General features: G+C 34.3%; 6 protein-coding genes and 1 pseudogene across 10 annotated transcripts in view; 4 read left to right on the top strand and 3 right to left on the bottom strand.

The window, feature by feature from the left end:
* LOC129885914 (ras-related protein RABD1) overlaps positions 1-1,630 on the top strand; it is a 4,962-nt gene extending 3,332 nt beyond the window's left edge. The window contains exons 7-8 of the mRNA XM_055960391.1: positions 981-1,084; positions 1,396-1,630. Coding sequence (XP_055816366.1) covers positions 981-1,084; positions 1,396-1,489 — 198 coding nt within the window. The 3' untranslated portion in view covers positions 1,490-1,630. The remainder of the gene's footprint in view (positions 1-980; positions 1,085-1,395) is intronic.
* A 530-nt stretch (positions 1,631-2,160) lies between these two features.
* LOC129885913 (ras-related protein RABA2a) lies at positions 2,161-5,128 on the bottom strand. The gene is made up of 2 exons (XM_055960389.1): positions 4,839-5,128; positions 2,161-2,792 (listed from the first exon to the last, which is right to left on the bottom strand). The coding sequence occupies exons 1-2, from the start codon at positions 5,001-5,003 to the stop codon at positions 2,313-2,315; spliced, it is 645 nt and encodes a 214-aa protein (XP_055816364.1). The 5' UTR covers positions 5,004-5,128; the 3' UTR covers positions 2,161-2,312.
* A 1,039-nt stretch (positions 5,129-6,167) lies between these two features.
* Positions 6,168-9,559, bottom strand: LOC129888016 (12-oxophytodienoate reductase-like protein; annotated as a pseudogene).
* A 2,680-nt stretch (positions 9,560-12,239) lies between these two features.
* On the top strand, positions 12,240-17,506 carry LOC129885912 (uncharacterized). The gene is made up of 3 exons (XM_055960388.1): positions 12,240-12,477; positions 15,470-15,745; positions 17,016-17,506. The coding sequence occupies exons 1-2, from the start codon at positions 12,411-12,413 to the stop codon at positions 15,709-15,711; spliced, it is 309 nt and encodes a 102-aa protein (XP_055816363.1). The 5' UTR covers positions 12,240-12,410; the 3' UTR covers positions 15,712-15,745; positions 17,016-17,506.
* Positions 17,507-17,624: 118 nt separating this feature from the next.
* On the bottom strand, positions 17,625-30,196 carry LOC129885911 (KH domain-containing protein At1g09660/At1g09670). The gene is made up of 7 exons (XM_055960387.1): positions 29,782-30,196; positions 28,812-28,897; positions 25,857-26,002; positions 20,104-20,238; positions 19,899-20,015; positions 18,214-18,357; positions 17,625-18,116 (listed from the first exon to the last, which is right to left on the bottom strand). Exons 1-7 carry the CDS (start codon positions 29,883-29,885, stop codon positions 17,958-17,960), a joined length of 891 nt encoding a protein of 296 aa, XP_055816362.1. The 5' UTR covers positions 29,886-30,196; the 3' UTR covers positions 17,625-17,957.
* A 4,207-nt stretch (positions 30,197-34,403) lies between these two features.
* Positions 34,404-50,118, top strand: LOC129885909 (regulator of nonsense transcripts UPF3). 5 transcript variants are annotated; one of them, XR_008766155.1, is made up of 13 exons: positions 34,404-34,840; positions 36,970-37,076; positions 37,307-37,402; positions 37,486-37,584; positions 38,194-38,273; positions 41,289-41,402; positions 41,795-41,942; positions 46,305-46,372; positions 47,283-47,718; positions 48,199-48,297; positions 48,429-48,535; positions 48,642-49,138; positions 49,283-50,118. XR_008766155.1 is itself a non-coding variant. In XM_055960386.1 (13 exons), exons 1-12 carry the CDS (start codon positions 34,701-34,703, stop codon positions 48,678-48,680), a joined length of 1,461 nt encoding a protein of 486 aa, XP_055816361.1. In that variant the 5' UTR covers positions 34,404-34,700; the 3' UTR covers positions 48,681-48,694; positions 49,406-50,118. The 5 variants fall into 5 exon arrangements, 4 of the variants coding, with proteins under 4 accessions (XP_055816361.1, XP_055816360.1, XP_055816359.1 ...); XM_055960386.1 differs by having other exon boundaries at positions 47,355-47,718; positions 48,642-48,694; positions 49,406-50,118; XM_055960385.1 differs by having other exon boundaries at positions 47,355-47,718; positions 48,642-48,694.
* A 9,488-nt stretch (positions 50,119-59,606) lies between these two features.
* Positions 59,607-69,948, top strand: LOC129885908 (shaggy-related protein kinase kappa). Its single transcript, XM_055960382.1, has 13 exons — positions 59,607-59,921; positions 61,484-61,726; positions 62,634-62,726; positions 62,803-62,862; positions 63,007-63,279; positions 64,314-64,388; positions 65,301-65,357; positions 65,444-65,584; positions 65,673-65,723; positions 66,545-66,640; positions 68,005-68,088; positions 68,178-68,280; positions 69,573-69,948. The coding sequence occupies exons 2-13, from the start codon at positions 61,580-61,582 to the stop codon at positions 69,659-69,661; spliced, it is 1,269 nt and encodes a 422-aa protein (XP_055816357.1). The 5' UTR covers positions 59,607-59,921; positions 61,484-61,579; the 3' UTR covers positions 69,662-69,948.
* Positions 69,949-71,364: the final 1,416 nt, after the last annotated feature.

Here is a 71,364-nt window from a genome sequence, read left to right as displayed (position 1 = left end):
TTTGCATTTGTACTGGTCAAGCCTAGTTTACTGGTACTATTACACCATTATACTTGCCTTGCTTACAAATGCTGATAATCATCTTTCCTTTTTTTAAAAGAAATTATATATAGTTATTCTAACAATTCTCTCGTATACTTTTCATTTAATTCCTCCCTTAAACTCAAGCGATGTGCAACAAACGTATTAATTCTTTACCATACTCAAGTAGGGTTTTTGCTTTCCGTATAAACATCTAGACTATAGTGTCTTTTGGATTTAAAAAGGTACCACCTGCTTTGGTGTTTATTTTCTCAATGAAGATGTTGGACAAATCTTCGAAAAGAAGTGATCAGACTGAAAAAGTAAAAAATTGTAAATTCACTTATGCTACGTTTTCTTTGTAGTAGGCTTATGTGATCCACCAGCATTTACTCTAACCTCCGTTCTTGTGGCGTACTTATTTGCCTCATGAAAACCAAGTGTCACTGAAGCTAGCCATACTTCTGTTTGATCTGTGTCCTCAACATACCTGAGTATCTGAAATATCTGGCTAGGTGCACAAAGTTGCAGATTCCTCTTGGTATCCATGATTGCTCGTGGTACTTGGGCAGTGAAACCAGTTAGGTGTAAAATATAGTTATTTTCGGGGTTGAGCAGAAGAGTGGGAGGGAGCACTATAACTTAGTTCACGTGGGCTAATAAACAACCTAGAAAGTAGTCATAAGTTTGTCTTTGTGAACCTTGAGAGCATAGGCTTTGTGCAGGTAATGCGTGGTCTATAATCAGGTTGTTATATGTGATTATAATAGTCTCCATTTATTGGTTTAGGATAGTGACATAATGAAACATGTGATTATAATAGTCTTCAAATCATTCTAACAAATATTGAAACTTGACCACATGGATGAAATTCTTAGCCATATGACTTAATTATCAGTTGTGTCATATTCCCAGTTAAAGCAATAATGTATTTGTAACATCACTTTAAATTTATTCAGGCTTTGGCAGATGAGCTAGGCATCCCTTTCCTTGAGACGAGTGCAAAAGACTCCATCAATGTGGAGCAGGCTTTCTTAACAATGGCTGGAGAGATCAAGAAAAAGTAAGTGGGCTAATATTTCCTTCCACGTTTTATTTCTGCAAAATGTGTAGTCACTTCATTTCCCCCCATAATTTGTTGATTCTGTTTCTGATTTGGGTAGTGAATACTGAACACTGATACATTTCAATATGGTCGGGCTGCTGCTGCTATTTTTTTCTATGAACTAGTTACTATATATTAATGGAATTAACTGATGTGAACAATGTTGGTAACAAGTAAAAGTTCTCTTCCACCTCGAACCACATCTTTTAGCAGTTTGTAGTTAAGTCTACATATCATTCAAGAGCTGAACCAATTTTTTTGTTTTGCAGAATGGGTAACCAACCGGCTGGGGCCAAGAGGACAGGTAGCACTGTTCAAATCAAGGGACAACCAATTGAGCAGAAGGGCAACTGTTGTGGTTAACTGCTCTGATTTTGCATTGCTGTATTCCTCTGTTCCAATTGCAAAATGTCGAACAGATTGTAACTAAAACATATGTTTACTAGAACTAGAATGTCCTGTGAATCTTCCCGTTAGTGGAAATACATTTCCAACTTTGCTTCAGGTGCATGTAACAAGTAACAACTACTGTTTGATGCCATTAGGATCTTGGATTAATAACTTGATGAGAATTAGTTAACAAGGTACTGGAGATGAGATGAAATTAAAATATGCTTGTATAACATTATCACTAGAACAAATTAAAATAATCAGCTGAGTAGACTAGAACTGAACACTAGGTTCTCCAGCCCAAACCCAATTCGACGGATGCATCATATATATCACATGAGTTTTGAGTAAATTTTTCTAATAAAAGTTTGTTTTGGTGTGAGATGGAAGAGATTATAAGCAAACGCTTCTGTGTTATTACCTCCCCATTTAGTGTGCCAATAGGTTTTACCCTAGATATCTGAAGGGAAATCGCTGGATTCAAAAGGGCATTCGGATACATTATACATATCTTTAGTATAATTTACTTTCTTAAATTTTGGTTCTAAGTTAAACTAAAACGAATTGAAACGAAGGGAGTAATTGCTAGTATGTCATTTGAAATAATTGGTCGCATTCTTAAATGAGTCATAGTATAGCAAGACTTTTAACATGTATTGCACATGTACCTTACTAATGATGAAAATGGGTATCAGATTTGACAAAAATATAGAAGGGAAAAAAAAGGAGAAGAAACAGTACAAATTATCACTAATAGAAGGAACAACTTAGAGGCTTAAAAGTCTAATGACCATTTCTATGCAGAGCAACATGCCTTCTTGGGGGCAGGCTCCTCTGCCCCAACAACAAGAGTCTTCCCTTCTCTGATGTTAGCAGTTGCTGGTTCCTCTGAAGAAAGTGGCTTCTTACTGATTATCCGATAAATTTCTGAAAGAATTGTCTGGAAAGACTTCTCTACATTTGTTGCCTCCAATGCAGATGTTTCAATGAAAGAAAGGCCCTCTTTTTCAGCAAAGCTTTGAGCATCCTCAGTAGCAACTGCTCTGAGATGCTTCAGATCGGTTTTGTTTCCAATGAGCATAATCACAATGTTCGAATCTGCATGGTCCCTCAGTTCCTTCAACCACCGGCTAACATTCTCAAAGGTAGTGGGTTTTGTCACATCATATACCAGAAGAGCCCCAAGAGCACCCCTATAGTAAGCACTTGTAATGGCTCTGTATCTCTCCTGTCCAGCCGTGTCCCAGATCTGAGCCTTGATGGTCCTTCCCTCAACCTAGACACATCAGAATTGAGCAACAAAGATGTTACTACAACATAAATTCTACAATTAACAAAATCTGTAGAAGCAACATGTACACAAGTGTTATTCAATGGAGTACGGCAAAGTGAATCTTTATTGGATTATCACAAAAGACTAGACTCATGGCATCTCTTAAAGATAAAATGCACTACTTTGGTCCTCCAGATTCATGTTTGACCTCAGTGAACCTGGAAGATGCCTGTTACTCCTATTTGGAAAACAAGTTGCTCAGGTAATGGAGACAAACTACCTCTGACTATTTGAATGTCATCTTTTCATCTTGTCTTGTTAGAAAAAGGTAAGATTAAAAGATGACATGCAAATAGTATAAGGTAGTTGTTTGATTAAGAGGTTCACAGTTTTTATTCTTGAAATAAGAACCCCAAAACTTCGGCATAAAAAGCCTTGGCATAATCACAATAGGTTCCCTAGAGCTTGAAACTTGAAATAAACAACTGGATCAAAACCAAGCAAGTGATCATGCAACAACTTTTGCTTTAACCATGAAAACTTTTATTCTTTCATTGTCAGGGATTATATCTTTCTGTATCAAAGGGTTACAAAATATCGGAGCTTTCGTTACAGTAGAATTCCATTAGATCAGGATATGTTATTTAGACAATTGCAACATCTAGCATCTTGAGTCATTTTGTTACACAGAGAATTAACTATAGCATTGGTTGGGAGGACGGGGGAAATCCGTTCAATAGAACAAAAACACAATTTAATAAGGGTCATTTTGCCAAGTGAAAAGGCCAACTAGAAGTACTTCTGGCCAGATTGCACTTTATGTCTCCTTTACCTCTTTGAACCCTTCATGTCTATTTTACTAACAAGGTTTTTATACAGTTCACCAAGATAACACCAACCACAGATCAGGAATGTATCTCTCACAGTCTCACTCAAATGTCTGAATTGAGGATTTTCAAGACAATGAAACCATTCACAACTTTGATAACAATGGACAAACACAAGGTATTCATTTCATTTCATCAGTAAATATCTTCTCTTCTTCTTTCCTTTCCTTGCACTTACTTCCAATCAAAACTACACAAAGGGCCACATGAGAAAATTGGACCAGGGGGTGAATTAAAAACCAGAAGGAATTATTCTGAGATTTTCCTAACATGGACTTCCAAGCATATAAGTATATCCTGCTTATAGAAGGTTTGAATTAATAAACGTAGATAATAAGTATAAACTTTTTAGAGAATATAATGCCAAATAAATCTCGGAAAGAACATAAAAATTGTTGGCATATTCAAGAGGAATAGTAACTTCTAATGGCCAACAGAAAAGGGAAGTGAAAAGTAGATCCAAGGATGCTTGGATTTTACTATCAGCATAGCAAAGAGACCATAGAATATATAAAGCCAGTTCTTTTCTATTCACTTTATTTAAAAGAAAATAATAAACCTAATTTTATCCGCACTTAGTTTATGTATTTCATACTATGACAATGCATAAAACTTACACAGTGTCCTTCCTTAACCTAGAAATGAAGAAACAAAATAAGAACCAAGCACTGCAAGGGTTGCATAGATCTGGAAAGGCCATGTGACCCTGGTCTCAAGGATCCCATAAAATAAATATGGTATACACCCATATCCCATCCCATACCCTAACTCCATGCCACCAAACAAGGAAGTCAGTTCTGGAAACAAAGCATTTATTAATATTAATGAACCTAACACATCAACATGCCCAGAAATATAAGATCAACGCGATCACAGTAATAATAATACTAGCAATCCCCATTAAACTCAACAAAGAAGCACATTGACTCTTATGGTACAATTGAATTTGTTATGAGGTCAAGCACACGCGTATCGATTTAAGTCCTTAGATTAGTGTATTAGCATTTAATACATACAGTTCTGACACTTAATGCATCAATTTGTCACTTAATGCAAACATCGGGTTAATCAACACGTATACACAAATGCATTATTCAAAATCGCGCGCTTGAGGAAATGAACAAAGGGAAAAAAAACAAAGGACGAGGAGAAGAAGAGAGACCTGGAGAGTACGAGTGGCGAATTCAACACCGATAGTGGATTTGGACTCTAAAAGGAACTCATTTCTGGTGAATCGAGAAAGCAAGTTGGATTTGCCGACGCCTGAATCGCCGATTAATACAACCTTGAACAAGTAATCGTACTCCTCTTCCGCTCTTCTCGCCATTTCCTCGCCCTGTTGAATCGCTCCTTCTACCGATTCAGATTTAATCCTCAGATTCGGATCGATTTCTCTCTCTCTCTGAATGATTGAAGATCGTTGATGATGATGACAACGAAGCGTGACGGAAACGGAGAATTTTCTTATGACGCAAATGCCCCTAAATTCATGTGATTTAATTACGAATTTGCCCTTTGGAGCAGTGCGAGATTTCAAAGATGATGTGCTTTTCAAATTTTGACTTCCCAAATTTACGCTTTTTTGAATTTCCAATTCTTTCAACCGCATTTCTTTACCGAAGGAAAACAGTCCACGGCGCAAATTACATAAAAGATGTAAATTGTATTAGATAAATTTAATATAACGAATTCAATTAAAAAAGTATTGACAAATAATTAATTTTTGACTTTTATTATGGGATAGTATCTGCTGCATCAATAAAATTACTATGATGATATAGGTTAAGACTTCTCGTTTTAATAGAAATAAAATGATCAAAGATGTAAAAATAAATACGTATAAATTGAAATTAAAATGCAGACATACTTTATTACATTTTAAACATTAAATTTACAAAAGCCCGTATGAATCTAAAATTCTATAGTTAAAAAATATACTACGATAAAATTTATGCGGAGAGAAATATTAATGTAATCTTTTTAATCTTTCTAAATAGTTATCGTGTTATTCTATTGGACGGAGTAAGTAATTTTCAAATGTTTTCATGGATTATTTTTTTTACAACAACAAATATTGAAACTTGACCATATGGATGAAACTAAAAGAGTTCGGCTTTGTTCTTTACAATAACAACAACAAAATCATCTAATTTCATAAATGAGGTCTGAAAAAGATGAGATGTACACTGATTTTATTTTATTTATATGAAATAAAAAAGTTGTTTTCAATAGATCTGCTCAGTTTGTTCTTTATGATCATGTAATGTAATTAGTGCTAATTGAGAAAGAAATTATTGATTGAACTCTTAAAAGTCAAACTTACAAATAAAACCTTAATTACAACACAAGAAGACCATACAGTGTTTTCATCAAATGTACACACAACTCTACATGATTCTTTACATAACCATGTGAACTTATTTATAATACAATACACTTCTCAACATAGACACAACACAAACATGATCATTTTTCATAACCATGTGAATAATTAGGAAGCAACTTCAAGAGATGAGTAATCAGTGTAACCAATAACTGGATCATTAGTGTAGAAAGTGCTCCTATTAGACTTGTTAAGTGGAGCATTAACCTCAAAACGCTTTGGTAAATCTGGATTAGCCAAGAACATACGTCCAAATGAGATCAAATCTGCATAATTCTCATTTATGGCATTGTCCCCATCAGATTTATTATAACCACCAGAAGCAATAAGTGTCCCTTTAAAAGCCTTTCTAATGGGAACAAGGCCTTTAGCTGCTTCTCTTGGCTCAGTAATATGAAGATAGAGAACACCATTTTTGCTTAGTGCATTTGCCATGTAAGTTGCTATTGCTTCTGGATTTGAGTCTTTTGCATCACAATCTGAATAAGGAGACAGTTTCACACCGATTTTTTCTGCTCCGATTTCATCGATCACTGCTTCTACTATTTTCAGGGCAAGTTGACAACGGTCTTCAGTACTTGCACCAATACTGAATTGATCCATTAAATAACCACTTGCGGCGTTGATCTCAATTCCATCAAATCCTGTATCTTCATGAGAAACTTGTTAATTAAGTTACCAGATGATTGGAAAATGAATTAGGTGTATGAAATTGTCACATACTCCAACATAGTGTCAGAGCAAACAAAGATCGAGCGGTTTACCAGCATTAATTGCATTACGGGCGGCAATCCTGAAATCATTGAGAATGCAAGGAATTTCATCAGATTTCAAATGCTGAGGCATTGGTTTCTCAAAAACTTGTCCATCAGCATGCCCTGCACGTTAAAAAAAACAAAAAAACAGAATGACAGAAACTGATTAATAAATAGACAAATGTTTTAATACAAACTATATACAATTATGTTGTTCTGATTTTTTGAAAATATTATTGCAACTGTACTTAGATACTTCAAAAGTGCACTAATTTTAAAGGATCCAACATTTACGAGTCCGAGCAACAGAATAAAAGTTTAATGTGCAATATATGAAATTGTAAGTAAGTCTTTACTTGTAGCCGCCGAAAAATAGAGCACTAATAGTAGGGACAGACATGCGGCCTGAATGCCAAATTTGACAAAAGAAGACGCCTCCTTTCTCATGAACACTCTTCACTACTGGTTTCCATGATTCCCCTTAGAGCTGTTCACAGTTTTGATTAAAATCAAAATCAAATCCAAAATTTAATCAAATCGAATAAAAAAATCGATATTTGGTTTAGTTTGATTTAAATTTAAAAAATCGATAATATTTAGTTTGGTTATGATTATAGTAAAAAATAACTGAATAAATAACCGAACTAAATCGATAATTATATACATAAAATTTATAATTATTTATATGTATAATATTAGTTTTTCATAAATAATTAAAGATATTTTATACCTTTTAATTATTAATTTAAGATGGTCGAAGTACTTTTGATTATATTATGGATTTTCTAGTTAGTTTAGTTTAAATATGTAATTTTTTTCATTTTAATGGACAAAGTTGTTTGTATTTTGAAACCTCTGTTTGACTTATTCTTTTAAATCTAAAGCGTTGCAAGTTTGATCCACCTGATTTGCCATCAGCATGTCTTTTCCTCAATATGCAGCAAAGTTCGCCCTTGTGGGCCGTGAGGAAAAAAGAGCTTCATAAGAAATTTGAAAAATGTAGAGAAAGAATATTTGAATTGTTCTGGCTGGTCATAAACCGAAAAACCAAACCAAACCGACAATAACCAAACCGATGGTTATTATTTTACTTGGTTTGATTATGGTTTTAAACATTTAAAAACCGATTAAATTAATTTCGTTATAATTTTAATCAATAACCGACCTAAATCGAATCATGAACACCCCTACTTCCACTTGCTTCTCACTCCATATTCCAGGCATGTTTGGGCACCTTTAATAATATTCAATTTACAAAAAAGTAAGACACGTTACCCGTTACAATAGACAAAAGTGACTTGATGGTACAAAACGCGATCCCTTATAACGGCTTTGTTAATAACCTAAGAGTGTTTGGTACGAAGGAAAATATTTTTTAGAAAATATTTTTTAATTTTTTCATGATTGGTTGGCTTAAATGTTTTGAAAAATATTTTTCAAATCAACTAATTTTCTTCAAATTTAAAGTAAATGACTTCTATCCAAAAATTAAGGAAGACATTTTTCAAAATTCTCCTCCAAATTCAAATTACAATATTTTTTTCTTACCTCATTCCTACCACGACCCCCCTCCCCCCAAAAAATTAAAATCTCTTTTTTTAAAAAAATGAAAAATTTATTTTTGAAAAATATTTAACATTTTGAAATTATTATTTTTTACCCCATCCCTACTCCGACGATCCTACCCCTAAAAAAATTTAAAAATTTATTTTTTTTGGAAAATATTTCAAAATTTAAAATATTATTTTTTACCTCACTCCACCCCTCCCCCTACCGGCCCCCACTCCACCAAACCGAGGCCCCTCCCCACCCACCCCACACACCGCACCACAAAAATATTTTCAAAATTTTTATTTTTGAAAAATATTTTAAATTTTGAAAGTTTTATTTTATTACCTCACCCCGTATTCTGACCCCCCCCCACCCCCCCACCCCATCCCCCACACACAAAAAAAATAAAAATTTATTTATTCAAATATTGAAAATTTCATTTTTTTTTTCACCCTACCCCGACCCCATCCCACCAGTCCCCCCCCTCCACACACAAAAAAAAATTACCCCCCCCCCCCCGACACACCCACCCACACAAAAAAAAATTAAAAATTTATTTTTGAAAAATATTTCAAATTTTGAAAACATTTCCCTGCATTCCAAACACACCCTAAAGTCATTTAATTTACCGTTGAGAAATATCGGAAGCAGCAACAGCTTCAGAAATGAGAAGGCCCCCATTAGTAGCCCTTTGAGCATAATATTCAGTAGCATGTGTCTGCTGTGGAATATTGTTGTGTGCTCAGTTCCTTGTTAGTGCTGGAAAAACTATTCTGCAATATATTCAAGAGTCATAATATCTTATGTTAAGAGTCTTCAACATCTACTATATATAAACATGAAAAAAAAAGTATACATATTTTTTTTTAGTGTTTGATCGGTGAATATAAAGTATCTTTCAGAAAAAAAACATATATACCAAAAATTGGAGGGTGTTTTGATGAAATTTTTGAATACGAGAGGTTGATAATAATGTCTAAATGTAATTGAAGCAAGCAATATGAAGTTCAAAAGTAAGATATTTGTGCGAAAAATGACCGTATTCAGGGAATCTATTTTGTTCATCTTTTGATGCATACCAAACATAAAAATGTCTTTCTGATGAAAACTATTTTTTCCCTGTAATACTGATCGATGAGAGAGGTCAAATCTCCCCAAGTTGTAAGGAGTAAAGAGAGGGCTGATGCTTTGCATCCATCTTCAAAAGTCTTTTCAATTCTGTTTCTCTTCTTTTGTGTGCTTAGGCAAAGTCAGAAAATACTTCAATATATAGACAAACTAATTGAATGAGTATCTTCACTAATAAGCAACTAATATTTTTAAAATCACTAAACAGCATGAACCATTAATCATTGACAGTATTAAAACTAACTTAATTCCATATAATCTAATTATATAGGGTAGTTACCATTAACATAATTAAGAATTTCGAAAATAAAGGAAATTAAAATAAAACTTTTTGGTCAATGAATAAAACAATATGCAATTTGCATGTTATAATATGGAATAGTTATCATTTTCGGCCATTGACTAAAGAAGCCATTGCGTATTTACACATTAGAATTAAAGAAGTTTCGAAAAACGAGAATCTAAAATAAAATTATTGGTCAAATGAATAAAATGACTTGCTCTATAAATAAAAAAATAAAAAAATAGGCAACTTGAAAATGAATGTGTGGTCAATGATTAAAAATAACTTACTTTGCCACCCAAAAATAGGCAATTTGCATCTGATCATGTGTTCCAAATAATTTAACACGCTGATCATGCATTGCAATGGTGAGTTATATTGGTAAACGTCAAGCTTAGAATGGTGCAATTGACATGTTTGCACAATTACATATTCCGTATATAGTGTGATTTCATAAATGCGTTATGAGGAGAGCACAATTTTGCCAAAAAATAGTCCACTTTATCCAATTTGATTTTTAAAGTTTAGATTATATTAAGTCGAAAAATATCTTAATTATATAATGATAATGTATTATTGCTTTGTAAGATATATTAAGTGATGGTTAGATCATTATTATAATATCGGGCAAAGTGTTGTTGAATCAAGAATATCTACGTTCAAAAGATAAAGGTACGCAGAAATGATATTGCTCACACGAATGTGTGGACATACTAGAGGGATATGGTTAAGAACAAAGTTATACAGAACAAGATGGGAGTGATCGTCTCCATGGCTGACATGAGGAGAGAAGTGAGATTAATATGGTTCAAACATATGAAGATGATTATAATTAGAGATGATATGTCACAACTTCAGCTGACTAGGACCATGACCTTAGATAGAAACATATGGAGTTGAGAATAAGGGTAGAATGTTAGTAGGCAGTCTAATCTCGTTGTAGTTCTAGTAATATGATTTAGGTATAAGTGGTTTCTTTTTTCTCCGTTGTGTATTAATATTTGTTGCTACACTTGTTTTGTACATTGTTATTTTATTCTCTTTTAACTTTCATGTATTGGTTACATTTCTTTTGAGCCGAGGGTCTATCCGAAATTGTCCTTCCGCCTCGCAAAGGTAGAGGTAATGTGTGAGAATACATCCTACCCTTCCATGCCATGACTTATGAAACTACACTAATATGTTGTTGTTGTTATAAGAGATAAATGTCAAAAACACACTTGAACTATCCAATTTTTTTAGTTTCATGCCTAAACTATGGGGAGTGTGAGTTTCATACTTAAACTATCACTTATTAGTTTGAGAAACACAAATCTATCTTTTATTCCACTCTCATCATGGTGTGTGTACTACACTTTGTCTTTCATTTAAAAAAATTATCGCATTACACTCTACATGGACAAAATATTTCATCTTAACAAAAATTAAATAAATTATTAGAATCAATTAAAATTAAGATTAAAGTATTACTGTCTTCCATCCAAAAAAATTATAAAATAAAATATAAAATATTTTTCTTCCCTCACTCCACCACTCTCTCTCATCATCCTCCCCTCCCCCAATTTTTTAGTTTTATTTTTATTTATTAAATTTCTTTTATAAAAGTTTCTTAAAAAAATTCTTACTTCATCTCCTTCCTCCCCCCTCCCCCCTTTAAATAATAATTTTGATATTTTTATTTTTTTAAAAAAAAAAATCTACCCCCTACCTAACCCTCAGCTTTCAATTTTTCTTCTCGTTTTGTGTTAGATATATATATGGTTTTAGGAAAGTATTTTTTTACTTGCCGCAAGACTTTTATTAAAATAATTTTTTTATTTCTGTTATATTTAGTACGCAAGTAGGAAAAAATATTTCTCTAAAAATATGTGTACATATCTAACACAAACAAAAAAAATATTTTAAAAAATATAAATTAAGAGCGGATGGTTAGATAGGTGGTATAATTTTATTTTTTAAAAAATAAAAATAATAACATTGTTTAGAAAGGAGTGTAGGGAGGGGTGAAGTATGAATTTTTTAAAAATATTTTATAAAAAAAAAAAATGAAAAAAACAAAAGAATGGGGATTGTGGGGGCGGGGGGAGGTGGTGGAGTGCGTAAGCAAAATATTTTAATTTTTAAAAAAAAATAATTTTTTTTTTAAAAGTAATTTCTTTTATAAAAAAATATTTTTGGGGATAGATATACTTTAATCTTTTAACTTTTAAGTAATATTAATAGTTTATCTAATTTTTGTCAAGGTGAAATATTTTATCCATGTGACAAGAGTTTTTTCAAAAAATAATAGAGAGAACATATTACATTTCAAACTAATAAGTGACAGTTTGGGTATGAAACTCATACTTTCAATAACTTAGGTACGAAATTAAAAAAAAAATGAATAGGTTAGATGTGAACTCTTTAACTTATTTGCTATACGAAATTTTCAAAATTTAAAGAGTTGTAGTATTAATGTCTAAACGGTAAATATTGTACTAAGAAAAAGGACGAAGATATTTCTTTTCTAAACCAAAAAAAAAGAAGAAGAGAAGAAAGCATAGAGAAAGCGTGCAATATTAGCATTAGAGAAGAAAAGGATTTTGATAGCGAGAGAGAAAAGAAGGCATACACATAAAAAAGCAAAACAGGGAGATGAGAGGAGTCTCATCATTTCCCTTTCTTCTCTTCTTCCTTTCCTTTTCTCATCAATTCATCACAGGTTTCCATTCATTCACCCAGATCTTGATTTTTCCTTTTTTTCGATTCAATTTTAGTTATATGATGGTTTTAATCGGTTATTTCGTTCTGGTAAATGTTTCTCATAGATCCGTTTTGTCCATGATGAGTTTGGAAATCGGAAATAAGAGAGTCGAGTATCGATCTGGATTCAATTCGGATATCATTAACCTTTTGTTTTCTTAAATTGTAATTGAAAACGTACAAAAATGGTAATCAAGCATAAAAAGAATAAAAATTGCATACGTAAGAAGCTAAAATGGAGCTAATTGTCCGGTGTTGCAGAATTCCTAATTTACTTTTGCTTTTCCTGTCATTTTCTAATTGTCATTCGTCATTTCATTTATCTGTATTCTGTATGATTTTGAGAAAAATGGAGTCTTGTGACAACTTCAAGAAAATGAAGATGATCGTGTCTTGATGTTACAACAACTCAATTACAGCTTCAGATTCTTTTTTTTGTGTGTGAAATGAATAACTATGGTTCGGGTATGTGAACAGATGAGCTGCAGATCCTCCAATAAGAAGGTGTGACAGGTTGGGTGTGGTGAGCTTTAGGAGAGGTGTTTAGACAAGATATGTGCATGTCCAACTTACCGAGGAAGTAGTTTTGGGCGGTAGGTTAGTAGGTAGTTGAGTATCATCTTGTTGTCCAATGAGATAGGTTTCTCCTTGCATACAGGTAGCATTAGGACCATTCTCGTAGTTTCTCGACCCTCGGTTTCTGCTACTCATATTGTTGATTGTGTTTCGGTTATCGTTTTAATTTGTTGTATTTACTGTTCCTTTTCTCTGTATGCTTTAGAATGCTTCCTCTATTATTTGTGATGTCTTCATTACTTATATTTTCTCCTTTTAAGTCTAATTTGATTTGTGTTACTTGAGATAAGGGTCTTTTACAAACAACCACTCTACCTCCACGAGGTAGGGGTAAGGTTTGCGTACACTCTACCCTCCTCATACTCCACCTATGGGATTTCACGTGGTATGTTGTTCTTGCTATGAGAGATAATCTTAGGTGGGTTTCACGAGGTATGTTGTTGTTGTTATAAGAGATAATCCAATACTAGTTCAATGCAGTTTACTGGCATTTGGATTGTAAGATCATTTTATTTAAAAGTTTTTGTTCTTATATTAGGTTAGGGAACACCCCCATCACATGCAAGACACACTCTTTTTAGCCAAGCACGCGGAAATTCTTTTTGTTAATAAGCGACAACAAGACTTGAACTCTTGAGTCTGTTCTGATATTATGTTGAACTATGTGACCATCGTATCTAGGAGTTTAAGTTGATTGTGAGGGGCCATGCCTATTTATCTAGTTTATCCTTTTAGGCATGAAACAAGTACCCTTAACCTCCAAGGCTAACCAAATATGTTAGGGTAATCTGGTTAGTAGCAAGTATTCTCTATAGACATGTTAGGAGCTAGAAGAAGAATCCACCAAAGCAACTTATTATGTTAAATAAATAAATAGATAAACAGAAATCTCAGTTAAAACAGTAAATTCTCTCTTTTCTTTGCTTTTTGGATAAAGCAGCAGTCTTTTTTACTTAACCTAAGGACGTTGAGATAAACAGAGGAAGAGACAAAAGTTCCATTTTTGGACATCACTTCATGTTACTAGAACATTATTGAAGTACACATCTTTATTTGCTTATTAGACAAAAGCTTAGTCTGTTGAGCATAAAACAAGAGGGTGATGATTGCTGATTTAGCATTCAAAGTTGCTTGTTGTGTTTGCTATGTCTCTACCAGTTTCCGATTTTCCAAGGGTATACAATACACTACTATTTTGAGTAGAACTACATGCAAAAATCAACCAATTAGGTATATTCCCTTATAGCTCGTAAATGGGACAGTGAGAAAACTATGTTCTTAAGGAGATAGTTGTTAAGTTGATCTCGCTGGCAGACCTCAAATTTGTAGACAATGGAGGAGAAATTGAGGAATGGAAAAAGATCTGAAAAGGTAATGAAAATATCATGTTAATAGTTTGACTTTTGGTAAATGATTGTTTTTTGATAAAGAACTTTTGGTAAATGATTGCTAGTAGGTGGGAACAATAGGCCATACTTTTCTGCCCAGAGTTAATCACAACCTCCACTCCCAATCAATGAAACTTTGGATTGGTCCAATCAATTTGCCAAATATGCTGACAAGTTCACCTAAGCACTCACCAATAAAAAGGCTATCTGTGGAAGGGAAAAATCTGAAGCACTTCCCAGTAGGCTGTTGAAGTTGCAAAATTTACAAGGAAATTGTGTATGGCCAACTGTCATTCTGGTTTACATGAGAGATCACTGCAGGATAATCTTTCTGACTATGCCAGCAGACCATTATCATAATCAAAGTGTCCCAGCTGGGCGTTGTAGAAAGAGACCACTGTCTTTGTTGATTTCTTCACACTCAAGCTTACATAATTGTCTTGCACATTCAATCCACTAGTATTGACTACCCAGACATGGTTCCATTATTTATTTATTTTTGATGAAGTAATAGTAGATTCCATTACTGGCATGACATGGTTCCATTAATTAAGGCGTAGACACATCTATTTGTCCATCCCTTACCTCGACTCCTGACTGCTCCCGGTTCCACCGTTTGCTTCTTGTGAATTTAGTATCCAATCCTATATGTCTAATATTCATCGTTTGCATTCTCTTCACCACATCATTCAATCAAGCACCATTTTCTATGTTTCTGGGACATAAAAGATTTGATTCAATCAAGCACCATTTTCAGTGTTGTTGTGTAAAAGGTTTGAGCTCAACTAGTGGTTCCACAATTTGTCTGTCCTTGAAATGGAATCAATATGTTTGAAAAAACTAGCTCCCATTTTGTTCAAAGATACCCAGGAACATACCCCATCAAACCTGTTTACGGTTACATTTTTATAGCAAGTATTCATATACTTGAATTTGGTTTCATTTTGTCAGTTTGATTGTTTATATGTGTGTTTTTTTCACTTTCAGGCTTGTCAGACGATTCTTTAAACCCCAAAAATGGAACGAAAGTTGATACTCATGTTGCATCCAGCAGTAACACTGGGTCAACTATACTCATTGTATGCCTTGCCCTTGTGGCAATAGTGCTTCTATCATTTTTCCTTTTCAAGTTTTGGCAAAAGAAGAAGCGTGAAGAGCAGTATGCTCGTCTGCTAAAGTTGTTCGAAGAAGATGATGAGCTTGAGCTTGAGCTGGGTCTTCGGGATTAAATTTTTGTCAGATGTTAATAATCAATGTACTGAGGTGAGGCTCCTTATTGTACTCTCTTGGAAATTTAAAAGAAGGAAATGTTGCTCTGCTTTCTACTCCTAGCTTTTACATGGAATTTTGGAATTATTGTTTGGTGAATGAGCATAATGTTGTGAGCACATACCCTACCATTTAAGAAGATATTAGGGCTTTTTTGAGTGTCTCAAAATGTTCAAAAATACTAACTCTGATCAACTGCATGGAAAAATTGTAGCTTAAACTTTAAACTATGTAGTTCTGCTGTTTCTGTAAGTAATCTTATGCAAAAACTTCAGCATGATATGAAAAATGCTTTTATCTAGCATTACTGATGTCATACCTAAGCAAAGTAGCTCGTTCATCCAATTTGCTGTGCACCTTCCTAATGTTTATTACTGTATAGATGTGCTATATGGGTAGTCTTTAGTCATCTTTTCGTATAAGTTTATATGCTTTGGTATTTTCTATAGAAATGTCAATTGACTGTTCATATTTTCTGTGGGGTGCTTCATCTTTTTGTACAGTCTTCTTCTATTTCCTTTTAGTACCAAGTTGCGGGCAATCAAGCTATCTACTCTTTGCTGTTCTTATGCTTTATCAGTAACATAGTTCCCTTTAGCTAATCATAAAATTGTATCGAGATGAGTGATATGTGGCTTGCTTACTTTTGTCAAATATGACACTGCAACACAATTTTATGTTTCTCCTTTGCTAAATTCTTTTACCCTGATTTTCAGTTATTCTGTGTTGAGGTCGTCTATTTTGGCAAACGATATATGCTCTGTAAATTTAATGACTGGGATATATGCTCTAATAGTTTTCATTACAAATGTTATGGCCTGTGCCTGTATCAGATTTTATAAGCATGAGCTTATATGTCCCTGTCATTATGCTTTATCAGTAACATAGTTCCCTGTGTGCTTTGATTTGGTCTTGACTCCTAGGGGTGATTCCCCAGGAGGGCCTGGACAATTGTTGATGTGCTTGTGGTATAGTCTACATAGTTTCTTTTGATCTTTTGTAATTTGGCTGTTATATTATCATGTTACTGTTTAGGCTTGAGTGTCAGCCTGTGTGGACATGAAGTGGTCACGCTGATGAGGAAGTGTCTTTTTCTATTCCTTTTTGAATGCCGATATGTTATTTGTTTGTATCTTATATCTGCTCAAACTGTGATATTATGCAAAGGCTGTCAACTATTTGGATTGATCAAGTCTTATTGGCTTATTGCATCTCATTTTTGCTTTCAATTACTATTTACCTGATATCATCTTGTTGCGTGCAGATGCAAGGAATATCTTAAATCCAGATTCTTGATTCAATGATGACAATGGGTTGGGTTGATTCCAGAATATTGGCATAAATCAAGAGAAATCTTCATTTCACAATTTGTAGAAATATGTATCAGTATTAGCAGAACCAAAACTATCATGCATTCTGTGTTTTAGGGAACAGAGATCGATGGATAACAGATATTGCCAAAAGTCACCCTCCAAAATGAGGATTGTAATTCATCCGTCTCAAGTTCACTCTGTAATAGTTGTGTAGTAGGTGTTTGCAGCTTATTAGATGGCTTTGAAAATTGAGGAATAATTTTCATCAAAGCTCAAATGAGCTAAACTGTACTTCCAAGTTGTGCACATTTGCTTTTGTACCCTCTGATGTATCGCTAGGCCTTGAAAATTTCTTTTTCTTTGCATGTGTTAGATATTGTGTTCCCTAAATAAGAAGTCCACACTTCATCAATGGAAATTTTACTATATTTACAAGATGAAAGGACAAGTCATGGAACAAACAAGACTGCAGGTTAGAGTTAGAACCTAACTTCAGTGTGACCCTAAAGCAAGGAACTGAAAGTATTGGTAGTATAATTTAAAGCAAAATATTCAGCATATCATGTCAAACTTCTGTTCTTCTCAATATATTTATTCAGAAGTTAAAGCAGTTGATCTGCAATAATTTAAATAATACACGAGTATCGAATAAGAACCCAGATTATTTTGGTTGATTTAACACATTGACCACTAAACCTAGATTAAGACTAAAGGTCAATACCTCTAGGAAAGATGGTTACAGAAAAAGAGAAAACATTACGCCTATATCTAAAGAATCTGTCTGAGATTCCTGCATTCTGTACCAGAAGCAAACTAGGGAAGTCTTACAAATCAGGCAGATAAGCTATGATCTGTTTCGATCACTAGACAATCAGCATTTCAGCAATTAGTTGTCATCTTCCCGTCTTTGCTCGTTTCATTCCTGTATTACTAAACGGAGACATGCTAGGACTCATTCGGGGACTCATGCTTGGGCTTTCTTCCCTTAGTGTACCATTTAGCATGGCCAATTCTCTTAGTTGTTGCTTCTTATAAACATCTACAGATTCATCCTGATAGAGGGAAAACGAGGGAGAAAAGAGTCAAAAGGCTAGATAAAAGTTGGAAGCAAATGATGGCAAATAGCAGCTATATCGTTTTAACTCATACCACAGGCTTTAACAGGTTCTCTAGGATCGCCACTGCATGATCAATGCGGGAGTCAATGGTGTCTTCCGGAAATTCAGCCTCCACCAGGAGATGTAGTGGCTCTTTAAGGTGCTCATACCCAGGTTTATCTTTCAATTTCTCTTCCTACAGGAGGGAAAAAGAACAATGCAAAAAGCGATTTAAAATTAGTTTGTCATTTAGACAACAAAATGATTCAGGACATTAAAACAATTATTCTTTTTTTAAAATGAGAATGATGTCTGATAGGTTGTTTGACTATACAAGAAAAAAAAACAATGGAACTTTTCATACACATTTGGAGAAGATATCTGTCAGCGACAAAATTCAGACATCAAAACCTAAAAGAGGTGTTGTCCAACATAGTTGGCTTGCAGAGAACTATTAGGCACATTAAAAATTGCCTACCTGAAATTTATTTATGACTGAAAAAAAGACCCAAGGATCGCATGTGTCAGGTTTTATTTTCAATCACACATGGAGGTCACTAGAATATTATAGATACAAGCCATGTCTGCTATAGCAACATGAGAATGCCATATTTGAAGTCAATTTCATTTACCAGGCGGCCAAATACATAGGCAACCCCCTAAAGTTGGCATTACTTATCATTTTGACACCTCAACTGAATTTTAGATTTTTTTGTATAACAGTGGTGTCCAGCCCAACTTATGTGCACCTAGACTTACCCACAGGATACTTAGTACTTCCTAACAACACAAGTACTATGTGACTCCATCCACCAACACTTGGATAGATGGTGCAGAAATCACCTAGTAATGTTTGCCTCGGCTAGAATTTGAACCCTGGTCTCCCATGGTCCATTCCAGTTTCATTGACCACCAAACAACACCTATGGGTGCGTAAATTTTTAATTTATGCTACTGCTTGCTTTTCTCTGCAGCTTAGCAATTAGCCTCGTTGTAATAGTTGGCAGAATTTGATTGGTCATGGTTAACCACATCTTCAGATAAAAACAGAAGAGAGATGACTATGGCATTTGATATTTTCAGCACTTGCCTAAATAATCAATTGCACATTTCAGGCAGAAAACTTCACACCTGTAGAGTAGAATGATTTTAAGACAGAAAGACTGAATAATACACATGATGTGATTTCTTAGGACCAAGTAAATCACCATTCCACCTATAAAGATTTCATTGGCTATTAGTTGGGAAAGACAGATGCAAATCACCATCAGATGATGGCTCTAGAAAAGATAAAGAGATGAATGTGGCATCAGTGGAAACCCTTGCCCGTAAATTTGGAGTTAAAATATAACATCCACAACAACTAATTTACACCACTAAATCGGATATGTTTATACTATTTTTTGCTTGGATAACAATGGTGCCTAGGCCAGCTTGTGTGCATCTCAATTAATCTTTTAGCTACTTGCTACCTCCAACAACACAAGTACCAGGTAAGTTTGTCCACCAAGACTCAAAAAATACACTATAAGTATTAAGCATTATATTGACAAAGCATTTCGGAGCCGTCATTTTCAGACAAAAACAAAGGATGTGTGTGTGTGTGTGTGTGACAGAAAACACTTCTCTTATAGAGTCATACTATGCCCTCATGAAGCAAGTCATAGTAAATATTAAGTTTATTCAAGCTTACTCTTACAACACATATTGAGTGAGAAGAATAAAAGGGACCAATACCTTGATAGAGTCCTTGACTGAGCCTTGTCCTCTGATGTAGACTCTACATTCTGTAATGGCTTCAACCCTCTTTAGGGAATTCCCGCGTGGTCCCAAAATTCGACCGACAAAATTATACTGCATGGTTTTAACTTGATCAAGATCTGTTTCAAATTTAGGAAGAAACAGAGCAACATGAAACACCACCCTAATAAGGTTCACATACATTTGGGAAATTCTCCACAGGAACATCCAGTCTTATGACTCTCTTCACAACAGGAGTGGTTGCAGTTCCCGGCACAACATGCCAATCCAGAGGGGAAGGTTGAAATGGTGCCATTTTCTGGAGAAGTCTATTTTCCTGTAGCAAGTAAAAAACATCAAGTGGTAAATCCTCCAGCAATGTCCGTGAGCAGTTATTCAAACTCCTTCAAGGTATGAAGATGGATTCAACAAATATATTATCAAAAGCTACTTACAGTATCTGTAACGCGAAGTAGGAGTGTAACAACTCCTACAATACCTGACTAAGACTAACACCACAAGAAGCGCTAAACTTTTTTTCTTTCTATTTATGGCTAACTAGGTTATGTTTTGTGCTTTGACAAGGAAACAACGAGTGGGAGGAAAAATGGGGGTTACATTTTCATTAAAGTAATCCACGTGGCAAGGATAGATTACATTTCTGGGAAGAGCAAGAAGTCCGTAATAACATCTGAGAATTTTATTAGATGGCATATTATAAGGATAAAAACACAGGTTAAAACAGTAAATTTGAATGCTGAAACTCTGGCACTGAGTTGGCAATACCATTCTCTACAAAGCTACTATTATCGATAACGATGCATGAAAATTCCACCTGCTGTACTTACATTTCTTTCTAACATTTGCGAACAAGCATAGTGTTCTAAGGCTCAAGCTAAATAGATAAGTGAAACTACAAAATTGAGCTCAATATTTCCTGAGCTTAAGAAAGTGAATCCAACTGAAGTGCATCTACATACAGAAGCCTTTTATCTAGCTAGGTAATTGTCATAAGGAGTAACAAGACAATGATACAAACTTAGGATAATTCTTACAAGTAAGCTACAAATATGGTTTTTCAAACACATACATTTATAAAGCTACAAATACACAAATCATTATTCACATAGAATCTTGAGGAAGTTAACTCTTGTGATTCAAGACATAAACTTGCACAAGTGTATGTGTATGTAGGATTTTCCACATTTAGTATTGAAACTGCTCCCGTACAGGAGAAACATCAATTATAGTGCTTGGATTTTCCACATATAGTATTAAAACTGCTCCCGTACAGGACAAACATCAATTATAGTGCTTGGATTTTCCACATTTATTGTAAAGGAGAAACGTCAATTATAATTTGTAAATGCTTGAATAGTGTATGTCGTGGACCTGGTCTCCAAGGAAGCACATAAGATAATTCACTTCCAATTGATATGTAAAATTAAAAGTATGCTAAAAGATAGAGTAACTAGTTAAACTTCTAAAAGTGCTCAGAAAAATCTCTCGGCGCACACTAGCACTGTTCCATTGAAAGCCCTTGGCGCACGTGAGCAAATTTGCACCTAGACCAGAAATGGCCAGAGGACGGCCACGCAAAGGGCAACCTAACGATCTTGGACCTGGGAAGAACATGCAGGCTTGGGAAAGAGGCAATGGTGCGAAAGGACCCATAGGAAAAGGGAATGGTGCAAAAGGTTCCATTGGAGTACCGGACCAAGGAAGCTCAGTCACTGAAGTTTGGCCACCATTATCAAGTGCTAAACCAAAAGCTAATACGCCTGCTGTGATGGGAGGACCTAGTAACTCAGCGAGCTCAAGAAAGATAGTTTCGCCTAGTGCAGTTCAGATTTTGCCAAGCCAGCAGAAGACCAATGAAGCTGTGGGAGTCGTTTTTTCCAAAAAGGGGGCAGGGACTCAAAAGCTCCTGGTTGTGATGGCTACAATGCATGCTCTTCCCAAAAGGCATGGGGGGGGGGGGTATTGGAGAGGAGGTCACTGATGCAGTCTTGGGATTCTTCTCCACAGGATCAATGTGCTAGCCTACTACAAGAACACTGATTCCCAAGGTGCAGAACGCAACTAAGATCACGGAGTACAGGCCAATATCATGTTGCACTATTCTATACAAACTTATCTCAAAGATACTGACCCACAGGATGCAGAAGGTGATGGATGAGTTGTTGGATGCAAGTCAATCTGCTTTTATCCCTGGTAGCGTGATTACTGATAACATTATCATGAGCCATGAGCTCATTAAATGGTATGCGAGGAAAAAGATCTCACCTAGGTGTATGCTGAAGATTGACATGAAGAAAGCTTATAAATCCATTGAATGGACCTTCCTACAACAGGTTCTCAAGGCTTTGAGCTTCCCCACACAGTTCATAAGCTGGATTATGATCTGTGTCACCACAGTTTCACATTCTACACTTTTAATGGCACCCATTCCCATGCCAAGAAGGGTCTAAGGCAAGGAGACCTCTTGTCCCCATTCCTTTTTGTATTAGCCATGGAATACTTGAATAGGCAGGCTGAAAACCTTGAAGAAGCAACCTGATTTTAAATTTCATCCCAAATGTGAGAAATTGTGCATTACTCACCTTGGGTTTGCAGATGACTTGTTGCTTTTTTGCAGAGGTGACCTTAAGTCTGTCTCTATGATGAATGACTGTTTTACTGCCTTCTCTAGTGCTTCTGGGTCTTGTGGCAAACACTGAGAAGAGCTCCATTTATTTTGGAGGTGTTAATGTGGCTGACCAAGCAGCTATACGACAACTTCTGGGATTTACAAAAGGTGTTCTTCCTTTCAAGTACCAAGGTATACCTCTCACCTAAAAGAAAACCTCAGTGATTCAGTACAAGCCCCTTACAGATAAGATGATAGACAAGATTAAGCCTTGGACCTCTAGATTCCTATCCTATGCTGGTAGAGTACAATTAATCAAATCTGAGGAGACAGAATGACAGCCAACTGATGAAATATGGTGAAGAAGACCAGGCTCTATGGAAGGAGATCATCAATGCTAAATATGGTGAGAACAACCCATGGTGTAGCAATACTAGTTCTATGCCCTATGGAAACAATCAGAGACCTTTGGCCAGAGATAGAAGAGAACATGACTATGAAATTGGGAAATGGGAAAAAAACAAAGTTTTGGGGAGATGCTTGGAACAATCAGAACCCTTTGAAGGATACCTTTCCTGACTTATTCATCATATGCAACAACCCTGAAGGAACTTTCAAAGAATGTTGGACTGATCATGGATGGGATCTTTCTTTTAAAAGATATTGAATGATTGGGAGGTGGACAGGGTGGCCAACATGCTTCTTCTACTAGAGGACTTCTCAGGCACTACCTCAAATTCAGACTCTATGAGATGGAAGCATGAAAATAATAGAAAATTCTCTGTTAAGAGGGCTTATGAGATAAGTTATGCACATCAAAACAGAAGACAACAACTTTTGGGGAACAATGTCCGGAAAAACATAGCTCCAACTAAAGTAAAATGTTTTACCCGGTTAATAGTAAGAAAGGCTTGCCTAACACAGGAGGTTTTGAAGAAAAAGAGGCGCACTATAGTTTCAGATGCCAACTTTGTGGTGAAACAGAAGAGACAAGCAATCACCTCTTTTTGCATTGTAAATTCACTGCACAGCTATGGGCCTTATATCTTACCCTCGCTAACACAAGATGGACCATGCCTGAGCACACTGCAGATCTGCTGAGTTGCTGGATTAGAAGAGGAGGGAGCAAGAGCCAGAAGAGATGGTGGAAAATCATCTCACACTGCATATGGTGGAATGTATGGAAAGAGAGAAATGGCAGAAGCTTTGAAGATAGGTCCGATTCCATTCATAAAGTTACATGGAATTTTATTGCATCTTTTTATTATTGGTGTAAAAAGATAGAAATAGATGAATTAGAACTAGTAGATTTGTTAGGATCTCTGTAAGTAGCTTCCTACTACTCTCTTTTTGCTTCTTTTTGAATGTCTCCAACATATCATTGATGTTGAGGAATACAACGTTGCCAATTTAAAAAAAATTAATCAAATCAGTCTTGTTCTCTGTCAAAAACTTTTGGTCACAAGTTTTTATTCTGCCCAAGAAAATGATCCATTTAGCAGAGTCCTTGCATAAGGATTCCCGTTGGCTGGGTTACCAGTTCAAAAAAAAAAAAAGGATTCCCGTGGACTGGGGGTGCTGAGACCTCAAAAAAGTCTTTGATTGCTTGGGGAAAAGTTATGTATCCCAAAGACAGCGGGTGGTCTTGGTTTCTTAGACATGACTGATTGGAATAGAACTGCCAATTGTAAGCACTTCTGGAATCTGTGTTTGAAAAAGGACAAGTTATGGATCCAATGGGTCCATACCTACTACATTAAGGGTGACAGTACATGAAATGTGGCATGACAACCAAGCCTCATGGATGATCAAAAAGATCCTCAATGCCAAAAGAACTCTGGAAGCAGCTGACTATGAGGTGCAGGATGTTGCTGCTGTGACTAAATTCAGCACACAAACTGTCCACTATAAACTGAGGGGGACACTACACTATAGTGGAGTGGATGAAGTTACTATGCAACAACCATGGGGCACCTAGATGGCTGTTTGAAGAAGACTTTTGCCTAAATATAGGTTAGCCAAATGGAGTATTCTACCTGATATGTCCTGCCTTCTTTTCACCAACACTGATGAGAGCCTGGACAATTTGTTCTTCAAGTGCCAGTACTCAGCTGCCATTTTGGATAGGCTGCTCTCATGGCTGGGCATTCAAAGGGTATATCTGGAGTCGCATGAAGAAATGATGTGGGCTGTTAGGCATGCTAGTGGCACGCAAGTCAGTGCACGCTATCCTAAACAGATTGGATTTAGCATGCTGTCTATAATTGGTGTGGCAGGAGGGAAACATGACGTCATTTCCGCAGAAGAGTAGAGGACCTGATGTGTTAGTAAGGATGGCTGTTCAAGCAATCCATTGCAGGGGCTCTCTATTCCCTAGATTGAATAGTAGGCTGTCTATACTCAACGATTATCCATAGGCTACGTTAGATAGTTAATGTGGATCTCTTGATGTAGTTTGATTATTTTGCCATCAGTGCTTGGGGCTAGTTGTCCAACACTGTAAGACTTCTGTACTTCTTTGCTACTTTGGTAATACAATCAGTTAGTCAACAAAAAAAAACTAGTTAACTTCTATAACAAAGCATAGTTTGAGAATCAGAAAAATTCATATTTACTGAAATCAACAATTAGGGGTGTCAAAATGAGCCTAAATATAGGTAACCCGCCCAACCCGCCTAAACTTTTATGGGTTGGGCTCAAGATAATTTGCATTGGGTTCAATCTCAACCCATTCAAACCTAAACCCATTTTAAAAGAATCTTTAATTGAGCCCAACTTAATCTCCAATTTCAACCCGTTTTAAGGCTCTTTATTTGCATTGGTGTTATGTATGTTCTCATATTAAAGGTATGAATTATTATCTATTTTATATCTTTTAGGATTAATCTATTCATTTGTAAATTTTTATTTCTATTTTCTTCAGTTGAAATTCAATTTGTGGCTGTAAAAGGTAAATAATAATATGTTAAAATTATTGAGATTAAGTGGGTCAAATTGAGCGGGTCATGACCCAACCCGAGTTTTAGCCCAATTGAGCCCAACCCATTTGAGCCCAAAGTAAATTTGGGCGGGTCATGACCCAACCCGATTTTTATTTCAACCCATTTTAATATTCTCAATTTCAACCCAACCCGCCCATTTGACACCCCTATCAACAATGTTATACTAATAACTCTAGCTCAAACACGTTACGTGATAAGAACAAGTCTGGAAGAGTATGACCACATTAAGAACAACAGTCGTGACATAATTACATACCAAAGTATGACCCATAACAGCCATACATACCTAAGCTAACCTCCAGGAAGGATAGAAGCTTATCATACCTCAGTTTGCATTGCACTCCATGCACCCATATTTATCTGACCTCCATTCATATGTTGACTGACTGACCACATATGTGGACTCTCTTGTCCCATCCTTTCCTGATCCATGAACTGATTTGACAACAATGTTGTTGCTCGCATGATTTCTGCAGCAGTAAGAAATCCAAAACCTTATTCAGTCACTTAATTGGATGCTTCCCTCAATGTACTTTTCACAAGATTTCAGCTAAGACCGCAATGGTGGATTCACCAAGCCATCCATAAGTCACCATTTTAGCTTCATTTTAACCAAATTCACCTTCATCCCTTTTGAACACATAGTAATGTTACCCATATATGAAGTTTGAAAAAATAGCATGCAAAGAGAACCCAAATGAATCATTTTCCCTAGAACTACTGTCCCAAGCCCTTGCTTCGTCTACTGTTAAACGCACGAGTTAGAGAGCAAAATATAAAGCTACAGGGTCAAACTCGACATCAAACTTTGTATTGATGCAAAAAGTCCATTATTCCAGGACTATATAATGATGCCGAATATAAGTGGAAGAAAGAGGAAACCAGACAATTGTCCGGGTCAGGCTTTCAATCAAATTCTTTGATTTGTAGATTTGAATTTTTACAGTTATTAATGTTGCATCCAGAAAAGCTACTTAGAGACTTCTGTTTGGTAACTTAGCATTTGGTAAATAATTCTTTCCTATTCCACTTACTGATTCTTTAGTTAATTACATAATAGTGTCCACATCTTAGTTTAGAACTAAATTGCTCGGACTCTTCACTTTCGGTGCCGCACCCGTGTCGACACGACGTGGTGTGGGTGTGGGATCCATAAGAGATCTGGTCAACCGGTTTTGGGTACTTTGACCAAATTCGAGGGAGAGATTCTGGAAAGATTGAATGATTTCTGTATAAAATAAAAACCAAGGTGAAATTGAAGCAAAATGGAGTACCTTGTATGTATAAATTTCTATTGTCACTCCCTTTCCTTTTATCTCCTTCCAGGATTCTCCTCTTGATCAATATTTTCTCCTCAAGTTTACCGCATATTATCTCACAATTTAGTTTTTATAACTCTATTTTTAGATATTTAAATTATTTTAAGCCGAATCCCTGCACCCGTATCCATACATGGATCTGTATCCCCGAATCTTAAAATTTAGATCGTAGAGGATCAGACCTCTGGATCCACACCCGTATCAGACACCCGCACCCGAGTCCGAGCAACTTGGGCTTAGAATCCTCCCGGTCTCAGAAGTCAACCAATAGAAGTTGCCTTATATTACCATATTAAAACCTCTAAACAATAGGTAATAAGAAAAGTACCAAAAAATTGACGGATTCTTTGAATTCAATAGATTTGGACACTCTGATTCTCTTTGGTGAAGCTTTTCTAGCTAATTTAGTGCATAATAATTAATAAATATTAAACTTAGAGCAGTGTAACCGGAGATTACCAAAGGACTCCTACAACAGATATTCTTTATCTTTGTCTCAATCTTCTCCCTCTTTGTAAAGCATTATTTGTAGCATCAATAAATCATGATTATTTGTTTTGTTTCCATACAAATCAAAAAACCCAAATTAATACAAATCAGTCCTTAGCTTCTTTTTTTTCCTCTTGATAAGTAAATCATCCCTAGCCTATTAAGATTCCACCGCCCAATCATAGGCTTACAAACCTCCGACTTGCACTTTATCACCTTCATTTTATCATAAAAAATCATGGCACTTAAAAAATTTCCATTAGTGACTGATTTCTGGCTATTACGCAGTCAGAATAATTGAACATCCAATAAGGCGTCATGTGTAACGGGGGTAAGATTACGAACATTCAGCAAAAGGAAAGGTCAAATGATTTGTCTTTAACTTAAGAAGAAAACTCATGTATTTGCATCACAAAACAAATCTGTGGGTTAGAATTACATTTGCTGATGTTTAAACATTCAAAAGAAAACTCAATTCTATCAGAGTAGTTGCATAAGACAGTCTGATCAAGACAATAAAAGTTCCTAAACTTAACAAAATAACATCTATTAATGATTCTACCATTAAAGTCTAACATTTTAGGCATATCAGGAGAACTTTCTTCGCCATATATTGTTTTGTAATTATTGGTTGTTGACAAAAAAACCATTCCAGAAACAACAAATGTTTCCATCTTTGTCATCAAATTATTCAACTCCAAAGTACTTGAATTACGTGTTCTTTACATTTGGGAGATCAGAAAGCACAAAAGAGTGCAATCTATGCCGTTATATTATTAAACCTTAATATACTTAGACTGTAAATCCTTCTCCATGTGGACTGTTAATCACGTGTGTACAAAAAAGGAACATCAAATATGATGTGTAGCAGCCGAACATGCAATTGCTGGAAGTTTAACTTATATCTAGGTGAGTCTGAAGAAAGGTGTAATGGAGACTCGTACGTTTACGTTTTGGGGTTATATATATATTTCTTCTTCATGCTGGATTGGTGGAGAAGTGGAGGAACGGAAAAAAGAAATATTAACTTAAGACCCTCTACTCACTTGGAATCTTGTGTAGCAACACGTCAATTTTTCCAAGAGTGTTCTGACTATGAGAGCAAGCCTTGGCGCAACGGTAGAGTTGCTCCTCTCGTAACTTGTAGATACAGGTTCAAAGGTGGAAACTGCCTCTTTGCAGAAACGCTATGGGAATATATTGCGAACAGTATATGCCCAATCGCCCACTCACCTACACCAGCCAGAAGCACTTTGTACACAGGATAAGCCCGCCCGAAACTGGTGTTTGAACTATGCGATCTTTTACCTCTTTTATTTACATGAACTATTCAGGCTATTGTCATCAAACAATTCAACAATTTGTTGGGATAATACATTTAAAAAGCTTTCAACAGAAGAAAGAAACTTCTGCTCCAACATAAAGACGCCCAGAACTATTGTAAAAAGTTCTTATGGTTACAATTTACTACCTTGGTTTAGAAGCCTACTGCATATAGGAAGTATCTGCATGAATGGCCCCAATTTTTGCCTCTCCCCCAATAACTCTGCCAAATATCTGTCATTCGCAAGCAGCCAAATCACATGTTAATAAGGAGAGGTTTATCTAGCGCTGACACGGAAAGTAATGGTAATAGGGTATACTCTATTTCAATTATTGATAAAAATTGACCGCTTGAAATAGAGCCCATTGTAGATGCTAATCAGGCAGCAGAGATGGACTTAACATGTGGTTAAACATACAACTGTCTTACGACAAACATTACTTGACCTTTTACATGAGGTTACTGAGAAAATCAGCTCGACATCGAGAAACTTTCCTTGGTAAACGAGAACTTGAATAAACTTAAATCAAATAAAGAGTAGCTATCAGGATGTGTCCTATTCAATTGAGAGGACTCAACAATTGCCTAGAGGCTAGTAGAGTATAGGGGAAGTGGCACGGTAATATATTTGGATCCACCTGGTTACGACCTGATGCATGTTGAAGGTAGTAGATGCAGGCACAACCACTGCTTTCATCTTGAAGTAAATATGCGTAGCTGAAGAAATATTACAACTATATATTTAAGTTTGAACCAATTATTAAAATAGTTGTGGGTTCAGTGGCACCCTGCACACACTGGCTTAAAATCTTGGATCTTACCCTTGCATCTTGTGGAAACTTGTACCACAGAAAGGGATCCTAAAGTGTCACCACATGTAAAAACAACTAGAAACCAATATCCTACAATCATAGATATGATATTATCATGGTTTTGTAGACTCAAAGATGTCTATATAGACAATTAACAGAAGAAGACAGCCAAGAAAGCCAAGAAATCACAAGAAAACACAATATCCAACAAAACAGATCCAGACCCAACATTCCAAGAAAGCATGAAATTACGAAAACTGATTGAAAACAAGAATATAATTACTGAAACAGAATCAAGATTTGACCTTTCACGATCTGTAAGAGAAGATGACCTCTGAAGTGGACCATGGATTCCAGTAGGAGAGTACTGGAAGTAACTACCAGGATGTATTCTATTTTCCAAATTCATCTAAGAAACCAATTCTACAATAAAATCTTTAGTCAAGAAACAAACTTTTCAATACAAACTGTTGATGGCTGTTATACAAAGATACAAAAGGGTCTTTCTGTGAGCAGCTGTTGATGGCAAGGCAAAAGGGGAAGAGAGACTTCAGTCTGCTTCCCCCTTTATTGGACCTTGAGTTGTTGTTGGGGGAGGAAGAAAGGGACTGCTCAATGGGAAAACTCCTATAAACACTAATGGCTGCTACTCACAAAAGGGTGTGCAAATGGAGTAGACTTTTTTGCACCATCACATATATTTTCTTTTTATCTACAAAATCTTACAATTAATAGTAAGCATTTCATTAATGACACATTTAAGCTAATTTTGAAACAAATGAATTTGACTGACTATAGCACATTCCTTTGATTATTTGATAACCCCTAAATTTAAATGAACTAAAATCACTTTGCATGTTATATAGTAGTAAGTTTTTCTTACTCTCAATATTTAATTTTTCGTATAATATATTTATTTATGTAGAATACAAAACTTGAATCTTCTCATATATAGATTTGGCATTAATATTTTTTTTAATATTACCATCATTATATTACTAAATTATATAATATTTCTTTTTCTATTGAACATACATTCTTCTTAATGCGTTAATGGTTACTTTTATTCTGTTTAAGTTGAAGCATAATATTCTTAAATTTGCATTCCGCATATGATCACAATTGGTACTGTATTTCTCTTTGCATGAAAAGAGTCTCGTGTAAGGAGAATATGAAAGCCTACCCCTCAAAAAATTTCTTCCTCCCTTCGAGTCATACTAGGAAACTACCCATCAAAAAAATTACAATAGAAAACTTTTTAGTAGAAATAATTTTTTGACCTATTAAAACTCTTTCAAGAGATTCGCATCAACATATTCAAATTAAATTTTTGTCAATTTCTTCATTCACAAAATATCCTTATCTGGACTAAAACTAAACTCTATCTATTACTTTGAAAAGAATATCGTTGATTTGACCAACTAACTACGTAGGAAAGTATCCTTTCTCTCTTTGATTTGCAGCATGATTTTTGAAAACTCAATCTACTCCTACAATGGTGCGGATTTGCTAAGCATCGCTTCACTCTTCCATTCACTAATTAAGTGAAAAATAGCCGTCGACATTCTATAAGCAATTTGATCAAGTTTGCGAAGCGTTGTTTTTTTGTAATAAGCCAACAATACTTCTCTATAGCGAGACATTCCTATCGAGAATGATAGAAAACTACTGTTTTTCAATGATTGAAGAGTCTTGAGACTCGTAAAAAAATATCAAAGAGTGAATAAACTCGAAGAGCTTTAGAATAAATTGCACGGACAGCAGGGAGTCCGCCTCTTAAATCATTTTTTTAATTGTATTATATAATGATATAATATAAACATTCATTTGAACATGTATTACGTATAAGCCTTCCAACAAATAAAAAGACCTGCATGCATTATCTTCGTAAGGGTAAATTACTAAGTAGATAAATAAATACAGACACATGAAATATAATTAAATCCAGGAGTGTATTGTTTCCTTTTGCCCTTTCCTCTATTTTAGCAATGAACAAAAAAAAAAAACTTTTCCTTTTTGTGAATTCTGAGTTGTCTATTCCTTTTTTTCTTTATATGTCAAAGAATACACAATTACAAAAAAAAATAAAAAATGAAGAAACAATAAATGCACTAATTCCCAGCTTAATCCCTTTATGTCATTTTCTTCTTGTTTGTCAACAAGTACCACTTACAATAATATTTCTTTGAATTTAGAATAAATGATAAATATATTCTTAGTTATTTCAATCAAGTTTGATTTGTTTGCATTTGTATATCAACTTTGAATGGACATGTATTTTTATTTTTACACAATTTAAAATTAATAAATTTTTATAAGAACTCACCTTCTTTGCTTAATGTCAGATGAATTATTTTTATGCCTATATAAAACATGAATATTTTATTTATGTCCCATTAAGTTATGAATTAAATGATAACTTTAAATAAGAATTGAATCTAACATTGTTACGAAGAGAACATATGATGAAATCAAACATGCAATAAAAAATAAAATAAGAAGGCAATTTTGTATGATTTTTTGTAAGGACAATTAATCTATTTGATTTTTTTTATATATAATGGACCTCGATAGTATTATATGTTAGTTTGAAAATTATGGACAGCATGTTTGCAATAGCTATCCAAAAATTAATGAGATCACTTTTGCAATGCAGATTTGTATATCTTAGATTTATATAACGAGAAAAATAATATATACTATATATTTATGTATGTAAATTGAGTTCTATGTCTATATTCATGCATGTATACTTAAATTATCATTAACACCCCAAATAAGATGCAAAGGCGTATTCAGGATTTTAAGAACATGGGACATCATTATTAAAAGGAACATTTATTAGTTATATTAAATTAAAAATATTAATGTGGATAAAGGGATTTAAACCCCTAAATTACAAGTTGTGCACCTCTTTATTTGTACATACTGTACTTACCCTTCCATGTGCATACACCCTTGATTAGATGTAAGAAATTCGAGTAACTTATGTAAATTTGTCAAAACTTATAAAATTCATGCTGCTTTATTTAAAGGTGCACTGCATCAAATTTTGTTGTTTTATTATTATTTTTTTGGAATAATTCATGGATCGAAATTTCAGGAACACATATTATCTTAATTATTATCCTAGTTAAGTTAAGGCGCGTCGTTACGATTTTGGTCATAATTTAGAGAGGTACTTATGCATTATTTTAATTTTTTTAATGTTTCTTTAACACAAAGTTGCACATTATTTTTAACCTTCGTCATGGTGTTCATTTTTTCCATTGTCATATATTTACACTTTATATTGTTATGCAAGTACATACATAGTTAAAAATAATTATTCGCTAATGTTGTTGGAGACTATATATCAACTAACATGAATGGTCGTTTGGATCTAAAGAACATATAAATAATCCACTTGTATATTATGGACAAAAATATCATTATTTCTAATTGGCGCTTAAGTAAGGAAGTTGAAATAACTTTTCCGAATTCATATTAGTTTAATGAACAAGGCAATTGTTTACCCTTACTTAAGTCTTTTTGGCTTATTCTTATTTTCTCAATTCTTAAATTATTCTCAATTATCAACTAATAATCAAAGACAAATCGACATAATTATCTTGAATGCTCAAATATCTAACTTCAACGTGAATGTTCAAGTATATCTTGACGTTTATTGTTTACATTTTTTTTTGTTTTATCTTACATTTTATTTTATTTATTTATTTTGTTTTCCTCTCTTTTTTCATCGTGAAATCATAAAACATAACATTGTATTTTATTTTTTATTTTTCACGAATATAAAAGACATCAATAATCAAGTGCTGCAACCTAAATCACATAGCAAGTTATGTTTCTCATTTTGAAAAAAAAATTAAAAAGCCAACAAGAACAATTGTGATGAGGAAGTCCTGATCCTAAGAGGTGCCTGCTTCCCCGTCCCTTGCCACGTCAGTCCTATTTTTACTATGCTTATATTATGTGGTTAAAAAACAGATCACATCACAAATATTCATAACTTTATATTCTTTAAACATTCTTCGATCTATCAGTAATCAAATAAGAGGTTTTCGACAATTAAAATCTAAGTTCATTTGAATTTATGTAGTTCATACAACCTTGACTTTTTATAAATGTTTCCATGCATTGTAATTATTGCATTTTATGTCATAAATATAACATTTGATGTTTTTTATGATATGTAGTTTATATCAATTTGATGTAGCAAATAATGAAAAGGATTTTCCATAAATATCGTAGGACTTAAATTGAAATAAAAAACGACTTTGAAATTAATACTCATTTTTCTTCATCTCTTTAATAATATGAAGAAAACAAAACCCCTTTTCATTTTTTGGGATAATTTCAGATATTTCTCTTCAAGTTTCACTTTATAACACTCACCTCTCCAGTGGTTTACGATATTACGCCTATCTTTTTTATTTTGTCTTTTTTTTTGTAAATTCTTTAAATCTATTAAAAATTAAAATTTGACAAATTTGCCCTTCTTTATATTAATTTCTTTATGTTACTGCATACTGTAAAAAATAACTTATTTAATAAATATTTTAAAAATATGTAGAAAATAACATAAATGTGAACAAACTATAATATCATTATCACAATTAATTTATATTTTTTAAAGAAGGGATAATTATAGATGACCATTCGGTCATTTTAATTACCAAAAAAATTATTATTTGATGTATATTCATGTATACTCAGTGTATATTTCATATATAAAATATATCATAATATATATTCAATGTATAACTCATATATAAATAATCTATATTATATTATCAATGTATATTTTCTATGATTTAAACTATTTTTTATGTATCTAAAATATAATTATATTTATTCTAAATTAATTAATTTATTGTATATATTTAAAATTTTACTCTCTATCCGATTCTCAAACGCTACAGAGAGAAAAGAGTTGAAGAAAAGAGGGCCTTTTGACAGCACTGCGTCGAGTATTCGTACTATATAAATCCTTCACAAATTCCTCTTTTGTCACTCTTTATAATTCTTTCTTTTCTCTCTCTAAAATTCCCCCTCTCTCTGTTTTTTTTATCATGCATGTACATTCATCATGAAATTGGAAAAATTAGGGCACAAGAATTGCGATAATCGATGTAAGGGAAGATGTGAATTGTGATTTCTGATTTTCTTTTCTTGTTTCTTTGGTGTAAAATTTCTGGGAAAGATCAAAGGAAAAAGTATTCGCATGAAGGGACCGTTAGATCGATCAAAAGTAGTGCTGCGGCACTTGCCGCCGACAATTTCTCAGTCCATGCTTCTTGAGCAAGTTGATTCCCGATTCACTTGTCGCTACAACTGGTTCTGTTTTCTACCCGGAAAGTCCAGGTTAGGGTTTTGATTTTTTGTATAAATTTTCTGTCATTTTAGTGATGCATAGTATTGGGACTGATTAAGATTGCATAGGTAATAATAATCCAACCCCTACAAAGGGAAAAGGAAAGAAAATAAAACAAATCAAAGATTCTATCAGGAGTCTTGACTGAGTGTGTTCGCATATGATTTTGATAGGATGTGAACTTCCGAAACTTTTAAAGATTTTATTTCTAAAATTGTATGTTATTGAATAAATACAGCACCATGGAGGTGCTACTGTACAAAGATTTCGTGTAAGCATATTTTACAAATATTCCTTTATATTATGTGTTCGTCTAGGTTTCAGGTTGTCAGTAGTGTCACTGATTGATTGGTTATTTGTTGTTGCTGGGAGAGACAAATGTAATTTTGGTAGAAATGATTACGCAAATACTGGATATTCTGTCAAAAAATGGTCATGTTTGGGGAGTTGAATACCCCTTAAAGAGAAGAAAACAGTACGGCAATAAATATCCTCTCCCCTTTTGTTTGCACGAAAAGAGCATGTTTGCAAATGAGATTGTTGTCTGTGTAGTTTGTCCGTATCGTACTATCATTCTTTCCTAGCTTGTTTTCTTTGATTAGAGACAGGGGTCTTCTGGATTGATTTACCTGTACCTATGATTTTGTCCTTATTTTCCATTCTTTAATGTTTCTCGTTATTTGGAAATCTCTTTTGGATGGCAAAACATTTGCAAATTTAGTACAAATACGAATTGAGCAGTTTATCCGGATAAAGTGATAGCCTTGACTTGTATAGGTATTTTTGTTAGAGATAATGACCGGTGAGCTGCATATTGAAGAAAATTGTGAACTAGATTGCCTCCTGTATGAGAGGGATTTTCAGTGACACCTCTGAATCTAATTTAAAGCTTTGTAGTTTGTTCAGTCTGTTCTTTCCTTCTTTTGTTTTCTTCGGATACATGTAGATACGGGTTTTCTGGAAATTAATTCATCAAATTTATCGCCTTATACTAACCGAAATTTATGTTTTTGTCCTAGCTTGCCTCTTGTTTACCACAATTCTTGCTAGTTGGAGATTTTTGCTGGATGTATATCTATTTTCAAATTTTACCGGGAATTGAATTGTTTTGCAAATTAGGGTGATCATCTTTACTGCCTTGACTTGTTAGACTTTAGTCAGAAAGACTAACGGCCGTGGTGCTGCTTGGAAAAAATGTTGAGCTAGATTGCCATCGTAAGAGGGGTTCACTTTTGAAAGCAGATTTGAAGTCCCTTATCTGGATTTTATCATTTCTATCTCATTTTCTTCTGAATGGTGGTATGCCTTTCTCAAATTTGCTTGAAAGAGGGGGTTGGATGTTTATCAATGAAGGATGATCTCACATCTATTGTTTTGATTACAAATTAAAACTGATGAGGTGCTTTTGTCAAGAGAATGTTGAACTAGAATATACAGCCACTTGGGCAAAAGGGTTGCCAACAACTGCTTTGGTCTAATGTAACATGCTTTGTGTGGAGTATTTTAATTCTTATCTTTATCAAGTTTGGTCCCAAGGACCTTTGTTAGTCTATTTTACCAGCACTATTAACTGGACCCCCCACCCCCCCAAATATAAATAAATAAATATAAAAATACACAAAAACGCACACCTTTTGTTCCTTCCAGGTGATCTTTTGGATTGGGATAATCCTTTTAACTTCTTATCCACATCAATGCATGCTTAGACATCTTAGAAAATGGTGTTAGCTTGGATCCTTTATCTCCATTTATTGGTACTTTCTGTTTAAATTTACACATGTGTGTTTAACTTATGTACATAGTACATACATTTTTTTTATAACCGATAGTAAGTATATTATTGTATAGATGCTTATCCTAGTTTGCCACTCACTGAAGTTTCAGTTGGATCAATGTCCTTGATGGATTTTATTTTGTTAATCTTTATGGCCATTTTTATTTTTCTTCTTATTTACTCTGTTGGTAAGATTATTTAGCTATGTTGCAATTTTTAAAAAATAATTGTGCCAGCATGTTCTGTACACAGCATGAACTTAATATGCTTTAGTTGTCACAAGTGGACTTCTTTTCAAGGTCAGTGTCCCTCATAGTTTCCTTTACCTCAAATTTTCTCTTGCAGCCAGAAGCATCAAACTTATGCAAGAGCCTATATTGAATTTAAGAGGCCAGAAGATGTTATCGAGTTTGCAGAGTTCTTTGATGGACACGTTTTTGTAAACGAGAAAGGTAAAGAAAATTTGGCCTAAACCGGTATTTCTCCCTTCTATATGATATTTGAAATTGTTTTAAATTAACATCAACATTTTGCTCAGGATTGAAGAAGTTTTTAGCCTGTTAATTGTAACAAGAAAATTTTGAGCCCTTGCTTTATCTGGGTCCTGACAGTTCTCAGTTTAGCAGTTGTATTATCTTTTATTGGCCAATATGTTTCTTACCCTAGTGTATGTCTATACTAGGTACTCAGTTCAAAACTATTGTTGAGTATGCTCCTTCACAGCGTGTTCCAAAACACTGGTCCAAGAAGGATGGCCGCGAAGGAACCATCTTGAAAGGTACTAAATCAATGCGCTGATTGCATCTGACCTACCGGTATCTCCTCTAGTCCTTACTCATGGTTAAGTTGATGCCCTTGTAGATCCTGAATATCTGGAGTTCCTTGAAAATATCTCAAAGCCTGTTGAGAATCTTCCGAGTGCAGAAATACAGTTGGAAAGAAAGGAAGCTGAACGCGCTGGTTAGTTTGACTATTTACAGAATGCATATGCTGTCCTCCTGCATCAAACTAAGATTTAGATGGAGTTTGGATTGACATTTTTAAAGTAGCTTATAAGTTAAAGGCTAAAAGTTATAAGTTGGGCATACCCAACTTTTGACTTTTAGTGTATTCTTGTACTTTTTGGCATGAAAGTAAGTGCTTAAAAACACTTTTTGTCTTTCCTAAACACCTCCAAAAACAAAAAAAAGCTTAAAAACCAAAAGCCACTTAAAATAAGCCAATCCGGACACCCTCTAATATATTAATGAGAGATGTAGGATAGCAAACTGTGAAGGTGGATTGCATGTTCGAAAACAGCCTCTAAACACCTCCAAAAACAAAAAAAAAACTTAAAAACCAAAAGCCACTTAAAATAAGCCAATCCGGACACCCTCTAATATATTAATGAGAGATGTAGGATAGCAAACTGTGAAGGTGGATTGCATGTTCGAAAACAGCCTCTCTACCTCCATGAGGTAGTGGTAAGGTCTGCGTACATCCTACCCTCCCCAGACCCCACTTGTGGGATTTCACTGGGTATGTTGTTGTTGTTGTTGAACTTAAGTTTCACTTGTTTTTTGGTTTTAGGTTCTGCAAAGGATGCTCCTATAGTTACTCCTTTGATGGATTACATACGTCAGAAAAGAGCCGCCAAGAGTGGAGCTCGGGTATGAGATTTCCTGTTATGATATTTTAACTTGTTGTATTTTCATTTGAGGTCTCTTTCTACCTCTCCTCCCCCCTCGGTCCATTCACCTTCTCCCAAGAGTGCTCCTGCTTTCTGTCTCTGTATAATATGATCACCCAAGGAACAGAAAATACATTTTATCATTCCACGTGGAATTATCCTCTAATGTACCTCCTCTGTCATTCTATATTTCGGCTTCTGTCATGACATCAGTGCTCCAAAAGAGTCTAAGAAGCTTGCAATTTAATATCCTATGTTGCCTTAGGGTTAATTACTTTCTTGGGGAAAATATATGTTACTCTGATCTGTGCTGCCTGAATATATGTTACTCTGATTTGTGATCTCCTTTCAATATATTTGGTAAGCTATGAACATCAGCTGTATATTCTCGAAAAGGGAGGCTATGTTTGGGTCACAAGCAATTTACCATCCATTCATACCATTGGCGGTATATAATTCACTCTAAAAAACTCATGATGAATGTGAACCCATTCTTTTGAATTATTAATTTAAAAAAAAGAAGGAAACGGGGGTCACAAGCAACATAAGTTTTGAGCATAATAATGTGAGAGGATGGTAAAATGATGAGCAAGTTGCTGATAGCGGGGAAATATTCACTCGTTGTACCTTTGACATGCATCCAATAATTATTTGAAAATTAGGATAAGATCCCTTTCTTTTTGAAGTTGCTGGGTCAGTCTTCCATGTCGTATTCTGTAATGACAATAATAGATCTAAGCAAATCAAAAGTCTGATGTTGAGGAATTTATTATGTACTAATTTTGATGTACGTGCGTTGCACATGAATGCCAAACCATGTAGTACACTATTTTTTATACTAATATCGATATTATTAAACCAAAAATTTAAATAAACGGTTAATAATGGATGTATACTTTCTTATGATTACTTACTATGTGCATATCGAAAATTGTAAAATCAATATTAGAAAATATCTATATCTGATTATAATATTAAGCTAGATAAAGATAAGGTGGTGTTAGGGGTGGCAATTGGGCGGGTTGGGTCAAATCTGGGCAAATCATAATGGGTTAAGACAACAAACGGGTCAAGATCTAACCCAACCCAAATTTACTTGGGTCAAAATAGGTTGGGTAATGGGTTATAGATTAGGTCAAGACCCAACCCTACCCGATTTTTACTAAGTTTTACTTATTTTATTTGTTCTTTTACAATATTTTAGTACCTAATAAAATTATCATCATATCCCTTAATGACGAGGAATACAAAAGTTACCAGTTTCAAAAAAAATAAAAATTATTGTGTTTTTTATTATGACTAATATAATAACATATCAAATTTTAAAAGAAGTTTTTTTAAAAAAAATATTTTGACAAGATTTCTCTTGGGTCAATTTGGGTTACATATCAACCTAATTTTTAATGGGTTGAAATGGGTTAACCTAATAAATGAGCAGGTTAATTTTAATGGGTTGGACGGGTTGAGTTTGATTTTGGCACCCCTATGTGATGTGACCCTTCTCTATGGCCTCTAATTACATTTTTCTTTTTTGACTTCTTCTCAATTTAAAATTTATTGTGATATATAAAAATAAAGAAGTCACTCTTAAAATCTCTTAATTACACCTCTTAAATATACCTTCTCCTCCCTCTCCTATAATTCATTGCTTAGTAATTGTTGTTTTGGGGGTGTTCAAATATCACTAAACTTAGAAAATCTATAGTTTTAAAATGTGAGGAAACCCCTCCATTTATAACAACAAAGGGTAGTATGAACTGGTGTTTATTGTGCCTTATCAGAAAAGACACAACCCTTCAAAAAAGTCACACAACCCTTCATAAAAATCACAACTTTTTGGAAAAGTCACAACTATCCGAAGAAGTCACAATCCTTCAATATGAAAAGATGTTTGCTTTTAATATAATATAATATAAATAAATAAACATAATATGAAATATAGAATATATACTAAGTTGGGTGTTTTAAGAAGTAGAAAAACAAAAAACTTGAAAATTCATTAGTTTAAAAGTCTGAGGAAACCCCTCTATTTATAGCCAACAAAGGATAGTATGAACAATTTAGTCACGACCCTTCCGAAAAGTCACAACCCTTTAATGTGAAAAGGTGTGCTTTTAATATAACATAATAAAAAAATATAAAATATAAAAAATATACTAAATTAGGTGTTTTAAGAAATAGTAGAATAGAAAACTTAAAAAAATCATAGTTTAAAAATGTGAGTAAACCCCTCTATTTATAGCCAACAAAGGGTAGTATGAACATGTGTTTATTGTGCCTTATCAGAAAAGTCGCAGCCCTTCAGAAAGGTCACGACTCATCGGAGAAGTCACAATTTTGTGGAAAAGTCACAACCCTTCCATGTGCAAACCCTTTATTTATAGCCAACAAATGTTAGTATGAACATGTATTTATTGTGCCTTATTAGAAAAGTCACAATCCTTCAAGAAGGCCACAACTCATCAGTAATGTCACAACCCTTCAAAAAAATCACAACACTTCAATGTGAAGATGTTTCTCCTTTATATATAATATAAATAAATAAATATGAAATATAAAAAATATACGAAATTAGGTGTTTTAAGTTGGGGGTATTTTAATAATTTAACATTCAAATTAGGGAATTCATGCTTTTAAGGTAGTATAGATAGATATGGATGCTTCCCAAATATGCTTAAAATGTAATTTGGTAAATTAGGGACAGAATCAGCAGTACAATGATAACTGGACTGAGTACAGAAACTGGACAAAATTTGCTCTAGATTAATTTATTGTGACAATAGATGGCAAGAGTTCCAAGATTTCTGTGAGCAGACTGAATCTGTTGGCAATGAGCTTTTCCATTAACAGTCTTTTACATTGGCTACACTCAGGATGATAGTATACACTCAATTTTGTCTTTACAACAAACGATGGTGGTATCGCTCATGATTTGGAGCATCTTTCTGCAAGTTTAAAGGACTAGTACTAAGTTTTTATCCCTGGCCCTTGACAGAAATCTGTATCTAATGGGAGACCAACCAGAAGAACGAGTGGCACATCGACAGGAACTCCTAGCTCAAGTGCATCTAAACGAAGCTCTGAAAAGAGAAGGGCTTCCACTACTATGGTAAGTGTGTCATGTTCCAATCCAACGTTTTTGCACTGGTACTCCTGATAATAGATCTATCTATATATTTCATGCAAATATTCTCTGCGTTTGATCTTCTCCCAGTCACAATATCTGTGATCTATGTGCTTGTGAAAACAGTAACATACCTGATTTGACTTCTGAATCAGCTTTCCGCTGTTGATTTTCCTTTATTCTGATAATTGATTGGAGATATCCTTTTGATTGAATTATTCTTTGTATGGTACTAATGTTTATGTATGCATGTCTGTTTTTATATTTTCAACTATGATGTGGACAGTAACTTTTACTCTGGGGATATTTCTTTTGATGGATATGTGGTTAGTGTCACTTTCTTTTCTAGTCACTTATGGAACTGTCTGATCGTACAGTATGTTCTTCGAGATAGTTCTAAGGCTGGGAGTGGCAAAGACAAAACATATATTCTAGCTCCAAAACGTGATGATCAGCAGCAGCGTGCTGAGAAGTCTGGTACCTCTGCTCCTGGATCTGTGGCTAATGCAGTTGAAGAGGAAACTGGTATGCCTAAACTTCAGTTTTCAGTTGTAATCACATATTTGCATGCTTGTTTCTCTATTATCATCCCATTAAGGCGACCCTTGGAGCAACAGAGAAGTTCTTGCGTTTCTACGGGCGACCAGGGTTCTAATTTTAGAGCCAACTTTTCCAATGGAGAGGTAAAGCTGTCTACATTCCCCTTCCACTGAACCTTCATGGAGAGCCTTCTGGCACTGGGTTCTGCCCTTTTTCTTACATGTTCTTTTTTGAAGCAAGTCTAATCATAAATCATAAGCAAATTGACATGGTTTTGGACTTTTTTTAGTTTGACAAGTAAAAATATATTATTTGTACCTCTACAGCACGAGCGCTAGATGTACACAATATACAAGAAAATCTTACTAAAAAAATTCATCATAGCATCTTTATAATTGACAATACCATTATTACACCAAAAAAGACAACAGCTCTAAACATGTGGCTTCAAGCTATGTAGGTCCTTTCAACTTAAAGTATCCACACTTCTGTTGGTTCCTTCTTTCAATACATAGTGTGACAGTGTTTCAAATACTTTAGATATTCATGTCTTTTCTTCTGTTCCAGCTTTGTATAGTTAATCTCAGTGTCTTTGGTATCACTTGATGGACGTCAAAAAGATTTATGAACACACTCCAAATCTTAGATGCTATAGGGCGATGAAGGTGAGGATTGTGGTTTGTCATCTCCTTTCATAATACAACACCTGCCTATTGTCATTCCGCTTTTGATCAAAGTTATATTGGCTATAGGGCGATGCAAAAGGAAAATATTGGGGTTTGTTATCTCCCTTTACAATACAACACCTGCCTAAAGTCATTCTGCTTTTGATCAAGCTATACTGGCATTATTTTACCTTACCTAAAAGAATCCAAGTTAAATTGAGTTAACAAACTTCATACAAGGTAATCCAATCACACATGCAACTTTACTTAGGCCTCTGGTTTTCCATAACATTTACCAGGGCCTGCTAACAGCTCAAACATCAAGCTATAACTTTCTTAACACTTTTACCAGTTAGCAATACTTCCTTTTTTCTTTTTGTCCTTTCGTTCTCTTTCTCTTTTTTTTTTTTTGGGGGGGGGGGGAGTATGGAATGCCCTTTGGCCAGTACAGCCTCTGTACTGTTGTTTATAAAATGTGTACCAGTTTCCTCCCAAAAAAGTGGATGGAGTTATTAACGCGAGGTAGATTCTCTTGGTACTTTGTAATGGAAAGAGAATGTGCCCTTTCAGTTACTTAATGTGTGGACTTCTACCTTTGCTTTGGTTAGACAGTATGAAATGGTGGGGGCATTCACTAGCACTCTCCTGTTGGCTGCATATGTTTTGACTTATCACACAAATGAAAAAGAAAAAAAGCCTCATTCATATGAGCTGTGAAGATACAACATTCCATAATCCTGAGCAGACCAAAGAAGTGTTTTTATTAGGTAGAAAAGTAAAACACTTAGTTTTTGCAAGTGTAGAACTTGGTCCGAGATAAAATTATGCTAGATGATACTAATATTCTTTATTAAGGAAATTGAGCAACATGTTTAGGATAGTTCAAAGGGAAAAGAAAATCTTTAATTATTGAAGGCTGGAGTGAGTTTACCGAGTTTTCGTGGAGTAGTTAAACAGTTTGAGCTTGTTATATAAATATCTGATGATGTTATTGAAATTCATCTGCAGATGTTACTTATTCAACAAAAAAGAAAAAGAATTCCATTCTAGAGGGATTACTAGTGTAAACAAGACAATGATCTTCTGTCCACTTGACACGTCTTACAGAATTTAGACTGGAAGTAAAGAAGCTTCTTTGCTGGTTTATGCTTTGATGAGTAAAAGAGAATATCAACTCCATTAATGGTTAAGGGAAACTTGAAAGAACCCAAGAAGGCTGCTCTAGGAAACAACGGGAGAAAAATGGAAGGTTCGGTGGGTGATAAGGGGGTGAGAGTTCTTAATCTAGACCTTTCTGCTGCATTTTTTTGGGTAAGGTAATACATAGATAGACACGTAAAGTTGGCACTAATTGTCAAATAGACACCTTAACTATGTCAATGTTTAGATACACCCCTATTCTCGGCAAAAGTGTCTCGTAACCTCACACTGAAATGGCAAAATGCATGTCTACGGTCAAATTCTAGTGCATGAAAGACCTTCAAAATCTATTTTAAAAAGTTATATGGGGCCCATATTTTCACCTCCTCACGCCGCCTCCAATTTTCCAATAACTATCTGAGGCAAAGAACGAATATTTTCATAAAACTGAAAAGAACATTTGAAATCCATACCTCAATTCTTCCTCCCTAAAGCATAACATGGATTATTGATACCTATGCTAGTTAGTCCTTTTGTTTAACCGACAGTTAGAAATCATACCTCTACCTGCCAACTCCCTGGACTTTCCTTTTTTTTCATTAAGAAGTCACAAGATACTACTTTCACATATCTTTTGCCCGTTGCCACCTTTTGGGTCGATGATGGAGTCTCTATCAGTGATTTCCATCAATATATGGTAACAAGTGAGACAACAAAGTAAAACGAGGCAGTGCCAAAATGGGAGTGAAGTCTCTGGTAGCAAGCTGGTAAACTGACGAGGTGGCTTCAGAATGGGACTATGGCCTCAAAGTTATTATCTGCCTTAAAGAAAGTGGGTCGTCGACAGTCTGATGAAGAGCTCATAGTGGGAGAGCTCAAAAATTTCTCTCATAACTTTCACTAAGTCTTGCTGTCAGATCTTCTGATGACCCTCAATCAGTGGATGTCTCGAAGTTGGATATAACAATTGTAGTATTTTGTGTTTGTTTGTTATGAAAAATGAACTGATGTAGAAGATGGCACAAGAGGAAAGGGGTCACCCGAGGTGGTCGAATTCCGAGTGGTTTGAAGGTGTATTTATCGTTGACCAATATGGAAAGGCTTAGATAAAATGGGGGTGAGGGGTGGTCCTAACTGTTTTTCTTTCTAATTACAAGGTGGCTTTTGTTTAATGACCTGTGTCATTTTTTCCCATTTGTTCATTTGACATGTCATTGGCGATTGTACACGTGAGATCTAACCGGTGTTATCAAAGACGAAAAGCGCAGAAAAGCTCCAAGGTCCGTTGGGGCTTTAAGAGCAAAGTGCAAATAAAGTGTGGGCTTTAATGGAAAAAGGCGCAAAGGAAAAAAATATAAATATATATATATATATATGTTTAATCCAAGACTAATAATTATAAACATGGATGACAAATATATGAACAAAGAAATTGGCAAAAGATTAAGATAAAGTGAAATATCAATTGTTTAGCATCACCTCTTCAAAAGAGGCTCATTGGCAAGGTAAAATATGCCTTAGAACCTTGATGACGACACTGAAGCACGCATAAAGCGAGGCGAAGCGCTCAACATGTTTTGAGCCTTGCTTTGACAACACTGGATCTAACGGATTGATGGGTTTCCGACACACTTTTGCCAAGAAGAGGTGTCTACCTGGTCATTTGCAAAGTTAAGATATCTATCTGATAGTTGCTGTCAACTTTATGTGTCTATCTATGTCCTTGGCTTCATTTTATTATTAACAGTATAGTCACCCATTTTCAAGCAATATACCAAAAAGTAGAGAAAGCTACAATATAATATGATTCTCTAACGACGGCATTGAAACCTCACGGGTGCACTAAAAAGAACAAGGGATGAGAGGCTATTCCTTACAGCTGCTTGTGTTGAGTGATGATTTGAAACCTGAAACGATCCTCCCTTGTAACGACGGCATTGAAACCTCACGGGTGCACTAGAAAGAACTAGGAATGAGAGGTTATTCCTTACAGCTGCTTGTGTTGAGTGATGATTTGAAACCTGAAATGATCCTCCCTTGTAAGGATTTTCTTTCTTGTTATGTTATACTCTTTATTGTTCTTAAGCTTATGAACGATAACAATCTTTTACATTTTTAATTTATGATATTGATCGATCAGCATATGTGCTCTGAAAATTGTCTAAGAGATAGGTAGTTTTTGATTAAATTGACTTATCAAGTGTAAGACATAGCTAGTTTTTGATTAAATTGACTTACCAAGTGTAAGACATGATGTGTTCCATCAGGGTCTGTGATATCTTGTCCTTGAGCCCTCTCTATGCCCCCTTATGCCGTTTTTATCTATTATACTAGATCGACCTGTCGCTGAAGATTCTCAAATCTACGGGGCTTGTAGCTTTTGCTTGAATTGAATCACCGAACGTAAAACACTGATTATTTTATTTTGCCTTCCTTTGTGAGGGTTTAAAATTTTGGATTGTTGACATCCTTTCCTTCCCATTCTTGACATTTATTTTTGTACGTTGTTTAAAATGTCTAAGATCATCTATATTTGTTCCAGGTGGAGCTGCTGAAGTTGGAAAGAAGAAAATCCTGCTCGTGAAGGGAAAGGAAAAAGAAAATCCTAATGTAAGCTTTACCTTTTATAGACAGTAGTTTTTTTGGTTACAAGCTGTCTATGTTTGGTTATAGCTCCTTTTTTTTGGGTTTTGGGGAAAGGGGGTGGGGTGCCACACTGAAAATGAAATTAGCGCCTGTGTACCTTGGATTGGGGAAACTTTACTTTCATAAGCTCTGGAAGTGAGAGACATGTAGGTGAAGATCATTGTTGCTAATCTCTTTTAATTAACCAGCCCAGATCATCCCACATATTTTTGACCCCCAAACTTCCGTACATTATTAGGATCAGTGGAAACATGTCTGTGCATGTAAGTTGGTCCATCAAACCTTTTTAGGTGATCTAATCTGCGATAGATTTACTTCTAAGCCACTGTAAGACTGTTTTTGGTTAATAAAAAACTGATATCCTATGGCGTTAGACACGATTGTGTAATAATTTAATGCTGTAATGCATGTGACAAAATATTATTGCTTACCTTGACAAAGAAAAGGTGGCCTTGAAGTAGTTTGAGCTTAGTTGAGGTTCTAGATGCCAACGTGGATCCCCTTGCTAAAGATAGTTTCTGCCTCTTAATACCTGGTTTGTCTAGGGATCCACCTCCCCCCTTATCCCCCCTTATCCCCCCCAACAAACTTGTGTCGTGCTACTTTGTGCTAATATTATCATTGAGCAGTCACTAAGTTCTGTTATTTCATCTGTTTTCTGATGTAGATGGGAATCTCTTGTTGTGTGGATAGTTAGCTTATTTCATTTGATGTGTAACGATTATTTCTACCCACCACTTCAATATATTTAACGACGACTTGGTGTTAATCAATAAGATTGATTCGGTTCATCCCGAAAAATGTCTCCCGGGAGATTATTTTCAGTTTATCTTTCTGCAACTTCATACTTGCCGAATTTTTCTTTTGTGCATAGGTTTCTAGTGGTTCATTGATTCAGGAGAATGTGGCACCTATTATTACAATAACTTCATCTGCTCTGAAACAGAACCAGCGTCGTGAGGCAAGTGGAAGAATCATTAGAAGTATTCTTCTGAAGGATGCTCGTCAAAATCAGGTTCCATCTGCATCCCAACAAGAAAAACACAGGGTGGATATGGACAAAAAGCCTCCTAGGCCACCCAGTGTGCAGTTGTTTCAGAGAGAAACTATTGGAGCTAATGAAGACAAGGTTCTTGGAACTGATTTGCATGTTGTCCACACTGAGAAGCAGGAAAAGCGCACTAGGATCAGGGATAGGCCTGATCGTGGTGTTTGGACTCCTCTTCGTCGTTCTGATAGCTTACATGCTAGTGATGAATCTTTATCTTCATCTGCCTCTCAATCTTCCGAAGTGCCAGATTTTGTTGAAGGTTTGTTCACTAGTATGAATCATGCTTATAATTCTTCTCTTATTATATTTACTAGATTTACTATTGCACTGAGCCCTATTCTATCTCGGGTAACCTGATTACGGCTTTTCCGACTAGGCGCCCTACCTAAGCCTTACTTCCCCAACCAACTACTCTTTCTCAACTTTAGGGAAAAATAAGACTACAAACAACGGAGGCGGCCAACTAGCATGGTGTCATATCACTCTTGAAAGAACACGAGATCTTTTTTGACCTTCCGCCAGATGCTAGATCTTCTGATTATTTTGGTTGAAGGGGACTTTTCTGCTTTTATTCTCTTGCCTCTCATTTCTATTAGGATAGGAAAGGGAGTGTATTCGTCATTTCTTATATCTTTTTATTAAAATTGACATGTATTCATATTTGTTAGCGAATAGAGTAAGTTTTCTTTTCCCTGATTTTTTCTTTTGGGGGAAAACCTTTTTTTTTCTGTTTCTTTAGGAAGTCAAGGTGAAACCAAACATGGTCTGGCAATTGCTCGTGGTGCGGAGTTCAGACCCATGGGAAGTGGGCGTAACTCTCATTCTTCTTTTGACAATGGTTAGTTTTGTTTATGGTTCATGGAACTTTGTTATTCTTTGCTATATGGGAAGTGTTACGCTCAATAGTCTTTTCCCTCTTTTTGTCACTGGGAATTGTTTGATTACTTTTGCATTATTTGATGTATCTAGGTACTTATAAACATGGTGGTCGTCGTGGTATAAGGGACGATGGAATTTCAGTAGGGGAAGGAAAACCCTTAAGAAGGGGAGGTCCTTCTAGCTATGGTACCCATGAGGTGTGCCTTTTGTAGTACAATGTTTCATATTTTAGTGTATGCGGATGTGTATTCCTTTTTGTGTATTTACTAATTTTCTCACATAGGTTATATGATTTTAATGCAGAAACAAGTGTGGGTCCAAAAGTCAAGTTCTGGTACTTAGTTTTGTCTCTAACGGTAAGCTTTAAAGTGGGCTGTTCATTTCTGTCTCCAAGAACTTCTGGTTCTCATTTTCCTGATATTGCATGAAAAAATGCCTGATAGATGAAAATATGTATCCAAGAAAATGCTTAACAGATGAATAAATGATTGGCATCGAAGTGTTACCGATTACCACAGTAGTCAGTCATACAAATGTAATAGTGGTACAAGATATACTTTTATTATCAACTTAATTTTGGTTTTGCCTAAAAGTGTGAAAGTGGTAAAAAGCCTGACCTAGTTCTTTTATGTCAGTGCAATCTAGCAGGTTAATTGATTCAAAGCACTGTGAACTCTTGAGCGATTACTGCCTTAATTTTTCTCATTTTCTATAAGTTTTAGGCAGTATCGTATTTGTAGATTAAAGGGATAGGATCTGGGTGGCTGTACGTTTTTAGGCTTGCTGGAGAAGCCGTATAGGTAATGTAATCGAGTGATCGATTTTTACTTGCCTATAATTAGTTACATGTATAGTGTTTTCCCTGTTATACTTGCAGCATCAGTTGACTATCACTCAAGATACTCTTTTCACCTATGATCCTGATTCTTTTTTACATTTTGTAGTTTCCCAGTGTTTGGCGGATGCGTCTTGGAGAACATCCATGTGAAATTTTTAATGAAGAAATTAACTGATGAAACTCTTCTTTTGGTGGAGTCTTCAACTGTGTTATCTGGTTTTTTCTGCAGCGAAATGCTTGGTTTATCCATATTAGGTGTGCATGTCTAGTGTCTGGAGCTCTCTTTGCTAGACACATCATGTATGAGCAAAGTTGATGAAGCAAAGATAAGGATTTGAAGGCCTTAATGGAATTTTTGACTTGCCATGGTGGATATAAAAACTGGTATATACTGCTAAAGTAGGCTTGAACTTACTAAATCGAAGATGGCTGGAGTTGGAGCAAGAAGGAAAGAAGGCGTGTCAGTGGCATATATACACCACAATTTTCAGCTGGTGTTACCGTATGGAGTCTTTTTGTCGGAGCTATGGGTATCCTTGTTCCTGTGATTGGCTCATTATCAAATAATATAGTTCTGTAGATGGAAGGTTTCCTTTGTTGAACTGTAAATACAAATGTGGAATTGTGTGAAAGAGTGCATGCCCATTAATCCCATACCTATGCTGATAACACCGTGTTAGTTCTAGACTCGACTGATTGGAGATTGTGAAAGAAGGAAAGCTTGGAGTATGCTGCCATCTTTGTGGAGACTTATTATAGTAGTCTAAGCAGGTGGTATTGCCAAAGCATTGAACAGGTGGATTCAAAGTGATAGTCACTTGTTTTTGTGTCTGGATTTTGGGGGTGTGCTAGTGTAAAGTGTGTTGCTGAAATGAAAGAGCACCTTGATCTGACTGTCAAAAAAACTATAGTTCAGTTTATGTGTATACGGTTGTAGATTAACTTTTGTTGTGCTTTCCTCTCCTGGCGAAAAAAGCACTCTATTCTAAAAGAAAATGCAACTTGCTACACCCAGTGAAGATGCAAAAAAGAAGGAAAAAAAAGATGTGCTTGATACGTTTAAGGAAATCTGGAACCATAAGTGAAAGTACTACCTTCAAATGACCCCGAGCTACGAGGATTAAGTCGTAGAAAGGGAGAAGTAGAATACTAGTTTATATCTGTAAAAACAGTTAATGCCATATATTAACTTATAGTACTCCAGTAACATTAATACCAACAGGGGCTCCACACTAAGTCGTGTTGTTCTATCGATTAACTACTATGGTTATATATCTCCATAATAACTAGAATAATTCTGAAGTTTTCCTCTTTCCCTGAATTGGATACAATTGATTGGAGAGAAAATATATAGTTGAATGATCTTTTATTGTGTGCTCAGAACTTGAAAAAAAGATGAAAAGGTGAAGGATTTAGAATCACCACCCTCTAGTGTAGACCATAGGATTTGGTATGCTTTTGCCTTCACTTTTTTTCTTTCTTTGCTTTTGATGATTGTTGAAAAGCTTCTTCTTTGGCCGCATGCACCATAGCTTGGACCACTGCTTTTCTTTCTTTCACATAAATTGGGCATCAACGCCTAATTATAAATCCTTCCATGGGAATAGGTATAGGTCAATTAATTGAACCCACCAAAGAGTGTGATGGGATGAACAATTCTCCATTCATATTAATTAGAGGTTTCGGGTTCGAATTTAAGAAATAAAAAAGTTCATGGTAGACAATGCTTTCCTTTTAATGGATCTTACTTGCTACGAATTCAAATTAATAGGGCCAATAACACCTAATACCAATGATTATACAAAAAAAAATGGAAGGAAGTTATAGGTCAATTGACATGTTATCTAGTCCCTCCTAGGTGGTCCTCCATTTAAAAGGGACCAGTCTATGTTATGGTTTGCTCTTTTTTTGGGGGGGTTGAAGAAAATTGTGCACATAAAAGGAAACAAACCCAACTTTTTTCTATACGCATTATGCATGTATTCAAAAGTACTATTTATATGACAGAGAAATGAAAGAAAAGTAATCCTTTTCTAAAAGTTAGACTAAAATGTTGAAGCACATGTAGGTTGAGATGATTTGGGAACCACTAAATTATTGTATGAAAAAATCCAAATTAAAATTGTACTACTGATCCTTCAAGAAGAAATTGTCAAACTCGTGCTTCTTAATATCATTTTCTATCGCACTTTCTAATCAAATGTTTTTTTTATACTTATTATATACTACTCTAATAAACTAATAATGAAACCTCGAGAAGTAATTAAACTTGTTTACTGTGCTAGTACCCTAGGTATGTGGTGGCTTTACTTTTTTTGAATGAAAGTAGAGAAAGGACAGTATAAAGTTTCTCAAAAAAAAAAAAAGTCAACAATGTGGGATGGTCCATATTTACTTTTTTATGTTTTGTTTCCCCCTTTGAATCATTGATTAGGGTGCAGTTGCATTTTGAAAAATAATTTCTTTAACAAAATAAATTTCTTTAAAAATAAATAAATAATTTTATGAATAAAAATTTAAGATAAAAAAAATAAATTCTACTAATAAAATATTATATTAATTGTGTCATTTCTATCTTTCAACATACCTCATCTTCACGTCAATCCCCCATAGTCCTCATCCCATCACCACACACCGTTACCTCCCCATCACACCTGCCATGATTAAGGGTGGTAGCGGTATCAGAATCAAGACAACCGAACCGGTATCAACCAGAACCGAACCTGAACCAGCCATGAAAATGGTGGTTTCGTTCAGAATCGGACTGGTAATTTATATAATTTTCGTTCCGGTATTCTAATTTTTTTTTAATTAGTTAAATTAAATTAAATAATGAATAAAAAAATTCTAAAATACATTATTAATTTAATATTTCTTTCAAAATACATTTTTAAAGTTTAAATTTAAAATTTTAAACTTTAAAAATTTTAAATTTAAAATTTTAAACTTTAAAAATTTTAAATTTTCAAAGTTTAAAATTCATTTAAAATTTTCAAAGTTTAAATTTCAAATTTGAAACTAGAAATTTAAACTTGTAAAATTTAAAATTTTCAAAGTTTTAAAGTTTGAAATATTTGAAAATTAAAATACATGAAAAATACTTGAATTAAATTGAAGACAATAATAAAAAAAAAATAAGGCGAATAGCCTATCATTTTATTTATAAAAAAGTAATTAGTACAATTTATATTACAATTTACAAATATTAGAAGAGTACCTAATCGAAACAGCCACCTTCTAGGAAGGGTTCTGTTTTAATTAGGCCTCGAATTATCTAATATTTGTACTCTCCAAAATAGTCTCATCTTGATTCTCCTAACATTTCTATAGTTACTTGTTTTGGAAGTGGTTGTATAGCTTGTTCCTCCAATGCATTCATTCCGTCTTCACTTGAATCTACCAAAATATTGTTAACATCATATTCAAATTGGGCAGGTAGTGGCAGACGCCTAAAATTCCTACGCTCTACATTAATTCAATTCCTAAATAATACTAATATCTCTAAGCTGTCAAATGCTAACGAATACCTATGTTCTCTTATTTGAAATCTATTCATACTAAAAGCTCCCTCCGAAGCTACTGAAGATGCCTAAATAGCAACCAAATCTCGAACAACCCGTTGAAGTTTTGAAAATGCCTTGCCGCGAGTCCTCCACCAGTTCAAAAGGTCGGGTTTGCCTTCTACATCCTCAATACTTTTCTTTCCCTTATTAAGAAATTTATCAAAATCATTTTTTTCATTAGAAGTAAGTCCTAGATAACTTTCTAACATATCATCAATATTATCTTGAGAATATTTACACTTAGATGTTTGGGGTTCTTCTTACCGTACTACTTCATTTAAAATAGTAGTATTGTATAAGTCGTATAATTTTCTAGCTTCATTTTTAATACTATATTTAACCGTAGATAAACTAGGTTCTTCGTCATCTTTAATACCTAAATTTAAATAAAAAATTTCAACCATTAGTGATGCACCAATTTCTTTGTACATTGAATTTAATAAACAAGCCGTTAAATAAATTTGAAAAATAGGAAAAAAATATTTTTAAAATTTTTCAATCATCTTAACAATAGAATCTTTAATTTTTTTTATTTCGATAATCATAAAATTTAGTCAAAATTGCACAAATATTTGATAAAACAGAAAAAATAGTAGGGTAATAAGGTCCAGAATTTTATTTTGTAGCTAAGAATTTTTTTAAAAAAAAACTCCACAAGTTCTTTTACGTCATCCAGTCTGTTTCTGAAAGTCTATAATCCATATCTGCGCTATGAACATCCCAAACCATTTGCAAAGGTTTTCTATATTCATAAGCTACCTTAAGTATTTCAGATAAAGAATTTCACCTAGTAGCAACAGTTTTTGGAATTTTTCTATAAGGGAGATTAAATTCATGGCACCTATTTTCAAATTCTTTACGTCTAGATTTTAGTTGACATTTAAAAATAAAATGACATGCAGTTTCACATATAATGCAACTATTATTATACATTGTTATACCATCTCTAACAATTAAATTATATATATGTGCAGCACATCTAATATGAAAACCATCATCATAAATAGGGCTAAATACATCTTTTAAAATATCACCAGCAAATGTATTGTTAGAAGTATTGTCTAAAGTGACACTCATTATTTTATTAGTTATTCCAAAAAAAATTGTAACTCCTAAAATAGTTTGAGCAATATAAGCACTGATTTTTGAAACTTCACAACTTTTGTAACCCAAAATATGTTTTTGTAAATTTAAATTTTCATTGATCCAATGACCGATAATTATAAAATAATCATTATCATTTATACTACGGCTAATAACAGAAGTTATAGCTATTCTACAAGTATTACAATAAAATAAACAACAAAGATAATGAAAACGTTGGCCTTGATAATCAAAAATGACTTTTTTAATAGTGTTTCTTGAAAAAAACATTAAACGAAGAATTATACACTAATCTAATATAATGAATAAAATCAAGACTTTCACCAAAACTAAAAGACAATTCAGTAACAACAATCATTTTAACCAATTCTTCTACTATATGAACGATGTGTACTAAGGCTAGAAACATTAGAAATGTTTAATGTCGATTATACCATGTTAGAGCCCTCTACTCCCACAAATGCACCACGGAGGGCGTACCATTTTTTATTGCATCCGCTATTGCGTTAGCTTCCAAAAATTCTCTTTTACAACAACCCATCAAATGATTTCGTAAATGCTTTGTACCACCAGCCTCTCTAGCAGTTTTATAGTTTACGACATGCTTACATTTATTACAAATTGCTTTTGTTTTATCTTCACTTTGAGTCAAAAATTGTCAAACAACAGATTTTTTTTTACGTTCAGGCTTAGACTTAGTTCTACTAGGATGTACAGGGAGAGTGAGAGAGGGAGCGAGAGCGGGAGCACGAAAAGGACTAGTAGCCGTAGGTGGCTCAGTTTCATCATCATCAAAAATATCAACATCATCATTATCTACATTATCATCATCATCATTCATCAAAATCACCATATTTTCTATCTAAATATTCATGGTCTAATTGAGTATTACTATCAATATCAAAGCAAGTATCATTTACATGCGTATAATCATTCGTGTCAATACGTAATGGTAGTTTTCTAGTTTTAGATTTAGAAGAACTACCACCAAATTTAATTTTTCTGGTTAAAATATTAGCAACACTACCCAAAATTATTTTTTTACCTTTTCTTAAAATATTTTTATCTCCGAAATCCATATTAAAATTTTACAAATATGCAAATTAAATATAATACAAAAATTAAACACAAACAGATAAATAAGTAAACTAGTGAAAACTAAATAAGAGAACTATTAAAATTTTACAAATATGTCAATTAAATATATAACGTAAATTAAACACAAACAAATAAATAAGTAAACTAATAAAGACTAAATAGATGAAAATTGTAAGTTGGAACGAATGTACCGAGCGTCTGCGCAAAAACAAACGTAAAAGCCGAAAATTGATGAACTTGATGATTGATGATACTCCAAAATAATCCACAAAAATTTTCCAACTAATATAATTTAAGAACACTTAATAAAGTATTTTAGAACTATTGAAACTTGAAAGAGTTGAGAGTTGAGAGAGTAGAAAGTAGTGTGAAAAAATTGTAAAAGGGTGAGGGTTTTTTGTAGTTAAAAAACAGGACCTAATTATATTTTTTATAAACTTTAGGGTATTATAAAAAATGGGGGATAGGGGGTGTGTTTAGGGGGGGCTTATTTGGTGATGTAGCCGTTGGGGTGGGCCCTCCCAATGGCTATACAACGAGCAATTTTTTTTTAATTTTCAGGCGAAAAGTTTTGGACCAGACCGGATTGGATCGGTACTGGCACTTACCGAACCGAGACGAACCGGTAAAATCCAACCCATCCATCCCGTTCCACCTATCGGACCCCCCTAGCCCTACCCTTACCGAAGCTTATCGGAACTGGGACAGAACCGGCCCCGGACCGGTATCGATACCAGTAAATCTCGATTCCGCTGCTAGCCTTGACCATGATATTTATTTAAATTATATACAAATATTTTAAAATGATATTTTTGCTTATCTACTAAACACAAAAAAAATTAAGAAATTTGCTTATTTTCTTAGAAAATTTACCAAACACACCTTAGGAGAATATTTACATTAGTGACATTTTAGCACACACTAGCATAGAATGAATATACGAGTACAAAAAATAACTACATGTTAAGGCTAAATTATTAATTAAATTATCTCTTAATTTTTTTTAAATTAGACATATATTTTTAGTGTAGTAGACAAATAAAAATGGAAGGAGGGAGAACTCCTTCCGTTCATATTACTTAACCCTTTTAACTAAACACGCCCACCTGATATAATATTTGTTAAATTTTATATAAATATTTTAAAAATAAAATAAAACAAAATATTTATTTTTGATATAGGAGCAAAGTAAAATAAAATAAATGGAGTATTTTGGATTTTTTTATTTTTATTTTTTGTAAAAACGACAATTAAAGTGATCCATGGGAGTATAAAAATCTTTATAGAGTATTACCGCTTTTCTTTTTAGTGTTTAAAGTTCACATTAGAATTTTAATTAAATTTAAATTATGCACTGTAGAATTTATTCGAAAGATGATAATCCCAATAAAATTTTCTTTATATCCAAAACCTTCAATTAAGGGTCAAACAAATCCACTACTACTGGTAGAGTATTACCTCCTAATACACCTCAAACCTTGATGAATTTGCTTCTTCTAACATTGGTTTTCACTTTTCACAAGTTATACTTATCCTTTATTGCTATGATTAGCCCCATAGATTGTCGGTAATGCAAACTATGCGACCAAAATGATGACACGTGTCTTTATCACGTGAGAGGTCATGTCCTAATCCGACGCTTAAGGGGTGGGGTCACGTGACATGCCTTGGTTTAAATAATTAACAACATTTTCATTTGAGTGACCAACAAAGAATAAAAATGTCTGCATCAGTATTATTCTAAAACTTTTAACCACTTGGTTCAAAGCCTTATCTGTTTGCCTCTAAATTATAAAAATAATAATAATAATTGTAATTTAGACTTTGGGATTTTAACATTTTTAATAATTTTACTAGCTTTACCCTAATAATCGTTATTGGTATATATTCAACCTATATTAAGTATATTATCAACGCGTTGTTTAACACTCCCCCTAGAATGTCCACGTGAAATGTGCCTCATTAAAATCTTACTAAAAAAAACAGTGGAAAAATCTTAGTGAAAGAAAAATAGTATACATATCTGGTAATACGCCTTGAGTGCTGCCTCATTAAAAACCTTGTTAGGAAAACCCAGTGGGACAAAACCTAGACTAAGGAAAAAAGAGTGCAGCGCGTATTATACTCCCCCTGATGAAGACATCATTTAATATCTCGAAGACGCCGCATTCCAATTTTATATCTCAATTTCTCAAAGGTTGAAGTTGGCAATGCTTTGGTAAATGCAGTAATGAGATTGTTTCATTCTAAATCAAAAATCTTGAGTTTGAGTTCTGGGTATGGATCATATTGGGAGCGTCACTCTCTAATGGGCCTTGCAATGCATAATCTAAATTTAATCGGAGCTCAAATTTGGACTCCAAACACCGGATGAGAAATAAAAAAAAGTGTATTATCAATGCAATATACACGCTGAATTTTAGCAAATGATATATAGCGTAAAAACCTCGGAATTTGGTATTAAGCGCTAAATTGAAAATACCATTGCCCCAATCTGAATTTAGAGATGAAATTCACAACACTCATAAATTTTCGATATTAGTGAAATTTAATTTTAATATAAAGATTATAACTTTTCTTACACTTATGTCTTAGTGTGCATCATATCGAAATTTCATTCACAATTATAATTTTATGCAATTAATGATCAGACAAACAAATACTTTTGTAATTTTAGCCCAAAAAAAATAATAAGCTTATTGAAAAGCGAATAATAATAGTCAAGGCCTCCATTTTTGGTAAACATAAAAGAGAAAACATGAAACTTGTGTTTAACGAGTGAAAAATATATTGAAAGGTAAAAATAGAAATGCCCTTTTTCTTTAGATTGTATGAATCATATTTCATAAAATAATAAAAAAGAAATTATACATGGCCTCTTTTCAAATAGTCGGAACAATTTTTTTTTAAAAAAGAAGAAAATTTGGATCACTTCTTTGGAGTTATATGATTGTTCGGTTTTCCTTGGTTGCTTCTATTAGCATTTATGTATATCTATCTATGTTATATTAATTCTCAATTCTAACCTTGATTATGATATTTAATTAAAGTCATGAGTTTGAATTGTGAAATCAGATATTAATGCATGTATCGAGGTAAATTATCTATATCATACCTTTTAAAAATGTGATTCTTCTTCAAACCCTGCATGAATGTGAGATGCTTATTACACCAAATTATCTTTTAATTCTACTTTCCATTGCAAATACTTTTGACTATGATAATTAACAAAAGTTTCACAAGATCACTCTAACTCTGGTCATAAAATAAAATCATTTAATTTTAATACAACTATTGCATCGTTTTAATGGAATGAGATTTTTTTAATTGGAGGGGGGAGGTGAAAGGGAAAGAAAATGGCTTTAGAAGCATTATTGGACCTCTCTCTTCAAGATACGATAATGTTCAATCCTACAAAAGAATGAGATTACATATAATGATTTCAATTATGGAGTCTTCATTAAGTTTAAACTCACAACAGTAAAATGAATATATTACTTATTCCCCTGTAATTTTAAAGAAAAATTACACGAATTGGATTTATTAAGCAAAATATTTATTCGAATTGAATTTAATTCAAACTATTTATCCTCATTGGATCCACGACTCAAACTATTTACCCAATTGCCCTCTTGTTCTATTCACTGAACCACTGGTTTTTCATCCTTGATATTATCGGAGTATATATATACTCGATGATGTCTATATACTTTAATGGTATCAAACAGTAATTGAACAAGCTTTTAATGAGTAGTGTTGAAGCACTGCGTCTTCCACTATGATACCATCAAAATATATATATATACTACGATGATATTAAAAAGTAAATACAAATTAATAATTAAAAACACGAAGGTATAAAAATAAAGGGATAACCACTTGTAAATAATTTTTCTTTTGGGTACAAGTGTTCTTTTCCCAATTTTAAATATGTAGAAATTTACTTCCAAAATTCAACCATCATGCAAATGTTTGAAAATCACTTTTTTTTTGTTGCCAAATATCTCAAATATAAAAAAAATATTTTTTCACAGTCCCTTTAAGTTTTTAAAAGTGTATTTCGCTTTTGCCCAATCTACAAAGAAATAACCAAAGGAAAGAATTGGAGAAGCAATAATTATAATTTTTTCATCTTAAACTCAATATATAATATGCATTATTAAAAGAAGAATTAAAAATCAAATATAGTTCATTCATCTTATATTATTTTTACCAAGACCAATATTCTAATGGTATTAATATAAATTTTTGCATGTGAGTTTGATTCTTGCCGTCCATTGACCTTAATGCTCATGTGTTAGAAAAAATATTTCAATAAAAAATAGTTAATTGACTAAATGTAATATTTTTTTATTTTAATTTATTTATCCGAATTTTAATTTTATGATTTTATACATGTTATGTGAGATGTTAAAATTTTCTCAATGAAATTTTATGTGATGTGAATATATATGTGCAAAACCAACTTCAACTTTCGAAAACTATTTTTCAATACAATTTGAATAACTTATTTTTTTTTTCAAAATTTCAACTAAATTTATGCTAAATGCGAGCTTAATAAAAGGTAAGAAAAAAGAGGAATAAATTGATTGGGTGATTGGAACCACCATTAGTGGGTGTGAAAGCAGCATAATATCTTTCCTATGAGAGATATGGTATGAAGAAAAAGTCATCCTTTACTCATTTCACTTGTCAGAGAAGACTGTCACTCTCTCTAAAATTATCGAAAACCTCAAAGCGCTCTCTCTCTCTCTTCACACTTCTCGCATTTTAGAAGAACCAAAACACGAACTTCCAAGACTTTCCTTTTCAAATAGTGAGAAAGTAATTCGTCTGCGTTTGATCTGAATCTTCAACTGATTTTTTCTTTTCAATTTCTACAATTTTAATATGCATTTTGTGGTGTAAATTGATTGAAAATTTCACTTTGCTGGAATCATTGAAGAAGAAATGCACCGTTACTGCTTCGTATTCATCGAGGTTAGTTTTAGTTTTGTTATATACATGTTGAGCTTGCAATATATGATTTTCATTCTTAGATGATCTTTCGTAACTGCTTGGACACGGATTTGCGGATTTATTCTTAATTTTTTTCCCGTTACTTACTTGTAATTTGTCGGATTATGCGTTGAAAATATTGTGTAATTTCACGTTTTATCATCAGTGTGTGTATGAAGGAGTTGATTTAGTGTTAAAACTAAGATACTGCAATTTGTTGGAGAGAAACTAGTCGTGAAGATGGAAGTTTGAAATCTATGTTCATATTCTTAAGCAATATCAAATAAAAGAGAATTCATATTTTGAGCAGCTCATTTTGTCATGATGAGCTGTGGAAAAATCGTCAGAGAGGTCCTACTTTGATTAGGAAGGCTTAAGAACGATACGAGAGAGCTGTTTTCGCTAAACAGAATTGGGTAATTGCGGTCACTTCTGCTTATACTTTCTTCACTCTCATTTCACCTAAAAAGGACTATTCATATTGTGTATAGATCTGTTTATTTTACTTTAGGCGAAGTATGTCATTTTATTTCATAAATTACTTGGACTTGAATTAAATGGAACAGATAATGAGAGGATTTATATATCTAACATGAGTTAGTTTGGCGTTGAGGCGTAGTGATTGATTGATATATGGTTTCTTTTATAATTCAATGAAAAGTATTGGTGTTTCTGCTGTTGTTTGAATTCAATATTTGCATAGTCTTCTCAATCTAATTTCTAAGCAAAACAGAAATTTGTTATTCATCAGGAATATATGTACTGTATTTTCACATTTCTCTTAGGTATTAACCTCTTGAATCTTTGCCCAAGTCCCTAGCTGTGAAATGTATGTGTTGGCTTTGTTAAACCTTTGTAGGATGGCTTACTGGAGATGCAGTGTACTTTTCCATTTTTTCTTTGTCTTTGCCTCCAACAGTTGACTGGGCTATAGCTAAAAATGTCCTTTGTCTAAAGATGTGGTGCCACTAGATATTCGAATTGAGAGTACCTTCTCATTGGGGCATGCCGGCAACCTTGCGCCGGATAACTATCTAGTGCGGGAGTAATCCATCTAGCTGAATACTTGTTTGAGTATTCTATCGTGCCTACTAAAATAGGCATCCCTATACTGGTGTGTCTTGTGTGCTTATTAGTGCCATTGAGGAGTGGCTGAAGAAACCAATATGTTTCTTGATGTTGGAACTCATAGAACCTGGCATACGGCCATAACAACCATAAGAACTCTATATTCAAGACTAACATAATGAAGTAATTTCTCTGTCTCTTTCATTCAGCATCCTGATTGATGGTTCATTCTGAACCCCCACCCCCAAATAAAAACTGGAATATAAATGCAATGCGCTAAATGTGGTTTGGACATTATCCTTTGCCTGGTCTTCTCAACTTGGTTGATGCTCAATGAATCAATATTTTTATTACTGTGTTTTGCTTCCTATTTGCAGCACTTTTGTTTAGCTCATACCGACTATCTTCATTTTGCGTAGTTTTTGTCAGAATTTCTCTTCAACTATATTGAGTTAAGAACCTTGTCATCAAATTAGGTAGACAGGAACATCTATGGGATGGAGGGCTGTGCCAGAAGGAATTATGCGGACAGGCGCAGAGATTAGTGTCAGTGACTTCTGCAAGGTTCATTTATGGCGTCCACTGGCCTTGGCCACGGAGGAGCAGGCAGTTCTAGAAGTGCTAATGGATTCAAGAGTTCATCTAGTTCAGTTGACTGGCTGGGAAGAGAGATGTTTGAGATGAGGTTGAGAGACAGGGCGGACCATGATGATGACGGGGTGAGCTTCTAAATTTTCACTGTACCAAGTAGTCAGTGTTCCATGGTTAACCTTATCACTAGTGGTCTTAGTCACAGCAATAACTAGGTTCTCTGTTAAGTTGAACATACTATGTTTTCACTGGAGTTTGTTGACATTTGTTTTTCTCCGGAATAGTGTGCCTGACATTGCTGCTGCTTCAGTATCCACTTTATGGTCCTTGGATAGACACATTGGTCATATGTACTTAAAAGTCACAGGCTTAAATACTCTTCAGGCTACACTTCTTTGGATATAGACAGGATTTGAATATCTTACCTAAGTTAGTTCATATCAACCTTTATATTGTATTCATTCAAATGACTTGTCATCAAGTTCATTTGAATGTTTAAAAATTGATTTTAATGTTGAAATATCCTTGCTAATCCAGATGCCTCCCACCCAATGAACCTATCAACAAATATACATTATATTATAAAGGTCTTGCACATGGAGAAGTCAAGTATTTTTCTGTTCAACGCCCCAAGAAGCATGATTAGTTATAAATATGGTAACTATAAGTACACAAATCTTAATGATAATTATAATTACGGGCCTTAAGTCAATATTCCTAAGGAATTCTCTTTCATTATCAATGTAAGACCTATTCATTCTGTAACTAAATTTTTCTGACAATCCTGTGTTTCTCTTCTGTCACTCTCCCTTCCCCCTAAGCGCTGCATTCTCTCTCTTTGCAGCTGTCTCTCTCTGAGACTTGCTTTCTTCCCTTCATTGTTAGATTTAACAATTTTTTTTTGTTGCTCTAGTATATATTATGATTTTGTCTCTCAAGAATACTTCTCCCACTCAGCTTATTGGAGCATTATAGCTTCAATGATCATTTATCTGGAAACATCATTCTTTCTATCTTTGTGTAATAATCATGCAGGACAGTGAACCAGATATAATTGATGGTGTGGGTGCAGAAACAGGGCATGTTATTAGAACAAGTATTGGTGGTCGAAATGGTCAACCTAAGCAGGTTCTATTTAGTTATGAGAAGTATTACTTATCATTTGGTTGGGATGAAAAATGACTATTTTTATTTGGATTCACAGAATGTAAGTTACATAGCAGAACATGTCGTTGGAACTGGTTCTTTTGGTGTGGTTTTCCAAGTAAGAACTGCTATATTTTCTGGGTTATCTTTATATCAAAAAGTGTGTATATATGCGTGTGTGTGTATTCTTTCTGGATTATCTACTCCTGTTTTTCTTTACAGTGTTCTATATTATTATGATATAAATTTGCTATTGTCACAGGCGAAATGTAGAGAGACTGGAGAGATTGTGGCAATTAAGAAGGTTCTTCAAGATAAGCGCTACAAGAACAGAGAACTGCAGATTATGCAAATGTTGGATCATCCTAATATTGTTGCTCTTAAGCACTCTTTCTTCTCAACAACAGACAAGGAGGAAGTATACCTCAACCTTGTCCTTGAATTTGTTCCAGAATCTGTCAATCGTATTGCAAGACAATACAGCAGAATGAACCAGAGGATGCCATTGATATACGTCAAACTCTATACCTATCAGGCATGCTGCATTTTCTGGTGGTTCTAAACTATTAATTAGACACTAGCTTGATCATGTAGCCTTTGTGTCTCTGAACAAAAGTTGTTACATCTCTCATTGTGGACATAGACCTGGTGCTTCTTGTGCTATATTACTTTTGCTAGTTTTGAGTTTTATATGCCTTGTTTACTGTGCAGTACCTGCTGACAGCTTAGTCTTCTTCCTTTACTTTATTTAGCTTTTTTTTGGTTTGTGTGTGTGTGTGTGTGGAGATACATGGTGGGGGATCCACCATTTTACTGTCACATGGTGCAAATACTTAAGTTGGGAACATGTTTATACATTTGCTGCATATCACGAACTTGTAATTTTTCTCGATTTTTGGACCTTTCCTCCTTGTGATGGTTTATCAAGTTGCTCTAAGTGTTAAACTTTTTCACCAGTCAATTGTCTAGTTGTTACTCGTTATAATTAACTTTCAAGATGTACAGTTGTTGGGAGAACAAAATATTCTGTCGCTGTCTAAGTTGAACAACTTCCTGGTCCCCTTCCCCCCCAAAAAAAGAGAAAAAACTAACAGAATAAGGAAAACAAAGAGGGTAAAATGTTAGAGATCAATGAGAGAACCTGTTAAAGAAAGAGTAGAGAACTTCTAGTGTTTTTGTCTGTAAGTTGTTTTATAGCCATCTTGGCTTGTATGAATTATTATTTGTACATATGATTAATGTTGCCTGTAACATGGACCAAAAGTCCATCAGATTCATTGGCACACTGTCTATTGAAAATAAGTCAATGTTTGTAGCCCACAGGTCGACATTAGACTATTGCTTTCCTTCTGTTCTTTTGATTGTCAACCTAGCTTTACTAGTTTTCGTGGATGAAGAGTATGTATTCTTGAAACCAAGAGAAGGGCCTTAAAATATTTTGAATTGTTTTATTAGAAAATTTACCATTAACTGCTTGCAGAAAATTCAAACTTTTAATGCTGGACTAGTTGTTGATTTGAGGCCATGTTATGTCTCACATACTATACCATTTTCCTTTGTTTGTCTCAGATATGCAGGGCGCTGGCTTATATTCATAACTGTATTGGCATCTGTCACCGTGATATCAAGCCTCAGAATCTACTGGTTAGGTGTTTCTTTTATGATAGGGGATTTTTACTATTTTAACTACACACTTTGTTAATTTTTACTTTTTCTTGTTCTGGACCTCATTCTTTGGGTAATTATTTTCTGGATCAAAGGTCCTCTAATAATGATTAGATAATTAGGTGTGTTTTTCTTTCCTTTTCTGAATGAGTATGATTAGCTGAAATGCATTATTTGCACGTGTGATTTTGTGACTTTAATAATCTAGTTGGATCAACTGTACTTTTTTGCTTACATAATAGACTTTGATATGATTCTGTATTGTATCTTTAGATGTCATAAGGTGAAACTGAGTGAACAAAATTCCACACTTTATCTCATAGAAAGCCCCGTTCTTCATCAAAAAATTCTCACAGAAAGTAATATAATAAAATAAAAACTCACAGAATGTCCTATTTAATGAAAAGTTAAAACTCTATAGCAAAAAGGACGTAAGGGTTTCAACAGAGAAACACCCGACCGTTTTACATAAATGATTGCAAATTGTATATTTAGGGTCTTATGATGTGTGTATAATGATATATTATTCCCGGTAAAATACTCCAATTTTGGAAAAACTCTAAGATCATTACGAGTGAAGTGGTAAAGGGCTTTGAAAAGTTCTTTAACTTACTATTATTTGATAGACAAGCCACTGAGTAGACTCTATTCTAACCAAGTAACTTAGTATCTAGCAGATCAAGAATACAAATCTTTTTAAGTTGAACTGTCTAAGAGGCTATACATTTACACCTTTTAGAAAGAGAGCTGCAATAGCATAATCTTATTGTAGAATGCATGATGAAGTCAGCTTACTTTTGCGTAGTGTTATCTTACTGCTATTGATGGTGTCTTCTGATAATCACTGTGATTTCTTTTTCTCTCTTAGCTGAATTAGTTTTTAATACTTAGGTAAATCCACACACACATCAGCTGAAGCTTTGTGATTTTGGAAGTGCAAAAGTTTTGGTAATTTCTCTCTGCAAAGACCACTTTGAATTTAAGAATTACACACTTGCTACAGTTCTCCGACTTAATCTTTGACTACTGGCTAGGTGAAAGGTGAACCCAATGTGTCATATATCTGTTCGAGATATTATCGTGCCCCTGAACTCATATTTGGTGCCACCGAATACACAACAGCTATTGATATTTGGTCTACAGGTTGTGTAATGGCCGAGTTACTTCTTGGACAGGTACGTTCATGTCTTATTGTTTTTGTGCTATTCCTAATCATATGTTGTTTTCTTTGTTCTAATATTTCTAACAAATTTTGTTCAACAGCCATTGTTTCCTGGAGAGAGTGGGGTTGATCAATTAGTAGAGATTATAAAGGTGAATTTCAGAAACTTTTCTACTTTTGATATTATCTTCTCAAAAGATACTTTGCTGATTTTCTTACCTTTACAATTTAGTTGGACCTTTGTTGCCTCAGTAAATAAGAGAACATGTCACCTTTGGGAACATCGAATAGTAAAAAAAATAAGAGAGCATGTTTACACATTATGGCTTAAGAGTTCACACAGTATGATCGTAGACAAAAATTATCTATGTGATATTAATACCTAATGTGTATACGAAAAATATCCAGTTTTCTTAGTTCAATGGGCAAAAAATTAGAGGAAGCAAAGATATTGTATCCTACATTCGTTGAAATTTGTGCAACTGGCACTTGTTCGCTTTTGTCCTCTATTGGATATCTTTTGTTCTATTTGTACCAATTAAAAAGTAAGCTATATTTCGTTCTATACTAAATATCTCTCCTTGAGTCAATGAAGTTCACTCATCCACTTTTTAACTTTTGAAATGCCCAACTAGATTTAGGGGTTCTTGTTGATGAACACATTAACTCATGTCTCTGGTGCTGTCAAACACTCTTTAAAATGTTGTTTTATGCTTCCCCTGGAAGAGGGTTGGAGTTGGGTGGGGGTTAAAGTCCTCTTTATACATACCCTTGGACTATTTTTTTGAGGATGGCTTTTGTTTATAATGTAGCTGTTCATGTTGACAGAAAAAGATGGATTGTTATTTGTCGGCCCACTTATGTAGGCAGGATTTATCTATATATTTAGTGCTGTAGGATTGGCAGTATTTGCTATGGACCATCTGCTCCAATAATAAGTCGAATTCCCTTTTCCATTCCAAATGTTATGCAGGTATTGGGGACACCTACTAGAGAGGAGATAAAATGCATGAATCCAAACTATACCGAGTTCAAATTTCCACAAATAAAGCCACACCCATGGCACAAGGTATTTTGTGTAAACTAAAGCTGAGATTTAACATATAAAGGTTTATTATTAGTGTTCACTGCATCATGCTTATGTGCTCATCGTCATTCCATCACTTTTACTTTTTAATGAAAAAATGGGTTATGATCATAGCTTTTGTTTTATTCTTCCTTCTACAGAAAGTTGGATGTAGGTAACCAGAAATACGGACTACTTCATTTGTTTCATTTTTTCATGACATCAGTCATGAAAAATGACATTAGAAGTACTGATGTTAATTAATTAAAGTTGATCAAGGACAGTTTTGGAAGTTGCTTCTTTCTGCTTAAGAACTTAAACGTCCCAAGGTGGATAAAGTACTTGCGCCCAAAAAGGGGGTCAACATAGATTAACAAAATATGGATGTAAGTCATGTGTAAATAAATCTGATAACTTGATTTTTCTTAAGGTTGTATTTGCCTCATTTTATTGCTGTATTGGATCTGGCTTGACGATCTCTAGGGAAGAGTCAGTGGTATAAAATTCTTCGAAGAGAGCCTCTCTCTCTTCCTGGCAACGATGGTAAATGACATCTAGAAATTTCTAAAAGCAAGTGGGAACTGCTGTTTTGGAGAAAAAAGTAAGACTGGTGGGTAACTTTTTTACTCACCCTTCCACGGTTTGGAAAGATGGATCTCTGGAGGAATTAAGAATGAGAGCAGAAAATTAGAACTTGTTGCCAAAAGATAGAAAACATATTGCGCTTGGTCCAGAATATCTTAGAGAGTGGTGGTATGTTGGTGCTCCTCCCTAATATGATACTTGGAAACTATAGTCTGTCAAATACCATGAAAGACGTGAACATTCTTCCCACTGGTTCACAAGTGTCTGACAGTACGGCATTCTAAGATCCAAATTATTCAGAACAAAATGTGAGTAGAGATCTAAGTGGGGATAAACACAGAAGAATATCAAACTGGAAATATTTTTAGAAGAGTTTTACGATGAGCCTTGATTTCGTCCTGTCTTACACAGAGAAATACTTCTATTCGAGGCTGTTTGAGATGCTTTCAGAATGTATACCATATCATATTAGTTAAAAAAAGTATAACACCGTGTCATTGCCAGCTGTAGTACTAGTGTTTAGAGTTTAACTAGCATTTAATGTGATGCACCTAGAAACTTATGCTATCAACTAGTCCAGTGAAATATTGCCAATATAATCTGTCCATGGGAACATTCTCATTTATTGTCCTTTATTCCATAGATCTTGATGAATTGTGCTTCTTTTTCACTGATTGTTTTCCATCATGTACAGAGAGTTCATATTTCTCAGTCGCCACTTTTCCTTTCGTAAGTAATTTCCTCTATGCAAGTCTAACTGTACGTCATGCTGCATCTTTCAGGTTTTCCAGAAGCGATTGCCTCCAGAAGCAGTTGACCTGATTTGTCGTTTTTTCCAGTATTCACCCTATTTGAGATGCACTGCTGTAAGTCTTCGTTCATTTTGAATTAATTCAATCACATTGTCATGAGGTTTGGATGTAGCTGCCTATTGATTTCTGCATTGATCGTGCAGTTAGAGGCTTGTATTCATCCATTCTTTGATGAATTAAGGGATCCTAATGCTCGTCTTCCCAATGGTCGCCCTCTTCCACCACTTTACAACTTCAAACCCCAAGGTAACGTACACCAAAAATGGCTATTTTGCCACATTGTAATTAACTTATGTGGGTGACTTATTAGATTAGATACGACTGATTTCAGACTGAGGCTTTGGAACTAAATAATCCTGATTTCAACTGCAACCACAGAAGAGTACGAAAAAAAGATGACTTCAACTAATTTATATTGAGGTGTAGTTGATTGATTATGATGATGTTCTCTAATTATGATCGATATCACTTGGGCAGATTTTATGCTGGTTGGTTGAGCTGTTTCTGCTCCAGCATGGTTCTTAGTTCTTAACTGCTTTTGATCTAAGTATTCACCATGTAGGTTGATCCTGGGATCACTTTGCCTACTTATGTTGCACCTACACTTCTAAGGAATGCAGTTAGCTACCATACATGTACAACCGTTCAAAAATAAAAATGATAAAAATAGCTTAATTTCTATCACTGATAAGCTAATCCTAACTCCTGCAAATAAAATGTCCCACTCTTGATGGAGTTACCCTGTGGAATATCTTTAAACTATAATACATTTCAGAAAAAATAAACTAAAAGAAGAAAAGGAGGTTCTGAGTTAATAATCATAGTCTCAGAGAAAGGGTTTTTAAGTTGTTTAGACAAAGAAAATCTCAAAACAAAGGAAAAACTAGAATAGGAGAAGAAACACTAGATGATTTGTTTGTAGATAGATGACTGTAATGGAACCTAGTGAAGGACCAAGCGGATAATCCCACAACCTCACAATATTTAGACAAACTCCTCATAATATGTGATGGTATTAGTTATTAGTATTGTGATATGACACCATTCATATGTTTTGCTATTGATATTTCACATACAGCATTTTCATAATAATAGACAAAAATTAACTATTGGTATTCTTTTTCAAATTTTCTTCTGATATGAAATGTACTTATTTATATGTCATAGTCGTGTTATCTTTAATCTTTGCTCGATCATGTAACCACTAAGTGTCTATGATTGATTCCACCACAAGACAAGTAGATTTAGAGTTTTATCGAGACGTGTGAAGAAACAGATGAAAAATGGAAGTCCCTACTTCCTACTCATATACCTCCGTTCTCCAAAATGGTACCGGGTTATTTCTTCAACTGAATAAGTGTTCATATTCAAATTTCATATTTGCTATTAGTGATTAAGCCATATATCATTCAACATTTGCCACTTGTGGCAATATCTTACAAATGTCTGAATATTCAATTTCTCAATTTGTTAGCCCTAAACTTTCTCCAGCTCTTTTGATGCATGTATCCTCATTATTGTGGTATGCACCTTTGTAGAGCTCACTGGAATTCCTACTGAAACTCTCCAGCGCCTCGTTCCAGAACATGCTCGAAGGCAGAATTTATTCATGGCTTTACGACCCTAGTGACTATTTCGTGTTCTGCCACTGTCCCAAAGTACAATGTGATAAAAGTGTTTGCACATCATCCGTGAGTGCTTGCTAAATGTGGTTGTAGATCAAGTTCACAACGCTGTTAGACTTGCCGTTGCAAGTATGTGAGAGAGCATCTTGTAATTTTTCCCAATAGCTGTTACAAATACTGTGCATATATGTCAAAGCACGTTTTGTATACTTTGAAAAATACTGTGAGATTTAGGTTTGGATGAAGAAAAGCTGAGGTTTTTTATATAATTATATCAGTTTTTCTTTAAGCACCAATTTGCTTCATGGGCATAAATAGCTAATTTTCAGATAAAAATCAGTATTTCCTTGCATGTGTTATTCAGTGAAGCACGAACACATATGCACACGTTATTTATCTGGGACCAGAAGAGCTGTTCTTAGCAAATTGGATTATTGTTGGTTTTGATAATCGTATCTCCAATTGACTGTTGATATTGCATTTTTCAAGAGCTATTCTCATGTCTTATCCCCTGATCATGGATGTTTATAGCTTGTTGCTCTGAGGCCTGAGATAAGAAGTTGCAAGTACTCTTGGCATTGTCAATTCAGTTGCTTCTTTATCCTTATCGGCTTATCCACATTGTGGTTTCTTTAAACTCCTTGCTTATAGTCGTTATAGGAACTAAATCTGTTGGCATCTTTTTGGACTTCGTTAGCTCCCAGGAACCCCTGTAATGGAGCTAACAGATTCACTTTTGTACTATTTGCGTTTCTTCATTCTATAAATGAATTCACTTACTTCATTCAAAGAAAGAAAAAAAGAACGGAGTATGTGGCTCTCCTGATGTGTAAACTGACAACATTGACTTTCAAAAGAAAGGAGCATATTGACAAATGATCAGTGAGCAGCCTCTTGACTCGGGGGCATCATTAAAGTTACAGACAATATATGGTCTCTATTTATTTATTTTCTGGTTCAAAGTTATTTTCCATTTTTTAAAACTGGGGGATTAAGTGTCTAACCTAAGAAAGTTTGTCTTAGGGGTGGCAATTTCATTTCTGTAGCATGTGAGCACAGCAACACCGATGCCTAGATGACTAGATCCGCAAAAGCGGTTGTTGCTTAGGAATTAATTTTACAAAAATGAATTTGTTTGTTTCCATCGATCTTGAAGCATCAACAACAATATATTCAGTAAAATTTTACTAATACTTCATTTGGACGGTGGTTTTCATGCTTTCATAATATATGATATGGTATGATATGGTACTGTACAATATAATATTATGTTTGGATAGATTGTATAATTTGTTATTGTTTAATGATAATTATGTTGTTTAGTTTGACTGTATGACACTGTATCGTAACTGATAAATTTATGAAAATGCCCTCGAGAAAATTTCAATTTGAAATCCCTAGAAGCTTCAAAAATTGTTGAAAGCAGTACATATATTAGGGTACCGTTTAATAAAAAATAAAGAATAAATTAGAATTATTTAAAATTAAGTAAAGGTATAACTGAAAAAAAATAAGGAAACAATGAGATACCACCAAATTGGTAGTTTTAAAAAGTGATGGTTTTCATGGGTTACAAAACCATGAAACCAACCATATCATACCATATAATTAAAAAAACAATTAAAACAAACGTGATTCTCTTATTAACCATATCATACCATACCACAGAAAATTACCATCCAAACAAGCTGTAAGTGGGATATGA

This window comes from Solanum dulcamara, chromosome 4, assembly GCF_947179165.1.
Source record: "Solanum dulcamara chromosome 4, daSolDulc1.2, whole genome shotgun sequence".
Taxonomy (NCBI): Eukaryota; Viridiplantae; Streptophyta; class Magnoliopsida; order Solanales; family Solanaceae; genus Solanum; species Solanum dulcamara.
This window is presented reverse-complemented; position numbering and strand designations above follow the sequence as displayed.

Bases quoted from the DNA above. Each gene is read 5' to 3' on its own strand.
- LOC129885911 (XM_055960387.1), bottom strand. From the start codon at position 29,885: ATGAATTTGGAAAATAGAATACATCCTGGTAGTTACTTCCAGTACTCT. The intron at 26,003-28,811 runs GTAGTAAATTGT...TTACTGCTGCAG, and splicing joins CAGTAGGCTTCTAAACCAAG to AAATCATGCGAGCAACAACA. The intron at 18,117-18,213 runs GTATGAGTTAAA...TCCCTCTATCAG, and splicing joins AGAACCTGTTAAAGCCTGTG to GATGAATCTGTAGATGTTTA.
- LOC129885912 (XM_055960388.1), top strand. From the start codon at position 12,411: ATGAGAGGAGTCTCATCATTTCCCTTTCTTCTCTTCTTCCTTTCCTTT. The intron at 12,478-15,469 runs GTTTCCATTCAT...TTTCACTTTCAG, and splicing joins TTCTCATCAATTCATCACAG to GCTTGTCAGACGATTCTTTA.
- LOC129885913 (XM_055960389.1), bottom strand. From the start codon at position 5,003: ATGGCGAGAAGAGCGGAAGAGGAGTACGATTACTTGTTCAAGGTTGTA. The intron at 2,793-4,838 runs GTCTCTCTTCTT...TGATGTGTCTAG, and splicing joins TCGCCACTCGTACTCTCCAG to GTTGAGGGAAGGACCATCAA.
- LOC129885909 (XM_055960384.1), top strand. From the start codon at position 34,701: ATGAAGGGACCGTTAGATCGATCAAAAGTAGTGCTGCGGCACTTGCCG. The intron at 37,077-37,306 runs GTAAAGAAAATT...TGTCTATACTAG, and splicing joins CGTTTTTGTAAACGAGAAAG to GTACTCAGTTCAAAACTATT. The intron at 38,274-41,288 runs GTATGAGATTTC...GGCCCTTGACAG, and splicing joins CCGCCAAGAGTGGAGCTCGG to AAATCTGTATCTAATGGGAG.
- LOC129885908 (XM_055960382.1), top strand. From the start codon at position 61,580: ATGGCGTCCACTGGCCTTGGCCACGGAGGAGCAGGCAGTTCTAGAAGT. The intron at 62,863-63,006 runs GTAAGAACTGCT...CTATTGTCACAG, and splicing joins CTTTTGGTGTGGTTTTCCAA to GCGAAATGTAGAGAGACTGG. The intron at 68,089-68,177 runs GTAAGTCTTCGT...TTGATCGTGCAG, and splicing joins CCTATTTGAGATGCACTGCT to TTAGAGGCTTGTATTCATCC.